General features: G+C 45.1%; 1 protein-coding gene across 1 annotated transcript; it reads left to right on the plus strand.

Moving 5' to 3' along the window:
- The first annotated feature begins 22,648 nt into the window (after window positions 1-22,648).
- Window positions 22,649-38,212, plus strand: CCR7 (C-C motif chemokine receptor 7). The gene is made up of 3 exons (XM_007531042.3): window positions 22,649-22,707; window positions 30,811-30,860; window positions 34,673-38,212. The coding sequence occupies exons 1-3, from the start codon at window positions 22,698-22,700 to the stop codon at window positions 35,750-35,752; spliced, it is 1,140 nt and encodes a 379-aa protein (XP_007531104.1). The 5' UTR covers window positions 22,649-22,697; the 3' UTR covers window positions 35,753-38,212.
- Window positions 38,213-72,089: the final 33,877 nt, after the last annotated feature.

The following is a 72,089-nucleotide window of genomic DNA, read 5'->3' on the forward strand; positions in this document are numbered from 1 at the left end:
AAAGTTAGTCCAACATGGTTAGAGGTCAAAGTATGTAGAGGTGGGGGGAGCCAGAAGACTGAGATCAGTGATCTTGAATGAACCAGGGCTAGAAGGACTTTGAATGCCATAAGGGGACCCACAATAAACAGCATGGTCCCCTTTAATAATGGCGTGAAAGACCTCACACCTGTGAGAATGGCTTACATCAACAAAACAGGAAATGACAAGTGCTATAGAGGGTATGCAGAAAAGGAACTCTGGAACACTCTTGGTGGGAATTCAAACTAGGACAACTTCTATGGAAAATAGTATAGAAAATCCTCAAACAAATAAAAATGGTTTTGGGACTTTGTTAGGAAGTGAACTGCCTAGAATGGAATTAGAGAATACTATGAAAGGAAAGGTCTCACCTGAGTAATGAAGCTGAAGGGTTGTCATTCCACACCTGAAGTCTCTGGACACAGTCTGAAGTGAAGCATGCTGGGGTGGACTCGTTGCGTTGATTAGGTTGCGATCGAAAGATGCAATATTATTTAGTATAAATTGAGAGAAGCATGTAGGAAAGTACGCCCCACCCTCAGGTTCCGGGACTGGGGGAAATATAGGCTCTATAGTGGAAATGTGAGGTTCCTGCTGTCTTAGGGTTCAAGAAGACAATAGATAGTTATTGTTATAATCACATCATTTGATAATTGTTTTTTTATTATTTATTTATTCCCTTTTGTTGTCCTTATTGTTGTTTTTTTATTGTTGTAGTTATTATTGTTGTTGCTATTGATGTCATCATTATTGAATAGGACAGAGAGAAATGGAGAGAGGAGGGGCAGACAGAGAGGGGGAGAGAAAGATAGACACCTGCAGACCTGCTTCCCCGCTTGTGAAGAGACTCCCCTACAGATGAGGAGTTGGCTTAACTTTGAAAAATCCCTTTGTTAGGATTTGCTGTATCATACCCAACATCACCATCCTTTGATATTATTTGTATATATCTGCCACTGGTTGCTTCTGTTCTCCCTGGTCTAGGCTTCTGAGAGAGTCAGCATACCAAAGATTCAACCTATGTATTAAAAAGACTCAGTCTGTGTTTTAAAAAGTTTGAGACATACAATCAATTTTCCCCTCTCATATTAACTAAATAGTGATTTTTAGATGACTGTAAATTAATAGGAGTGTACATAAACACCATTCCCACCACCAAAAGACTGTGTCCCATCCCACCCACCGACCCCACCCCCGCCGCCCCGGGAAGCCGAATATCCACCCCCACCCTCACCCCAGGGTTTTTACTTTGGTGCCCTACTCCACAAATAAAAATGGAAAACAAATCCAGCAATACAGTCTCCTAGGCATATATCCCAAGGGCATTCAAACATTATTTCAAAGCAACATAGGCACCTCTATGTTTATAGCTGCATTGTTCACACTTGTCAAGGGAAACAACCTAAATGTCCACCAGTGGAAGACTGGATAAAGAAGTTAAGGAATAAGGGCTGGGCGTGGTACACCTGGTTGAGTGCACACATTACAATGCGCAAGGATCTGGGTTCAAGCCCCCGGTCCCAACCTGCAAGGGGAAAGCTTTGTGAGTGGTGAAGCAGGGCTGCAGTTGTCTCTCTGTCTCTCTCCTTCTCTATCTCCCTTTTCCTCTAAATTTCTATCTATCTCTATCCAATAAATAAATAAAGATAATTTAAAAATTAAAAAGAGTACCTTAAAAAAAGAAGTTATGGAATATATATATATATATATATATATATATATATATATATACTTAAGTGAAACATTATCCTATAATTTTAAAAAGATGATATTGTGTCCTTTGCATAAAAATGGATGGAACTGAAGGTAATTATGCTTAGTGAAATAAAGAGGTGAAAGACAACTAACTACTGGATGGTTTTGCTCATGTGTGGAATATAGATGGTTAAAGCAAACAAACTTGCAAAAAAAAAAGTAACCAAATTATTTCAGACTTTGTAAGAACTATGATAGTTGGAGTGGGGATGGAGAACACAGAAATTCGGTGGCAGATGTGGTGTAAAACTATACCCCCCTTAACCCTTTTAATGTTGTGAACTCTTTTTAAATCACTAGTAAAATTACATTTTTTAATTGTGCCATGTATGTGACCCAGGTTTGAACCCGGCCCTCACCACATTCAAGGAAGCTTTGGTGCTATGATAGCTCTCTCTCTCTCTCTATCTCTATCTCTACCTCTCTGTCTCTAATATAAATGAATATAAATGAATAAATAAGTAATCTCTACCTCTCTGTTTCTAATATAAATGAATAAATAAGTAAGCAAACAAACAAAACAATTGTGTGGAAGAGAACTAGATGCTGCTGGGACTCCCCTTTATCTTTACTTTTCTGGCCAAAGTTCTACTAAGAATTCCTAAATTTGCATAATCCCAGCTCCCTTCACTCCTGGAACCCCTCCAGGAAGTCATCAGTGAGTCCCCAGAGAGGACTTCCAAGGTCATCTGATTCAGTGCCAGAGGAAGACTTCATCAGAGGGACTGGCTGAGCTGAGGCTCTTTAACCACAACACAGATCCTGAACTACACAAGCATAAAGACACCCGGGATTCCTGGTAGCTCAAGGACCCAGTGATGGGCTCAGTCTGGCAGGCATGGTGGGGCCACACTGGATTTCTCATTCATCACTAACCTCAATGTTTCCTGCCCCCTGCTTTCACCACAGAGGCTATTTCAATCCATGCTTTCAGTTGCCCTTGCCACCTGCCAAAATAGAAGTCACCACGGGAGACAGCACTGAGTCTCACCAAATAAAGGAGATTCTGGGGAGCATTCAGTCACACCCAGGTGCTCTGGCTTAAAGATGCTTGGGAACAGTAGGGAAAGGTGGTCTACCTCACCCTCTCTGATTGGCCAACACTATTGAATAGAATGCCATTGGGTTTTGATGAGCAATTCAGGAAGAATAAACTGCTTCCCACTCTCCCTTTCACCTCCTTTCAGCACCCTTTCCACAGCCCCCATTCTCATTTGTCTCCCACCCTTCCCTCATGGAGATTGGCGACTTAAGAGACACAGACTTATGAAGTTCCTCTTGATGCCCAGCAATGAACCCACACAGCAAAACAGGAAGCATCTTCCTGTAGAGGCAAACCTTTTGTGTGTGTACTCATCCTGACAAGTGGCAGGAAACCACCATCGGGCCGTGACAGCAGGTGTCAGGGCAACCTGAGACCTCCCACTAGCCTCTGCCCAATGCCCCTTCCCTTTTCTTCCTCCTGGAGAGGTGCATCCCCCCCCCTTAACCCTTGTAGTCTGACAACCCCCCACTTCACACCTGGGGATCCTTCCTCCCTCTGTCCAAGAACCAATTAAGAGTTTCAAAAAGCCTAAATCCTCGAAAGATCAGAGCTTCTCTCCAAATATAATCTCTAAGACTTTCTAGGCAACATATAATATACACATATGCCCAAATTAAGAACTTTCTTTCAGATTTACTGACTATAAGATTCTAAGTAAGGCCAATGCAGAGCTAAGTTTTGGGTACCTCTGCCTGGTGGGAGCCTTGTGTCTCTGTTAAAGGTGCCTGTTGAGTTAACAAGTATAGCCGGAAGCTTCACAAAGGAGCAAACTGCTCCCAAGTGAAATTCAACAGGGATTGGGATAGATCTTGGATGTGCCCCCACTGAATTGCAAGCCCAGAGAAACTAGAAGCCAAAAGACAATCTAGATAGAGTTAAAAAAAAAAAAAAGATTAATTTTGGAACAGAGATGATTTGGTGGTAGAATACATGTCTTGTAAGCATGGGACTCTGGGTTTCATCTCTAGAAGAAAAGAAAAAGAAAGAGCGAGAGAGAGAGAGAGAGGAAAGAGATTGAACCTCATAAATAACAGATCAGTACTCTGTTCTCTCTCATATATATGGAAGAAAAAGAAGAAAGAAAAGGGGGAGGAGGGGAGGGAAGGGAAGGGAAGGGAAGGGAAGGGAAGGGAAGGGAAGGGAAGGGAAGGGAAGGGAAGGGAAGGGAAAGGAAGGGAAGGGAAGGGAGTTGATAATTGGCTAGGTTTCTATCTGCTAGATAAGCAGGACGGAATTTCTATAGATCTGACTTTTCCAGGTGATTCTTCTTTCTGCTGGATTTCTTTTGTCCTGCTCAAGATTTTCCATGTTCTCTTTTACAATAATTGGGGGCTGAGTCTATGGTATAGGATGTTATTCTTCATCCTTTAGAGAATGTCATTCTTCATCGGTCGTATAGTGAATGACGATGAAGGTCTCTTCCAGGTCCTGTTCCCTGCTCATTTTCAGAATGCTTGCTCATAAGCAGGACTTCCCCAAATGCAGTGACACATATTCTCAATAGCACATATTCATAGACAAGGGAGCAAGAAATCTAGTCTGAGGTATTTTTTCAGGGAGGGAGGGCACAGTCCTATAGGTCATGTCTAACGTCAGCCTGACACGCTAGAGAAAAGTCCCTTAGCTTGGAGTCAAAGGTTAAGTAATTTCTCTTTGAAGTCTCAGTTTCTTGTAGCAGAAAATTGCAACTGACCAACAACAAGGTGAAGTGAAATAAGATATAATATTGTGCTTGATATGTGAAAACACTGCAATGTGGAGTCCCATTAGTTGACATGTCCCTTGGCCGTTAGTTGACTATTTTTATAGGACCTTTAAATTCTAGCACTTAGCTCAACATTGGCAGAGTAGGTACTCAGTAAATGGATGAATAACTGAAATAGATAGATGGATAAATGGATAGAAAAGTGGAAGCAATGTCTTCTGGGAAAAATTTTTTTAAGTTTCTAATTTTCTTTTTAAATATTGTTTATTTATCTTTATTTTGTTTTTTTATTTTATTTTTAATATATCTTTAATCTTTTAATGATAAAGAGAGATACAGAGAGAAAGAACAAAGAACTGCTCAGCTTTCTAGTGATGCTGGGATTGAACTTGGGAATTCCAGAGCCTGAGGTATGAGAGTCTTTTACATAATCACTATGCTATCTCCCTACTCCTATTTATCTTTATTCTGATGAGAGAGAGACAGACAAACTAACAGACACCAGGGCCCTGCTTCACTCTGGCTTGTGGTGGTACCTGGGACTGAACCTGGAATCTTGGAGCCTCGGCATGAGAGTCTTTTGCATAACCATTAGGCTATCTCCCCAGCACTCTGAGGAACTATTTGCACATTGGCTATTTCACAATTCACAGTGGCAAGAAAAAAAAAATCACTCTGAAAACCTAGCAAAGAGAGAGAGGCAGACTGGGAGTATGGACCGACCAGTCAACGCCCATGTTCAGCGAGGAAGCAATTACGGAAGCCAGACCTTCTACCTTCTGCAACCCTCAATGACCCTGGGTCCATGCTCCCAGAGGGATAGAGAATGGGAAAGCTATCGGGGGAGGGGGTGGGATATGGAGATTGGGCGGTGGGAATTGTGTGGAGTTGTACCCCTCCTACCCTATGGTTTTGTTAATTAATCCTTTCTTAAATAAAAAAAATAATAATAAAAATAAAGAAAGAAAGAAAGAAAGAAAGAAAGAAAGAAAGAAAGAAAGAAAGAAAGAAAGAAAGAAAGAAAGAAAGAAAGAAAACCTAGCAAAGGCAAAAGACAGCTTACATGCCAATCAATGTACAGGTTAACAAAGACTGGATATCTGACCAAAAGGTCTCATCTCCCCTGTTAGACATCCAAGTTAAACAGTTTGACTCTTCCTATCATTTAAACTCCCAGATTGAACAAATTTTGAGGAAACAGCAACCTATTCAAGGTCAAGGTCAGATTCTGGCTTTGACACTTGCTCTTGACCTTCATCACTTTCCTCCTGCCCTTTATTTGTCACCCCCAGTCTACTTAGATACCACCTTTGTGATTCCCCTTCTGTGCTCCAGCATCATGTTGAACTCACCCCACTCCCACTGCTAGCTCTTACCATTGATATGCTATAAATTTGCCTTCCACTATTTAAAATTACTCTGAATAATATGAATAATAATAAAGGTACAGAGAATAACAGTGTGCCCTTTGTCTACCACAAAGCATTTCCCTCATGGTTTTAGCTCCTGGATACCTCTCTTTATTTGCATTCTCTTCTGTTCTCATCTGAATGTGTGCCATTTCATATAGTTGTTACCTTTTTTTTTTTTGTCCTTATGGATAATTGCATCTTTAGTTTCCCACTCTTCCCACTACTCTGGAATATGTGTGTATATCCCTTCACCTCAAAAGTCATATGTTGAAGCCTTAGTCCTTCACTGTGTCCACATTAGAAGAGGGAGACTGTGGAAGTAATTAAATTAAGAGCATACGATAGTCATTCCATGAAAAAGATACCTGGGAGCTAGATTTCTCTCCCAATACCCTCCCCCCTGCATAGACTGGCAAAAAGCACAGAATGAAAAGAGCCATCTACAAGCCAGAGGGAATGGTTGATTCTCCTGAACTTTGCTCTGGAACTTCCAGACTCCAGAACTCTCAGAAAATGAATCTCCACTGCTTAAGCCACTCAGAGGATGATACTTTGTTAAGGCATCCCAACTAATACTCCCCATGCTCCATGTGAATTTGGTCAGGTCAGAAATCATGGGTGTTCATAGAGTCCACCACCTTGCCTGGTACATAAGAGCTTGTCAATGAATGAATGAATGAATGAGGTCACTACAGAAGCAAAACTGGTCTCTTAGGGACAGGGATGCTGCTGAGTGGGCAGTGTACATTCTTTCCACATGTGGCCACCTTGGTTTGATCCTCAGCACCACATGGAAGCAATATCAGAATGGTTGAAACTCTATGGATGGTGGAGTGGTGCTTTGGTCTATCTATCTCTTTCCAAGAAGGAAGGAAGGAAAGAAGGAAGCAAGGAAAGAAGGCAGGCAGGAAGGAAGGAAATAACACGTGTCTTGGGATCCCATCTCTGGTGTTCACCATTCTGCCAAGATATCGGTCCTAGTCAAGATGTTGCTAAGATAAAAAAAACTCCAGTCAGCTCCCAACAAAGTAAATTTAGAAGGAAGAAATGATCTCCCAAGAAAGTAGAGGGAGTAGTGATAATTTATGAAAAAAGTTAAAGTCGGGGCCAGGTGGTGACGCATCTGGTTGACCACACATGTTATAATGCACAAGGACCTGGGTTTGAATCCTAGTCTCCCCACCTGCAGGGGGAAAGCTTTGTAATTGGTGTCTCTCTATCTCTCTCTTTCCTCTGGATTTCTGGCTATCTCTATCCAATAAATAAATTAAGATAATTTAAAAAAAGAAAAAGTTGAAGTCATTTCATCAATCAAGTGTTCATTGAGGGGGGCCGGGTGGTAGTGCACCGGGTTAAGTGCACAGTGTGAAGCGCAAGGACCACTGTAAGGATCCCAGTTCAAACCCCTGGCTCCCCACCTTCAGGAGGGGTTGTTTCACAATTGGTGAAGCAGGTCTGCAGGTGTCTATCTTTCTCTCTCCTCTCTGTCTTTTCCTTCTCTCAATTTCTCTCTGTCCTATCCAGCAACAACAACAATGGATGAATGGCTGCCAGGAGCAGTGGATTTGTGGAGCTGGCACAGAGTCCCAGTGATAATTCTGGAGGCAAAAAAAAAAAAAGTGTTTATTGAGCACCTACTTGTTAGATGTGCAGTGTTGAGCAGCTTCCATCTCAATAAGGCAATCAGTCTTTAAAGGACCAAAGACCATGTGGTCCCAAGATGTACTGGATATAAGCAGGCATGATGCATTTTTCCTCGACTTTGGGTGGCTTCTTTGCACAAATAGTTTGGAGAATCCATGGCACTCCACTTGAGGAATATGAACTTGAAGAGCTCCACTTACGCAACAAACCACATCCTTGAAAGAACTTGGACATAGGATGCCCACTCTTACAAATCCCTGAGCTCTGACAAGGGCTTTACTTCTAGAGTTCTTTCTTTGACTTTTAGGATTCTCCACAGGGAAAGAGGCATCATTCACAAGCTTCTAACTTAAGTCTCTTGCTAGGTGAGCAACACATGACCTTTTTTTTAAAATTTATTTCTTTATTGGGGAATTAATGTTTTACATTCAACAGTAAATACAATAGTTTGTACATGCATAACATTCCCCAGTTTCCCATTTAACAATACAACCCCCACTATGTCATTTATCATCCTTCATGGACCTGTATTCTCCCCACCCACCCGCCCCAGTCTTTTACTTTGGTGCAATACGCCAATTCCATTTCAAGTTCTACTTCTGTTTTCTTTTCTGGTCTTGTTTTTCAACTTCTGCCTGAGAGTGAGATCATCCTATATTCATCCTTCTGTTTCTGACTTATTTCACTCAACATGATTTTTTCAAGGTCCATCCAAGATCCGCTGAAAATGGTGAAGTCACCATTTTTTACAGCTGAGTAGTATTCTATTGTGTATATATACCACAACTTGCTCAGCCACTCATCTGTTGTTGGACACCTGGGTTGCTTCCAGGTTTTGGCTATTACAAATTGTGCTGCCAAGAACATATGTGTACACAGATCTTTTTGGATGGATGTGTTGGGTTCCTTAGGAGAGGAATTGCAGGGTCATAGGGTAGGTCCATTTCTAGCCTTCTGAGAGTTCTCCAGACTGTTTTCCACAAAGGTTGGACCAATTGACATTCCCACCAGCAGTGCAGGAGGGTTCCTTTGACCCCACAACCTATCCAGCATTTGCTGCTGTTGCCTTTTCTGATATATGACATTCTCACAGGAGTGAAGTGATATCTCATTGTTGTCTTGATTTGCATTTCTCTGACAATCAGAGACTTGGAGCATTTTTTCATGTGTTTCTCGGCCTTTTGGATCTCTTCTGTGGTGAATATTCTGTTCATGTCCTCTCCTCATTTTTGGATAGGGTTATTTGTTTTCTTGTTGTTGAGTTTGGCAAGCTCTTTATATATTTTGGTTATTAACCTCTTGTATGGCATGTAAAGATCTTCTCCCATTCAGTGAGGGGTCTCTTTGTTTGGGTAGTGGTTTCTTTTGCTATGTAGAAGCTTTCTAATTTGACGTAGTCCCATAGGTTTATGCTTGCCTTAGTCTTCTTTGTAATTGGATTCATTTCATTGAAAATGTCTTTAAAATTTATGCAGAAAAGAGTTCTGCCAATATTTTCCTCTAAGTATTTGATAGTCTGTGGTCTAACATTCAAGTCCTTGATCCACTTGGAATTTACTTTTGTATTTGGTGAAATACAGTGATTCAGTTTCATTCTTCTGCATGTTTCAACCCATTGTTTCCAACACCATTTGTTGAAGAGACTCTGCTTTCCCCATTTAATAGCCTGGGCACCTTTGTCAAAGATTAGATGTCCATAGGTGTGGGGGCTCACTTCTGGGCTCTCAATTCTATTCCACTGGTCAGTGTGTCTATTCATGTTCCAGTACCAAGCAGTTTTGATGACAATGGCCCTATAATACAGTTTGAGATCTGGGAGTGTGATGCCTCCAGTTCTGTTCTTTTTTCTCAAGATTGCAACATATGATCTTTACAAATGAGATAAGATAGGGGACTGGGTGGTGGTGCACGTGGTTGAGTGCACATGCTACAGTGCATAAGGACCCAGGTTCGAGCGCCCGGTCCCCACCTGCAGGGGGAAAGCTTTGCGAGTGGTGAAGCAGGTCTGCAGGTGTCTCTCTGCCTCTCTCCTTCTCTAGATTCCCTCCTCTTCTCAATTTCTGGCTGTCTCTATCCAATAAATAATAGAGATAATAAAAAAATTAAAAAGAGAATATCCTTTAAAAAAAAAAAAACTACAAACGAGATAAGATAGAATCTTTTGTGATATCACCCTTGCGACCCATTGTTGAGCCATTATTGACTTATATACCAAGCTATATAGAAAACCTATTTTCTGGGACTGGATGGTGACACAGTTGAGCATATTCATTTACCATGTGTAAGGATCTAGTTTTGAACCCCCACTCCCCACCTGCAGGGAGGACATTTCACAAGTGGTGAAACAAGTCTTCAGGTGTCTGTCTTTCTCCTTCTCTACCTCCCCCTCCTCTCTCAAATTCTCTCTGTCCTAGCAAATAAAACAAAAATAAAGAGAAGGGGTGGTGGCTACTAGGAGTAATGGATTCATAGTGCTGGCACCAAACCCCAGTGATAACCCTGGTGGCAATAAAAAAAAAATCTATTTCTCAAATCACAGCACTTTTCAAGGCAATAAAAAAAATAATTATAAGTATACCACACAATTCTGTTTTCAAGATGAACAAACTCCTACAATAGAATACAGTTTATATGTCATTACTCTATGTTGTGATTTGAATATTAAGTTAAGTGTGACAGGAGCTCAGGAGAGAGAGTGCAATGAAAAAGGACCTGCTTGAACTTCAAACCATAGTATGGGGGTTGTAAAGTCATACTAGGCTCCTGTTACGCTGTCCCTCTCACTGAGGAAGGACCCACAGTGAGCAGGCACTAATTGCATGCCAACATGCAGAGGGGAACCTCACAATCAGAGTTGAGAAATACTAGGGAATACCCATTGCCTCACTCAGAGACCTGCTTAGAAATGGAAACTGAAGGGGGGCGGTGGTGGAGCCAAGATGAAGACTCTAAGACACCACATGGCCTGAGCTCTGCAAGGAGACTGCTTCAAAACTTGGAAGTTCGGGTGAGGGTAGGAATTCTGGCCACCAGGTTCCAGATGCTACCGTGATGCCAATCGGACTTCCCTGGACAGAGCCCCGCTTCCTCAGAGCCACACCCCACTAGGGAAAGAGAGAGACAGGATGGGAGTATGGATAGACCTGTCAACGCCCATGTTCAGCTGGGAAGTAATTACAGAAGCCACACCTTCAACCTTCTGCAACCTATAATGACCCTGGATTCAACCCTTCCATGGGGTTAAAGAACAGGAAAGCTATCAGGGGAGGGGATGGGATACAGAGTGCTGGTGATGGGAATTGTACTCCTCTTATCCTATGCCCTTGTCAGTGTTTCCATTTTATAAATAAGTACATTAAAATTAAAATGAATAAATTAAATTTAAAAAGAGAAAGAAACGGAAACTGAAGACCAAAGTGTATATAGTAGCCACACAATGAGGGGTGGTAAGATTGAGAACAGGAAGAGGAGAACTATGTATTATGAGGTGAGTACCACTACTTAGCATCACGCAGAGGTTACTGAGGAGACCAGAATCAGTAGCAGTCTCATTTTATCCCCTAAAATGTGGTACATCAGTCACAAAACACTCTGCTCTCTGTATTTTGAATTCTAATTATCTGAGACATTAGTTGGAGGCAGCCAGTTGGAGAACCAATGAACTCACTGAAGATAACAAGATTATCCTTAGAAGAGATCCTGGAGCTTATGAGCTCAATCCCACTACTTGTCAGGCATTTCAGAAGCCAGAGAAATCAGGTGATTTACCCAAAGCCAGATAGTGAGTTACCACAGAAGTTAAGACTAGAATACAGATCTTCTCCCTTAGAAAAATCTGACACAGAAAAGAGAACTTCAAGGGAAAGTGTCTGGTCTAGTTCTGAACTGCAGTTGTTCTGCCTTCCTTTATCAATACCTTTTAAGTTATAAGTCCTGAAAATCCTCTCCATGTCATTCAATAGAAGGCTAAAATCGAGTGGGTTCCAAATGACAATGATGAGAATAACCAAAGACTTCAGGTTGGAGGCAAAGTTCAGAGAAGGCTTCTTGCACCTCCAACAGGGGCTATGGGACAGTAGAAAATGGCTAAACAGTGGGAAAGGTGCCATAAGAAAGTCCTGATGACAGTCTCAGATGAGCCTGGGTATCCCCTAGGTAGTTTAATGACTTCACATTACACTTGAGAAAGTAAACTACACACTCCTATATGATCAGCAAATCAGAGAACAATTCACAAGAGAAATTAGGAAGTACTCTGAGTGAAAATGAAAACACAATATATCAAAACCCATTGGATATAACTAAGGAAGTGCTTAGAAAGTAGCTTTATATATGCCATTAGAAAAAAAGAAGAAAATCTCAAATAAAGTACCTAAGCTTTTACCGTAAGAAATCTTTTCTCCAAGATCAACAAACGTAAATGTGGGTTCTTCCAAATAGTGAACAAAATCAACAAACCTTTAGACAGAGTCACAAAACAAAAAAGGGAGAAGGCCCAAATAAATTGGATCATAAATGAAAGAGGAGATATCACAACAGACACCTCAGAAATTCAACATATCATTCGAGGCTTCTATGGACAACTATATGCCACCAAGCTAGAGAACCTGGAAGAAATGGACGATTTCCTAGATACCTACCAACTTCCAAAATTACATAAAGAGGAACTGGATAATATGAACAGGCCGATCACAGCTAATGAAATTGAAACAGTTATCAAAAACCTTCCTGGGAGTCCAGTGGTAGCACAGCAGGTTAAGTGCAGGCAACACAAAGCACAAGAACCAGTGTAAGGATCCCGGTTCGAGCCCTAGCTCCCCACCTGCAAGGGAGTCACTTCGCAGGAGGTGAAGCAGGTCTGCAGGTGTCTATCTTTCTCTCCCCCTCTCTATCTTCCCCTCCTCTCTCCATTTCTCTCTGTCCTATCCAACAACAACATCAATAACAATAGCAATAAAACAACAAGGACAACAAAAGGGAATAAATAAATAAAACAATTAAAAAAAAAAAAGCCTTCCCAAGAATAAAAGTCCTGGACCAGATGGTTTTACAAGTGAATTCTACAAAACCTTCAAAGAAAAACTAATACCTCTACTTGTAAAAGTCTTCCAGAAAATCAAAGACATAGGAATAATCCCTTCTAGCTTCCATGAAGCCAACCAACATCATTCTGATACCATAAGCAGACAGGGACACAACCAAAAAAGAAAACTACAGATCAATATCACTGATGAACATAGATGCTAAAATATTGAACAAAATTCTAGCCAACTGGATTCAGCAGTATATTAAAAAGATTGTTCATCGGGAGCCGAGTGGTAGCGCAGTGGGTTAAGCGCAGGTGGCGCAAAGCGCAAGGACCAGCAGAAGGATCCCAGTTCCAGCCCCCTGGCTGCCCACCTGCAGGGAGGTCGCTTCACAGGCAGTGAAGCAGGTCTTCAGGTGTCTATCTTTCTATCCCCCTCTCTGTCTTCCCTTCCTCTCTCCATTTCTCTCTGTCCTATCCAACTACAATGAAAACAGTAACAACAACAATAATAACAACAATGATGATAAACAACAAGGGCAACAAAAGGGAAAAAAATTAAAAACAAAGTTCCTTTTAAAAAAAAAAGAAAAGAAAAAGAAAAATATATATATTGTTCATCATGATCAAGTGGGGTTTATCCCAGGGATACAAGGTTGGTTTAATATATGTAAATCAATCAACATGATCCACCACATCAATAAAAGCAAGACCAAAAACCACATGGTCATATCAATAGATGCAGAGAAAGCCCTTGACAAAATACAACATGCCTTTATGATCAAGACACTACAAAAAATGGGAATAGATGGAAAATTCCTCAAGATAGTGGAGTCTATATATAGCAAACCTATAGCCAACATCATACTCAATGGTGAAAAACTGGAAGCATTTCCCCTCAGATCAGGTACTAGACAGAATACCCCACTATCACCATTAGTATTCAACATAGTGTTGGAAGTTCTTGCCATGCCTTGCAATCAGGCAGGAGCAAGGAATTAAAGGGATATAGATTGGAAGAGAAAAAGTCAAATTCTCCCTATTTGCAGATGACATGATAGTATACATAGAAAAACCTAAAGTATCCAGCAAGAAGCTTTTGGAAATCATCAGGCAATACAATAAGGTGTCAGGCTATAAAATTAACATTCAAAGGTCAGTGGCATTCCTCTGTGCAAACACTAAGTTAGAAGAAGTTGAAATCCAGAAATCAATTCCTTTTACTATAGGAACAAAAACAATAAAATATTTAGGAATAAGCCTAACCAAAGGAATGAAAGACTTGTATACTGAAAATTATGAGTCACTACTCAAGGAAATTGAAAAAGACACAAAGAAGTGGAAAGATATTCCATGTTCATGGGTTGGCACAATTAACATCATCAAAATGAATATACTATCCAGAGCCATCTACAAATTTAATGCTATCCCCATCAAGATATCAACCACATTTTTTAGGAGAATAGAACAAATGTTACAAATATTTATCTGGAACCAGAAAAGACCTAGAATTGCCAAAACAATCTTGAGAAGAAAGAACAGAACCAGAGGCATCACACTCCCAGATCTCAAATTGTATTACAGGATCATTATCATCAAAACTGCTAAGTACTGGAACATGAATAGACACACTGACCAGTGGAATAGAATTGAAAGCCCAGAAGTAAGCCCCCACACCTATGGACATCTAATCTTTGACAAAGTTGCCCAGGCTATTAAATGGGGAAAGCAGAATCTCTTCAACAAAGGTGTTGGAAAAATAGGTTGAAACATGCAGAAGAATGAGATAATTAGAATTTTCTTCCATATTCTCATTTGTTGTTCCTGCATTTCTGATTACAATTTTTTCAAATTCTTTACTCACTCCTGTTATTATTTCCTTAGCTAATGTTTGGATGTTGAACTCGTTGTTTTGTGCTTCACCCTCTGGAGGATTTTAGCTGGACTCTTGTCCTGGTTCGAGTCTCCAATATTTTTTCTTGTTGTTTTAACCATTTTATATAAGTTAACAGTTTTTTCAATCCCTGAGTTGGAGTTCAGTGGTGTAAAAGCCTTTTTTTTTTTCCCCTGTAGGCTATGGGAGCCTGAGGGCTTTTAAACTATCAATAGGCTTCTTAGCTTAATCACTGACTCCTGACCAAGAGATAAAGCAGGGTGTGGCAGAGATAATCCAGTGGTTATGCAAAGAGACTTTCACAGCCCCTCAGCTATGCCACCGAGGTATAGGTCTTCTGAGTTTCCCGGTTAGATCTCTGTACCCTGGTGTCCCTCCCTGTTGCTGCTCCAGATTCTGAGGGTAGTAGCAATGGAGACTCAGAGTTGCACTTGGTGAGTCTCTGGGGAGTCCTTTCCTCCCTTCAGCTGTCCCCTTGTTGGTGAAGCAGACTGGAGGTGGTGTCTCCACTGACAAACTGTCGAACTGTTAGCAGTCACTTAATCTCTCCTTAGGCCCCTCTCTCCTCTCCCCTCTCTCCTCAAACACAGCCACGTGTGTTTGTACTCACGGGTGATTTACTGGGTTTCTGTGGTCATTCTAGTCCTGTCTTGTTTCGGTCCGGGTGGTCTCCTTTGGTATTCCTAGTTGATCCGGGAGAGGAGAGGAGAGGAGAGGAGAGAAAGCGATCTGCTGCTCGTAGCTCCGCCTCCAGAAGTCGAATCGTCGAAACATGCAGAAGAATGAAACTGAACCATTATATTTCACCAAATACAAAAGTAAATTCCAAGTGGATCAAGGACTTGAATGTTAGACCACAAACTATCAGATACTTAGAGGAAAACATTGGCAAAACTCTTTTCTGCATAAATTTTAAAGACATCTTCAGTGAAAAGAATTCAATTACAAAGAAGACTAAGGTAAGCATAAACCTATGGGACTACATCAAATTAAAAAGCTTCTACATAGCAAAAGAAACCACTACCCAAACAAAGAGACCCCTCACTGAATGGGAGAAGATCTTTACATGCCATACAAGAGGCTAATAACCAAAATATATAAAGAGCTTGCCAAACTCAACAACAAGAAAACAAATAACCCTATCCAAAAATGAGGAGAGGACATGGACAGAATATTCACCACAGAAGAGATCCACAAGACTGAGAAACACATGAAAAAATGTTTCAAGTCTTTGATTGTCGGAGAAATGCAAATAAAGACAACAATGAGATATCGCTTCACTCCTGTGAGAATGTCATACATCAGAAAAGGTAACAGCAGCAAATGCTGGAGAGGTTGTGGGGTCAAAGGAACCCTCCTGCACTGCTGGTGGGAATGTCAACTGGTCCAACCTCTGTGGAGAACAGTCTGGAGAACTCTCAGAAGGCTAGAAATGGACCTATGACCCTGCAATTCCTCTCCTAGGGATAGATCCTAAGGAACCCAGCACACCCATCCAAATAGATCTGTGTACACATATGTTCTTAGCAGCACAATTGTAAGAGCCAAAACCTAGAAGCAACCCAGGTGTCCAACAACAGATGAGTGGCTGAGCAAGTTGTGGTATATATGCGTGGAATACTACTCAGCTATTTAAAATGGCAACTTCACCATTTTCAGTTGATCTTGGATGGACCTTGAAAAATTCATGTTAAGTGAAATAAGTCAGAAACAGAAGGATGCATATGAGATGATCTCAGTCTCAGGCAGAAGTTGAAAAACAAGATCAGAAGAGAAAACACAAGTAGAACCTGAACTAGAATTGGCGTATTGCACCAAAGTAAAAGACTTTGAGGTGGGGTGGGGGGGAGAATACAGGTCCAAAAAGGATGATAGAGGACCTAGTGAGGCTTGTATTGTTATATGGAAAACTGGCAAATGTTATGCATGTACAAACTATTGTATTTACTGTTGAATGTAAAGTATTAATTCCCCAATAAAGAAATTTTAAAGGGGGGGGGCAGGTGGTGGTGCACCTGGTTAAATACACACATTACAGTGCATATGGTCCCAGGTTCAAGCCTCTGGTCCCCACCTGTAGGGGGAAAGCTTCACTAATGGTGAAGCAGGACTGCAGATGTCTCTTTGTCTCTGTCCCTCTCTATCTCCCCCACTCCTCTCAATTTCTCTCTGTCTCTATCCAATAATAAATATATTATTTTAAAAAAGAAATCTTTTTTCCAATTTAGAAATGACTTCACTTATTTTTTTTTTCCCCAGCAGGGTTATCACTGGGGTTTGGTGCCTGCGTGATGAATCCACTGCTGCTGGCAGCTATCCCCCCACATTTTTTCATTTGATAGGGCAGAGAATTTGAGAGGGGAGAGGGAGAGAAAGAGGAAGAGAGAAAGAGAGACACTTGCAGACCTGCTGTATTGCTTTTGAAGTTTCTCCCATGCAGGTGGGGAGCAGATGTGCACTTAAGAGGCCAGGCAGTCGGGAGTCCGGCGGTAGTGCAGTGGATTAAACGCAGGTGGCGCAAAACACAAGGACCAGCATAAGGATCCCAGTTTGAGCCCCCAACTCCCCACCTGCAGGGAAGTCACTTCACAGGTGGTGAAGCAGGTCTGCAGGTGTCTTTCTCTCTCCCTCCTTGTCTTCCCCTCCTCTCTCTATTTCTCTCTGTCCTATCCAACAATGATGACATCAATAATGACAACAGTAATAACTACAACAAGGGCAACAAAAGGGAATAAGTAAAAATAAATATTTAAAAAAAGGCCAGGCAGTGGTACACCTGGTTAAGCATACAAATCACAGTGTGCAAGGATCCAGGTTCAAGTCCTTGGTCTCCACATGCAGGGGAAAAGCTTCACAAGTGATGAAGGAGGGCTTCAGGTGTTTGTTTCTCTGTCTCTTTCCTTTCTATGTCTCCTCCCCCTCTCAATTTGTTTCTGTCTCTATCTAATAGTAAATATATTTTTTAAAAGTGCCCTTAACCAGGTGTGCCACCACCTGGCCCCCACAGTATTTTCTTAATAAGTAATTTAATAGTGCTTTCAAAATTTAAATTTTCAAGGGCACAGTTTCACACTTGCCTTAAGACATCATTTAAAAAAAAAAAACTTTTAGACATCATAAGAAACTTTTTAATTTAAATTTGTTTAACAAATGAAGAGCAAAAGAAATTTAACTACAACAGAAGGAAGAAAATAATAAAGACTGAGGCGAGCAGGTGGGCAGGTGGGCTATGGTTCAAGCCCCAGGTCCCCAGCTGCAGGGAGGAAGCTTATCAGGGAAGCAGTGCTACAAGTGTCTCTCTTTCTCTCATTCTCACTCTTCCACTCACCCATTTTCTCTATCTCTAGGTAAAAAAATAATAAAATAAAAATAAAAACTTAAAAGAAAAGAATAAAAATTATAATAAAAACAAATGAAACAGAAATAAGTAGAGAATACCAATAGAACAAAAAAAAAAAATGGTACATTGGAAAGAACAACAGAATTGTCAAATATTCAACTAGACTTACCCTTACACCAAAACTGCACAATAAAATATAGCTACAGCTCAGTGTCCCTTAAGTAAGCACACATAAAAAAAAAAAAACCTCCAAAACTATTAACATATAGCAGAGGGGGAGCCTCAGCAATTAGAGTACAGGATTTGCATGCATGAGGCCCCAAACTCGACCCTTACCAGAGCAAAGCTTTGATATCTCTCTCTCTCTCTCTCTCTCCATATGAAGAAAGATAGGAAGAGAGAACCAGCCATCACTCTGGTACATGTGCTGCTGGGGACTGAACTCAGGACCTCATGTTTAAGAATCCAGTGACTTTGATCTTGGATGGACCTTGAAAAATTCATGTTAAGTGAAATAAGTCAGAAACAGAAGGATGAATATGGGATGATCTCACTCTCAGGCAGAAGTTGAAAAACAAGATCAGAAAAGAAAACACAAATAGAACCTGAAATGGAATTGGCGTATCACACCAAAGTAAAAGACTCTGGGGTGGGTGGGTGGGGAGAATACAGGTCCATGAAGGATGATAGAGGACATAGTGGGGGTTGTATTGTTATATGGGAAACTGGGGAATGTTATGCATGTATAAACTATTGTATTTACTGTTGAATGTAAAACATTAATTCCCCAATAAAGAAATTAAAAAAAAAGAATTCAGTGACTTATCCACTCCTGGACCACATTATTTGTAAATATTTTCTCCTATGCTTTCTTGATGATGTTCTTTGAAACAAAACTTTCAAATTTGGAAGTCTAATTAATATATATATATATATATTATCACTTGTGGTGTCACTTCTAGGAAGCCATTGCCAATTCAAGCTCAAAAAGTCTTATTCCTAGGTTCTCTTCTCTTTCTTTCTTTCTCTCTTTCTTTCTCTCTTTTTAGAAGGTCTACTTATTTATTTAGGAGAGGAATAGAGAGAGATCCAGGGCATCACTTTGCCATGTGTTGCTGGGGATCAAACTTAGCACCTCATGCTGAAGAGTCCAGTTCCTTATCCACTGCACCATCTCTCAAACCACCCTAGGTTTTCTTATAAGAGCTTTGCATTTTACCTCTGACCTTTAGTTCTGCTTTATTGTGAGTTAATTTTTGTACATTGTGTTCCCCTCAGTCTCACTTTGTTAGATTTTGTTAAATGCTTTTCCTGTGTCTACTGACATGAAATATAAAATTTTAATGTAGTTTAAATATATAATTATTTTAAAACACCATTAAACATTATAACTTACTATGTAAATATCTAAATGTAATTTAAACATTTTAATTTATTAAATTTACTTAAAATTTAACTTGTTAATTTTTAAATTGGGTTATTATTTATTGTTGAGTTATAAGAATTCTTCATGTATTCTATATATGTCTTTTATTGTATATGACTTGTTACTATTTTTTAAAGATTTTATTTATTAATGAGAGAGATACCATATATATATATTAGAGCAATGCTTTGGTCTCTCTGTCTCTCTCTCTCTCTCTCACTGCTCCTGGGGGGCCATTTTTTCCATTTTGTTGCTCTTGTTGTTATTGTTATTGTTGTTGTTGTTATTGTTGTTATTGCTGTTGCTGTTGTTGTTGTTGACTAGGACAATGATAAACAACAAGGGCAACAAAAAGAAAAAATTTTTTAAAAAAGAAGAAATGCCTTGCATCATTTATCACTATGGGAATGCAAATTAAGACCACAAGTAGGTACCACCTCACCCTCGTGAGATGGTCTACAAAACAGGAAATGACATGTGTTGACTAAAATATAAAGAAAAAGGAACTCTGGTACACTGTTAGTGGGAATGCAACTAGCACAGCCTCTTTAAAAAACAGTTTGAGAGGTAGTCAGGCGGTGGCGGGGCGGGTTAAGTGCAGGTGGCGCAAAACGCAAGGACTGGCAGAAGGATCCCAGTTCAAGCCCCCGGCTCCCCACCTGCAGGAGAGTCGCTTCACAGGCAGTGAAGCAGGTCTGCAGGTGTCTATCTTTCTCTCCCCCTCTCTGTCTTCCCCTCCTCTCTCCATTTCTCTCTGTCCTATCCAAAAACAACGACATCAATAACAACAACAATAATAACTACAACAATAAAACAACAAGGGCAACAAAAATAAATAAATAAATAAATAAATGTTTTTTAAAAAAACAGTTTGAGAGTCCTTAAACAAATGAAAATGGAAATACCCTATGATCCAGCAATAATACTCCTGGGCACATATCCAAAGGATATGGAAGCACTAATTCAAAAGGATATATGCCCCCATATGTTCTGAGCTGCATTATTCACAATAGCCAAAGTATGGAAACAACCTAAATATCCAAAGACAGCTGACCAGATAAAGGTGTTGTGGCCTATATATTCAACAGAACACTACTCCAAAATCAAAAAAGGGTAAAATTCTATCATTTGGAATAAAATGGGTGGAACTAGAAGTGATTATGCTAAATGAAATAAGAGGTGAAGGACAACTACCAGATGGCTTACTCATATGTCGAGTATAGATGACTGAAGTAAGTGAACTTTCAAAAAAGGAAGAAAAAGAAAAAACGGTGAGCAAACTGTCTCTTAGACTTTGTGAGAGTTATGGTGGTTATATGGGCGGGAAAGGAGCACAGAACTTTGGTGGAGATAGTTGACTTACATGCACCATGAGTGGCTGTGGAAATCTCATAGGTTTGCAAAGCATTGTTATATAATTAGTAAACTAAATATATATGTGAAGAAGCAAAGAAATATACATTCTGCTGGGAGTCAGGCAGCAGCGCAGCAGGTTAAACGCACTTGGCATGAGGTGCAAGGACCAGCTTAAGGAACCCGGTTTGAGCCCCCAGCTCCCCACCTGCAGGGGAGTCACTTTATAAGCGGTGAAGCAGGTCTGCAGGTGTCTATCTTTCTCTCCCCCTCTCTGTCTTCCCCTCCTCTCTCCATTTCTTTCTGTCCTATCTAACAATGACAACATCAATAACAACAATAATAACTGTTATGCCCAGAAGTGCAAGTCCCGATCTCACGCAAAGAAGACCAGAATCACATGCAGTAGCAAGAGCCTTTATTAGCAAGCTTAAGCTTGGGCCGCCGACACCCTTCCAAGCAAAGGGAGGATCTTCAACCTCAATCACTTCTTGTCCCACCTTTTAATAGTTATCATAGGGTGGGCACAGGTGGAAATATCCACACGAAACAAGGAAAATTGGCCTTGGGCCAACAGCTGCTCTCAATATTCAGGGCCCCTCTCCAACCCCACAATAACCACAACAACAATGAAACAACAAAGGCAACAAAAGGGAAAATAAAATAAATAAATAAATAAAAAGATACATCCTGCTGTAGGGGCTGGGTGGTGGCACACCTGTTTGAGTGCACATACTACAACACATGAAAAAGTGTTCAATGTCATTAGTCACTAGAGTCATGCAAGCCAAAGTCATAGTGAGATGCCTCTTTATATCCACTAGGATGACTAGAATAAAAAAGACAGAAAGGACCCAGGTTCAAGCCTCCAGTTCCCATCTGCAGGGGGAAATCTTTACAAGAAGTAAATCAATGCTGCAGCTGTCTCTCTGCCTTTCTCCCTCTATGTCTCACCCTCTCAATTTCTGGCTGTCTCTATCCAATAAATAAAGATGAAAAGAATTTTTTTAAGACTTTCATGCCTGAGGCACTGAAGGTCCCAGTTTCTTTGTTTTTTTTTTTATTTATTTTTTTTGAGAGAGATGCAGAGAGAGGCAGAGAGAGAGAGAGAGAGAGAGAGAGAGAGAGAGAGAGAGAGAAACACCAGAGCACTGCACAGCTCTTGCTTATGATGGTGGGGGGGGGATTGAACCTGGGACTTAGGAGTCTCAGGCATGAGACTCTGTTTGCATAACCATTATTCTATCTCCCACCTGCCTGAAAAGAATTTTTTTTAAAGATACATCCTGCTGTCTGAGAGGTAGAGCAGTAGCTAGAACTGTGAACTTAAAAGCTAGAGGTATGAGGTCCCAAGTTTAGTCTCTAGCATGGAATGTGCCAGAGTGATCATCTATCTGGGAGAACATGAGTGTGTGTGTGTGTGTGTGTGTGTGTGTGTGTGTGTGTGTGTGTGTGTGTGTGTGTGTGTGAAATCTTCTAAAGAAGGAGTAGAAGAAGATACATTTCTGCCTATCCTTTCCCTTCTACCTCCCATCAGTGATGAGCACCTCCCCTCCTCCCATTGACAAAATCTACTCAAAAGCCAGAGGGCAGTCTGGGAAATGTAGTTACCATGATACTGAGCAGAGAAGGGGGTATACGTTTCACTCACCACTGACTCCCCAGCCCCTAACCTGTGGCCTGGCACTGGTACTCTCACTGTACATATTTGTACCATGGTATAAATGAGCCCTGTTCCCCTGCCTTGGGCAGAGTCCCTCCTCTAGGCTCTGCCAGGCTGCGCAGGGGGCTTTTTAGACATAGATGATCCAATGATTCAGCATCATATGACCAGGGAATGAGCTGTCACCTTCTCATTCACCCTGGTCCCAGGAGGCCCTGGGGTGGGGTTTGGGGGTGGGGGCTAAAAGAGTACAGCTGAGTTGAAGGGAGGAGCAGCAGTGGGAGGGGCGCTGGAGAGGGTGGTTCCTCTCAAACTCACAACTTAAAAGGGGCTCACACCACTTCCTCCCCAGAGAGGGAGAGCACCAAGCTCAGCACAACCTTCCTGTGTGGCTTCAGCGCCCAGAGAGTGCCATGGACCTGGGTGAGTGAGCTCCCCATGAGAAGGAGCACCACTGGGGTAATTGTGACATGCAGGCTGACTTTGAGAAGTGTGGGGGTGAGGTGGGGGGATGTAAGCCTGGGGGAGAGGAAGCAGGCTCTTATTTGGTGGGAATCAGTGACTGCTCTCTGAGACATCACCCGGTAACCCCAGCACCTCTTAGACCCAAGTGAAGGTGCATCCTTTCCCGGCTGGTGGTGTCAGAAGAGGCAAGTGAGGGCCAGGTTGTGTCTTTCTAGAACAGGTGATTTCTGGAAAGCAGTAGGTGATAAAGAAGATGGCAGGGCTGGTGTTAGCTGGAATCTGCAAAGCCCTGGCTCACTTTGGGAGGACAGTTGAGGCCCTCTGGGTTTCATACAGGGAGAAATACTCAGAGGGATCCATGCCCTCCATTCCCTCTCTGACCCCCACTTCTCTCTGCTGTTGAATAGAGTAGAATCCCTCTGTTCTTTTGGGGTTCTGAGGGGCTGGTACAAATGGCACCATGGCATGCTAATGCGTGCAGTGGCTGATTTCTGTCTGCCTCTGCCATCCATCCCACCAGTGTGACTGTGGCCTCTTGCAAGACAAACGTTAAGTGAGCAATATGACCTGGGACAACAAGGGACAGGGGCTTGGGGAAGCTTGCCCCTGCCTCGATGGTTCATCCTACCCCAGCAGGCACAGGCAGAAGAGTCTTCCCTTTGAAGCACCCACCCTTGGCCTAACCTCAATCTTAACTAGATGGAGGACATGAGAAGCCCTGAGGGGCTCATCCAGCCCCAAGCTCCCTATTTATAAATCTCAGCAGTTCCTTGAATGGTTCATGCTCACCAGCAAGAGAAGCACCACGCGGAGGCCTCAAAGCCGCAAAGGGGTTGGCTTTAAAAAGTGAAGGTTCCCTGGTGCGCCCGGCACTGTCCTCACACCCTCCCCACCACACCACAGCCTCTTACCTTCCTCTCTGTCTTGCCTGCCCCGAAACCCTGGCTGGACGAGCAGACAGCTTTAACGGGGTTAAAATGACGGATCACCCACCCTTTCCAGGAAGGCAGAGCCTGATCTTTGCCTTTTGCTGCCAGGGGACTTGTGGGTATGGAATTAATTAACTAATTAATTATATCAGAAACTCTGAGCTAGTTTTGAGTATTTCAAAATCTCTTCCAACTTCTCCTCCCAGCAGTGTACTCTACAATCCCACTACCCAGGGGACCTCCTCCCCCAACACACATACACACATCCTCAAGGATCATAGTGCCAGAATGTAGGTGTCACCTACTGCAGACCCTGCTTCTGCCCTCTCCCCACTGGGGGGCTGCTGCAAGTATTGAACTCTGTTGAGTAGGGTATGAATTCTCGCGTCAAAGCCCATGTCAGGTCATGGCATGAACTGGGTCGGAAAGAGAAGATGCTCCTAGCCATAGAGCCCAAGAGCCAGCTCCCACTCAAGGCTGAACATCCTCCTGCCCTCCCTAGACCTTGGTTTTGGGGTGCCAGACTCTAGAGCTTTTATATGTGGTGGGGAGGGGAACAAGCTCGGTTGAAGAGAAAGGGTGTTCTCCACTCAACCTGAGGTCACCCCAACAGCCAAGTCTGAGATCTCGGGTGGGGGTGGGGGTGGAGGGTACTGAGAATTTGGCTCAGAATGGCTCTGAGTTTTGGCATTTTGTGTGCCCACAGTAGATGAGGGACCCACAAGGAATGGGGTCATCTCTCTCCATGTCCTTCTCCTTCTCCCCCCCCCATTTCCTTTTTTCTAATTTATTTATTTATTCCCTTTCATTGCCCTTGTTATTTCATTGTTGTAGTTATTGTTGTTAGTGATGTCGTCGTTGTTGGATAGGACAAAGAGAAATGGAGAGAGGAGGGGAAGACAGAGAAGGGGAGAGAAAGACAGATGCCTGCAGACCTGCTTCTCTGCCTGTGAAGTGACCCCCTGGCAGGTGGGAGCCGGGGGCTCAAACCGGGATCCTTAGGCCCGTCCTTGCGATTTGCGCCACGTGCGCTTAACCTGCTGCACTACCACCCGACTCCCTCTCTCTCTCTCTCATTTCTGCCTAGCAGAGAGCAAGAGGTGGGTGAAGGGACAGGGTTTCTGTTACACATAATGAAAATGCCAGCCCTGGGACCAAGCTGTTCTTTTTCACAATTTGAATGAGCTGCCTGGAGTCATCCCCACCTTTGAGAAATGGGGTCCTCAGAAGTCTCCAAAACAGAGAAAAGAGAAATGAGCCTGCAAGAGGCTTTCCTCTTACATTTGACCAGAAATCGTGCCAAGAAGAGAGGTTGAAAGAATCCAATAACCATCCCTCTTGACCTGTGGCTGGGGGTGCGGGGTGGTAAAGCAGTCTCTCCTGTGGCTTGGTGTTTGTTCTCTTTTGGTCAACTATCACTGACTGAGAAATTCTGGGAGAGAGACACATATGAAAGCCGTATGACTGAGGGATCCAGCAATCATGGGGTAAAGGGAAGGAGCTTGTGAAGCTCAAAGAAAGTGATATTGAACATGAGTCAGAGGAGCATTTAGGTTGGGTTTTGAAGGATATGTAAGAGTTAGCAAACCAGACAAGGAGGAACGAGGGGACCAGAATGGAGCAGGCTCAGTAAATTACCAGAGACCAAAATGAGGACAGGGGCATAGGATGGAATAAACAGAGTGAACCAGAGGATGCAAGCCTCACTCCAGGCACCAAAATACATTTTTTTAAATACACTAAGCAAAATATCCCTGTTGACTCCCAGTTGGCTATTTCAGGCAAAAGAGAATGGACAGAAGAAAAAAGCAAGTTGAGAAGGATATAGAGAACCTGGGCATGCCAAAGAGGAAGGGAAGGAAAAAGAGACCAAAAAAAAAAAGGATGGAGTCTTAAGATTTGACATGATGGGAGGTTTGGGCAGTAGCACAATGGGTTAAGCATACATGGAGCAAAGCACAAGGATTGGCGTAAGGATCCCAGTTCAAGCTCCTATGCTGGCTTCCCACCTGCAGGCGGGAGGGAATCACTTCAAAAGCAGTGAAGCAGGTCTGCAGGTGTCTATCTTTCTCTCCCCCTCTCTGTCTTCCCCTTCTCTCTCGATTTCTCTCTGTCCTATCCAACAACAACATCAGTGGCAACTATAATGGTAACGATAGCAAGGGCAACAAAATGGGGGAAAAATGGCCTCCAAGAGCAATGGATTCATAGTGTAGGCCCTGAGCCCCAGCAATAACTCTGGAGGCAAAAAATAAAATAAAATAAAAAGATTTGACATGGCATTACAAAGGAGAAATGAGCTTTTTCCCCAAAAACCATGGTTGGTATTTTAGAAGGAGCTCTGTGACAGCAATGGTACAGCAAAGCCTTGTATGTCAGGGCAGAGATGGGGCCAGCTCTGAGGTCTCATAGGCTAGAAACAGCAGCACAGGGTGACAGTGGGCCATAGGAGTGGTCCCAGACATAGCAGACTCACAGCAGGCGGCCAGGCAGGTGGCTTTGTGACAGAGCAGAAGACATGCATGTATAAGGCTGCATATGCTAGTGTGATTGGAATGATACTCTGGTTCTCTCTCCCTCATTAATTAATGCATGACAATTTTTAAGATATTTTTATTTAGTTATTTTAGACAGAGAGAAGTTGAGAAGCAAGGAGATAGAGAGAGAGAGATGTTTGCAGAACTGCTTCATCGATCATAAAGCTTCTCCCCTGCAGGTGAGGACCAGGGGCTTGAACCAGGTCCTTGAGCACTGTAATGTGTGCACTCAACCAGGTGCGCTAGGCCCCAAATACATGACAATTTTAAAAGGAAATGTGACATGATATACAGTATTAAGAGCTCTATTTATACCTCAGGTCCATCTTTCATTGGTATGTGACCCCAGGCAAGTGACTTAGCTTCTCTGGGTCTCTGTTTTCTGAAATACAGAATGAGAATCATGAGGAGATGTTATTGGCAGGAGATACAGAAAGCATAAGAGACAAAAGAGACAATCGGTTGGGAGTGTGATATCTGGAGGCGCACAAGCCCAAAGCCCAACTTCACTTCAGACACTTGTGTGACAATAGAAAGTCACGAGTCTCCTTGGGGCTTCAGTTTCCTTGTCTCTCAGTGCAGGTAGCTGAAGATGAAATGACCATTCATGGAAGTGAAAGTTTGGTAAATCTGAGTTTTATCACTGGCTAAAGCACAAGCTGTCACTGTGACCCTAAGATTCAACTAGCTCTCCCCCATCCCTGCCTATCATCTGAAGGGGGTCCCATCTTCCTCTAAATTCCTTTCTGCTTTCCTTGCTTCTCCTCTTCCCCCTCACCTCTGACTCCCCCAAACCAGAAGGATTTTGTTAACAGATAAGGCATTCTAGAGGGGAAGAACTGGGGAGCCAGGTTTGGGAACAGTTGATGGGCTGTCCCATGTCCCTGGGGACCTGAAGGGCCTAGAAATGTAGAGATGAAAGTTCAAGGTTTGGGGGAATGGCTAGCCAACAGTCCCCTCCTCCCTGACAGGAAGGAAGGCTGGGGCCTCAGTTGGGAGCCTGAGGGAATTTTCTTTGCGTTATGATCGGTTACTAGAAACACAACAGCTCAGAAAACACCAGCACATAAGTCAACCGCCCCTCAACCCCTGAGACTGCCAGTTCACCCAAACTGCTGCCCAAGGTCAGGTGCTTTATGACTTTGTAACAGACAAAAATGATCTGACTCACGACTGGTGACCAGGTTCCCTCTGCCACATACCAAAAGTTCCCCCAAATCCCCACTGGTTACCTTCAACATTTGGCTCTTGAAAGTGGTCCATCCCAGTCCTGTGAGATCCCTGTTCATCCACCAGCTCCAACACACCCAGAATGAGAAACCTACAAACGTCACTCTGCCTCTACTGCTCCTCCCCCAGTTGGAAACAAAAGGAATGAGACAGGGCCCAGGAGACCGGGTCGATGGAGTAAAATAGAAACACAGCTCTTGTTCCCCGTATTTCACCGTTGTGACTTATCAAAACTTTGAGGTTTCTCAGTTCTCACTACAGTCAGAGTGGGCTTTCTCTAGAGTAACTGAAAGCCTTGTACGTGTTTAAAGAAACCTCGAGCGCTTCACAGGGAAATGAGTCAATGGAGGATGGGCAGAGCGCTGGACCCTAATGAGAGGGTGGCTAAGAGTAGAGATGTTGGACCAGAGAGGTAGCTCAAACTGCTAGAGTTTTGCATGCCTGAGCCTTGGAGATGCCAGATTCAATCTCAGTACCATCATAAGCCAGAAAGAAGTGGCACCTCTCAATCTCTCTCTCATAATAAACACATATATATATTTTTAAAGAGCAGAGATGTCAGACCCAGCTCAACAGCTCAAGAAGTAATTCAGCAAGGAAGGGAGAATAAAAGAGAGGAGTTATGCTGCATAAAGATTGGCTCCCACTCAGAATAAGCGATCCACAGACACAGCTGGGAGTGAAAGGACAGACAGAAGATGCAGCTAGGTAGGCAGGCCCAAGCAAGGAGTTAGAATGCCCTGCTAAGAATCAGGGCTTCATCCTTAGGACTACATAGAGACCTCTGAAGGGTTTAGGAGGAAGGGCACACTGGGGGTTGAGATCAAAACTAAGCTTTAGTCACCACAATCTCACTTACCACTAGAGAAATACAAATTCAAACTACACTGAGATTCCATCTCACACCTGGAAGAATGACTTACATCAACAAAACAGGAAATGACATGTGTTGGCTAGGATGTGGAGAAAAAGAGATAGACACTATTATACCGCCGGTGAGAATACAGTCTATTTGGAAGACTTATGAATATTCCTTAAACAAATAAAAATATGATCAACTAATACCACTCTTACACTAATTCAAAGAAGCACTCCTAGGTTAATAGCTGCATTGTTCTACAATTGTCAGAGTAGAAAAAGCTTCAATGACTATCTACAGATGAATGGCTTAAAGAAATTATGGAATATTTACTCTATTGAACACTACTCTGTAATTTTAAAAAACTATGATATATTGTCCGGTAGAGCAAAATAGATGGAACTGGAAGTGATTATGCTTAGCAAAATAAGTAAGTAAAGAGATAGAAGACAACTGCCAGATGGTTTCACTTATATGTGTACTCTAGAGACCTGATACACATACTGTCTCTAATACTTTGTGAGAAATCTGGTGCTTATTTTTGGGATGACTGTGGTGTGGAATGATGCCCTATAATCTTACAGTCTTGTAACCCATTATCAATAACAGATAAAAATGACAAACAAACATGATGACCTAGTGGGGGGTTGTATTGTTATGTGGAAAACTGAGAAATGTTAAGCATGTACAAACTATTGTATTTTACTGTCCACTGTAAGCCATTAATCCCCCAATAAGTTTTTTAAAATGACAAATATTTAAAAAACTAAGCTTTAAGATGATTGTCTCACAGTAGCAGGTATAACTTGCTTGGCGTAGGAGAAATACCTGTATGTAGCCCCAAGGCTTTGGCTCTCTCCCTAGAGCACAGGTCCATTGTGATAAGGTGTAATGTTGTAGTATTTCCAGCAGGTGGCAGTGTTATCAAGGACACAGAATCATCAGGCCTGCCTGGCTTGCCTTAGGACTTGCTGGAAAAGACAGAGTCCAGAAAATGCTTGAAGCAGAGTCCTGGGTAGAGATGCCATGGTTCTGCAAGTCCTGCCTTGGCATTTATTTGTGGTAGCAAAGTTTGTGACTCTTGTGAGGGCCAAAATAGAAAGTCAAGTTATGAGGAAGGGACCTCCAAAGTTAAAGATGGCACAGGTCTTGCCTGGGGGGCAGGGGGGTGGAGGAGGTGGGTGGGAGGTGGGGGTGTTTCTCCCAGACTGTTAGGTGAGATCAGACACAAATGACCCTGTGAACCCCTCTCTGTTTGGCCTTCCAAGTTCCTGGTCCACCTCTCAGTTCAGCTGCAAAACTGAACTGAGCAGCCTGCCCTCCAGCCTCCAGCTGCAAAACTGAACTGAGCAGCCTGCCCTCCACATCAGGTTACACCATCTGGGGGTGAGAGGAGGGAGATTCTACATGATATTTAGACCTGGGTATAGCCTCCTGCCTTCCAGAATGTCCCCAAATGGCCCTGCTCTGGACAGACTGAGTCTAGAGCTCCGAGAGCTAACCATGCTTCCTTCTTAAACCCATCTCTTTTTTTTTTTTTTTCCCCCTCGCCGCCCCTTAAACCCATCTCTTAAGGTGCTGGACCAGGAGCAGTTAGAAAAGGCAATAATAGGTAGTGATATCAAGGAACGGGAATACTACCAAACTGCCCTAGGGAAGACCCCTCAGAGCAACTTACTATTCTCTCCCTTGGAAGAAGGGCCATTGAGGCATTCATTCATTCACCCCCTCTGCGGCATGCAGGTCCTGGGAACCACCTCAATCCTGGGCCTGCACTGGGTATAAAGGAAGAAGTTTCTGTCCCGAAGGCAGGTCAAAGTGATGGACCAGGTGAACTGCTAGTTCTGCATGAATGTCAGTCAAATGAGATGGTACCGGGCATCGAATGGGTCTCCAAAACACTGCCTCATCCATTGAGAAAGCTTACTCCCACCCAGCCTGGCAAAATCACCTTGCCTTCACAGTCTCTCTCTCAGGAGGCACTCAGAGTTTCCCATGCCCACTCAGAGTTGCCCACTCACCTGGGTGCAGGAGAAAGCCTCTTGGTGGCTCCTGGCACCAGAGCATTGCAGGGCATACACATACATGTACACACACACACACACACACACACACACACACACAGGGTCTCGCTTCCTAATTCATATGAAGTGTCAAGGAAAACTCAGACCCAGGAGACAAGGTCAGCTAAAATTCAGTCTTGTTGAGTGATCTGGGCCAGGGTGGACCTTGTAATGCCAGAGAGGCCCTGAAGAGCCACAAGTGGGAGAAAGGCTGCCCTGCATGCTTTGTGGGTCCTGGGAGAGGAGGCTGATATGGGAAAGGCAAAGGCATCGGGCAGGGTACTCCATGGTGCTATCTGGCTCTCATGTTGTTTCGGCAAAACGAAGTGCCTGGTGCTCGTGATGAAAGTTCCCAGCAGCGTCTCCTCACTCATTCCTCGGCTTTCTCAAATAGCAGAGAGCAGTCCCTGCCAGCAATAACTTTCTCACCTTGTTTCCTGCAGGGAAACCAATGAAAAGTGTGTTGGTGGTGGCTCTGCTTGTCATGTTCCAGGTAAGGTCTCCTGCCAAGCAATGTTCTGTGTCTTCCAGCAGAGGCCCACTTCACACCTCTCCAAACAAGGGGTTCTGGTGGAGGAGAAAAAGAAACTCAGATACAGACCTACTGGCCATCCATTAAACGGACAGACAGCACCCCCCTTCCATCTGCTGAATGACCCTAAAATCCCACAAATGTTCTCCAGACTTCCTTCATTGTGTTTAAATAAAAATTTGGTGGGAAATAAATCACCATCATCTTCCCTACCCCTTTCCCAAAGTCCCCATTCAGAAGACAGAAAGATGGACTCCTTTCAGGTTCTAAGAAAGAGAGAGAGAGATGTGAAGAGCCAAGATTGTGAGGTTACGGGGTTTTGTACAAATGAGTGCACATGTTGAAAGCTTCACATGTGAGTCCTTGGTCTGGAGGGCCTGGTTACTACCCCATCTCTCCCTCCTCCAGTCTCCAGCCAAAGGCTTTTGTGAAATAAGAGACCCATCTGAGCCCCACTGTGAGGGAAAGGAAGAGGGGATGAGGCCCCAGCAGTGGGGAGAAGGAATGATTACAGAGCAGGCTAATTTATAGGGACCCCAAACTTTGCAGGAGCAATGACTCCCCCCCCCTTAAAAGGATCTGCCTCTCCATCCCTGAAGTGGAAACAGTCTGCCCACCCCCAAGTGCCTGAGTGAGAGGGAACTGTCGTTCACAGTTCAGAGTTGACTTACCCCTCCCCAATTTGTTGGGGGAGGGAGAGCTCTTAGAGGTGGAAGGAGCAGCCAGCAGCTAGGGCCAGCACTGGAAAGGTAGAGCTCTAGAACTTGGCTCTTCCCCAGGTCTGGGGGCCAGAAGGCAGCTTTCCAGGAGCTCTGGCCAGAGGCAGTCCTCAGGCTGGGCACTGTTCCCAGCACCCCATCCCCAAGCCCCACCAGAGCTTGGGTTGCAGCCCACATCTTGGCCCCTACCCCATCAACACTCCCTCTCCTGCTTCTCTCCTGATTCCAGGATCTCAGAGGGGCTGTGTTGCTAACCAGGGAGGCCAGAATGTAGGGGCTCATTTCTCTGGATTTGGTGGGTATAAGGCTGACTCACAGGGTGTAGGATGTGCTGGGGCTGCAGACTGCAGAGGTAGCAGGTCTAGAGCCCCCTTAGGGGAAGACAGTAGTAGAGAGAGGGCTGTTAAGGCAGAAAGAGAGAGAGAGGGAGAAGGAGAGGGGGAGTGTGTGTGTGTGTGTGTGTGTGTGTGTGTGTGTGTGTGTGTGTATGTTGGGGTGGAGGCAGGCACACTCAGTAGAAGTGAATTCACTGCCTTCAGGGCACTCCAGGACCACCTTCAGTCCAGGGCCCCCACCGCCTAGACTGTAGGCCTTGCTCAGTGTCCAAGGGCAGCAGGGCCCTGCCACCACCTCCTGCTGCAATCAGGCCCAGAACAGGGCAAAGAGACTTCCACTGAGCTACCTTTTCAAGACAGCAATACCTCAAGATAAAAGGCACCGGGACAATATTTGGTCCCCATCCTTGCCCTCAAGCAGGCCAGTGATGAATCTAGAATTTGGAAGTCACAAAGACAGAGACAGGATACAGGGTCCCACTTGCAGCAGAATAACCTGGAGGGAGTCAGGTCACTTCTCCTAGAGCCTCCCCTCCTCATCTCTGCAGCCCTCCATCCAGTTCCTCAGTCACACTGAGCCTCACACTTCTCTGAGGTGGTACCATGAGCTTCCCAAGGCCATCTGCCTTCCAGCCTAGCTCCCAACTCCACACAGCCAGGACTCACAGAGGCACAAGCAGCAGCAGGCGTGTGCACCTTCCCTTGATGATACAATCACCCTGCCCCACAGGCAGGTTTCAAAAAGCCCAGAGCAACTGAGCCCTGCTGGAAGAGAAAGGATGGGAGCACAGAGAGAGGGGGCGGGCAGAGCTGCACTTCCTTCCAATATCACCTAGAGAACTCAGTCCCCAGATGAGAAGGGGCCAGGGCTTTGTGGCTTCCTAATTGAGACCTAGCCTTCCTCTCTTTTCACCTGCCTCTGCTCCCAACTCCCCCTCCAACACACACACACACACACACACACACACACACACACACACACACACACACACACACACACATCTTACCCCAAAGTGAAAGTGTTTTTTATGGCCCCTGCAAAACCCTTTCTATGGAAGTTCTTTTTTTTTTTTTTTCTTTTTTCTTTTTTTTAAACCAGAGCACTGCTCTCAATTCTGGTTTATGGTGATGCAGGAGGATTGAACCTGGGACTTTGGAGCCTCAGGCATGAGAATTTCTTTGCATAACCATTATGCTATCTACCTCTGCCTTCTATGGAAGTTCTAAGAAAGGTGCAAGAAGTCACACACGTTCCCAATCCCCTGTAGGAAAACCTACAGGAAAAATAAAACCTGCTGGAAATAAGACAGTGCCAACACCTAGGTTAGGCACCTCACAGAGACCCTGTGAAGGCAGGCTGTGTTCACTTTCAGTTCACAGATGAGAGAAAGGTGAAGTGTATTCAACTGGCTCAAGCTTTATTTGACCCCCAAAATCCCAGATTATTTTCAGTCCTCTATCAGCAAATTGCAAGGCAAGTCACTCAGAGGTCACAAGCCATATCCTGGCTTTCTTGTGAGAAATGAATGTTCCCAGGCCCAGGACTAGGTGGTGGTACACCTGCTTAAGTACACATATTGCCATGCACAAGGACCTGGGTTCAAGCCCCTGACCCCTACCTGCAGAGGGAAAGCTTCATGAATGGTGAAGCAATGCTGCAGGTCTCTCTTTCTCTCTCTTCCCCTCTCCATCTCCCCCTCTTCTCCCTCTTTATTTCTCTCTATCTCCATTAAATAAAGGTAAATAAATAATTTTTTAAAGAATGTTCCCAGGCCCCACCCCAGCTTTCTAAATCAGAATATATTCTTTTGGTTTTTAATTATTTATCTATTTATTTTCTCTTTTATTGCCCTTGGGTTTTTGTTGTTGTTGTTGTTGTTGTTGTTGTAGCTATTGATGTTGTTGATGTCGTTGTTGTTAGGACAGAGAGAAATGGAGAGAGGAGGGGATGACAGAAAGGTGGAGAGAAAGGTGGACACCTGCAGACCTGCTTCACTGCTTGTGAAGTGACTTCTCTGCAGGTGGGGAGCCGGGGGCTTGAACTGGGATCTTTATGTCGGTCCTTACACTTCGCACCACAGTGCGTTTAACCTCCTGCACTACCGCCAGACTCCCCAGAATATATTCTAACAACTTCCCTGGGTAGTCTGGATATGTATTAAAATGTGAACACACCATCAATGTCATGTTATTTAGTGCATTGCTGAGTCTTGAGTCATTGTGACGCCACTGCTCTAGGTCATTTTTTTTCTTTATTTTAGAGAAAGGAGGGAGAGAAAAGAATAGAGAGAGGAGAGAGAGGGGGGGGAAAAGAGACACCACAGCACTACTTCACTATCCATAAATATCCTCCAGTGTCACCCATCGTGCCCCCACATGATGTAGGGCCCAAACTCAGGTCCTCAAACATAGTAAGACCTGTACTAGTAGGTGAGTTATCTCCCAGCACCAAGAGAAACATCAATTTCAAACTAATGACTCACCTGGAATGGCTGCAAGAACAGATTCCTGACCCCCACACCCTAAGACTCTGCTCTATAAGTCTCAGGTGAGTAGTCAAGAATTCACAGGTGTCTTAAATATTAAAAAAAAAAAATTCATAGGTGGTGCTGAGGATGTCCGTGCTGGGGACCACAGACCCTGATACCAGGTATCTGGGCTATTAGAAAGAGACCCACTGAACCCAGCTGGCTTCCACTCTCTGTCTCCTGCCCTGCAGGTGTGTCTGTGCCAAGACGAGGTCACGGATGATTACCCAGTAGACAACACCACGCTGGACTACACGCTGTATGAGACTTTGTGCTTCAAAGATGACGTGCGGGTCTTTAAGGCTTGGTTCCTCCCCGTCATGTACTCTATCATTTGCTTCATGGGTCTGCTAGGCAACGGGTTAGTTGTGCTGACCTACATCTATTTCAAGAGGCTCAAGACCATGACCGACACCTACCTGCTCAACCTGGCCATGGCGGACATCCTCTTCCTCATGACCCTGCCCTTCTGGGCCTACAGCGCAGCTAAGTCCTGGACCTTCGGCGTCCACTTCTGCAAACTCATCTTTGGCATCTATAAGACGAGCTTCTTCAGCGGCATGCTCCTGCTTCTCTGCATCAGCATCGACCGCTACGTGGCCATTGTCCAGGCCGTCTCAGCCCACCGCCACCGTGCCCGGGTCCTCTTCATCAGCAAACTCTCCTGTGTGGGCATCTGGCTGGTGGCCATCCTGCTGTCCATCCCAGAGCTGCTATATAGTGGCCTCCAGAAGAGCAGCAGCGAGAACGCGTTCCGCTGCTCTCTCATCACCGAGCGTGTGGAGGCCTTGATCAGCATCCAGCTAGCCCAGATGATGGTAGGCTTCCTGATGCCCCTGGTGGCCATGAGCATCTGCTATTTCATCATCATCCGCACCCTGCTCCAGGCACGGAACTTCGAGCGCAACAAGGCCATCAAGGTGATCATCGCCGTGGTGGTGGTCTTCATTGCCTTCCAGCTGCCCTACAATGGGGTGGTCCTGGCCCAGACAGTGGCCAACTTCAACATCACCAGCGGCATCAGCTGTGAACTCAGCAAGCAGCTCAACATTGCCTATGATGTCACCTACAGCCTGGCCTGCGTCCGCTGCTGTGTCAACCCTTTCTTGTACGCCTTCATCGGCGTCAAGTTCCGGAATGACCTCTTCAAGCTCTTCAAGGACCTGGGCTGCCTGAGCCAGGAGCAGCTGCGCCAGTGGTCTTCCTGCCGGCACATCCGGCGCACCTCCATGAGCGTGGAGGCCGAGACTACCACCACGTTCTCCCCGTAGGCAGCTCCTCTGCCAGGACTCAAGGCCCCTGGGGCAGGGACAGGGCACAGATGCCCCTGCTCCAACCCTGCAAGCTGCTGAGGGAAAGCGGTTCTGGCTGAGCCACAGAGGACAGACAGACTCCAACCCTCACTACCTCATCAAGGTTGCGGAGACATGACTGATAAGCTAGATCAGAGTTTTCAATATTCCCCTGACCAGAGTTGTTGTCTCCCCAACTGAACACCATCTGGTGTCTAGAACTAAATCAGAGCTAGGATCAGAGGGAGGATTGGCCTGGCTCACCCTCTGAATGAACCTGTTTCCCACCTAGAGAGGAGCCTCAGCGATTCAAAGGCCAAAGTCTTCCAGAAAACAACACTGTCTCTGAGACAGGAGGTGGTAGGGAGACTTTTGGGCTTGGCAAAGAGAGAGCCCAATGAGTCTAAGGAACTCTCTGATTCCCTCCCCACTCTGGCTCTCTTTTTCCACTGTCATCTGAGCCAGCAAAAAATGGCAGCCTCCGGGCCTCCCTGAATCCCTGTCAGATGCCTCTCCTCAGGCCATTGCCCTTCCAGGCATTCTACAAAGAAGGGTGTGGTGTTTCCTGCAGGCCAGACCTGCCTCAGCCCAGCCAAAGACATGTTTCCAGCCTGCGCTCTGGGGGTGCTGGGAAGATGACATGTAGTCAGCCTTTCTCAGGTCTCAGCTCCAGAGGAGGGAAGGGCAAGCCAGGAAGAAGGTTGGGAAGGAGGACTGGGGTTCCCAGTTGGGTGGGTGACAATACCGACTGCCCAGAGCCAATGAGCTGCTGCTTTGTTCTTTGCCACCAAGATCCCCCTCCCAAAAAAAAAAAAGAAGAAGAAGAAAAACTCTCATCCTGTTCTGTTTTCAATTCATTAAGAGCACATTTTGCTCATATGCAAATAAAAGCTTTCCCTTGAGGAAGTAAGAACTTTAGTGAAATAAAAAGGGGGGGGGGGAAGGTTCTTTGTTAGATGACAAATAAGTGTGCTCTTGTTTTGCAAACTCCTTGCCCCCCACCCGCCCACCCCACAACAGCCCTCTTCTTTCAGTTTCTCAGAGACAAGAGGTCTGCCATGACACAGGCCCAAGAGCCTACAAGAAAGAGGGAAAGATGGGGGAGCACAAGATGTCCACAGCACATGTCTCCTTCTAGCTTATGGGCAAAGATCCAAAGCTGTGACCAGCAGTAACTCGGGGATCAGAGCTCCGGGGACAGTCAAAGCTGTCCCTGTACCGTCTATGGCCGGCAATTCTCCCCATCCATCAGCAACATCAGCCAGGGCACGTGCACGGTGTACAGTAGTGTGGGGCTCATCTTCGCCAGCTCCACTGGGAACTAGAGCCCCTGACCCTTTATCAGTCCCCTCAGGCTCTGGTGTTGAGAAGGAGAGGCTCAGGGTTGGGTGGTGGTCACACAATAGAGTGCACACTTTAACAAAGCACAAGGACCCAAGTTCAAGTCCCTGGTCCCTACATGCAGGGAGAAACTTCACCAGCAGTGACACAGTACTGCATTTTCTCTCTTTTTTTAAATGATTTTTAATCGTCTTTATTTATTTATTGAATAGAGACAGACAGAAATTGAGAAGGAAGAGGGAACTAGAAAGGGGAAAAAAAAAAACAGAGACACCTGCAGCCCTGCTTCATCACTCGTGAAGCTTTCCTCCTACAGGTGGGGACTGGGAATTTGAACCTGGGTCCTTCCGCACTATAATATGTGCACTCAACCAGGTGCACTACCACTCAACACCCATATCCGTTCTCACACACTCCTCCCCCCCATTTCCTTCTCTATCTCTCTTGTCACCCTCATAAGGAAAAAAAAATGACCATTAGGAACAGTGGAATCATACAAGGACCAAAGCCTGCTGGCAAAAAGAAAAAAAGAAAGAGACTCTTTCCTTGGTCTCATCAGAGACCACAGCACACTGAGTTAACAGGTCTTGGGATGGCGTTCCTGTGACAGTTGGCACCATTTGCTGTTCCCTAGAGAGTGAGTCTCCCTGGCGGCCATTGTTGCCACAATGGTCCCCTGATGTGGACACTCATCATAGAGGGGCCCAGGCCTCATATCCATGTCACTGGGTCCCCTGATGCTCACCCAAAATTTCAACATGTCCCATCCTGAGACCTCCCTCTTGAGAAGGTGTCTGAAGTGTCCAGTGCTACAATAGCAAGGGGTCTGGGTGTGTTGGGGGGGCACCTCCTATAGGAAGGGTTGAGACACATACAGAAGGTGATGTCCAGGGACCACGTGACGGCACATCTGGTTAAGCACACACATTACAGTGCACAGGGACTCAAGGTTCCCTTCAGGTTCAAGACTCTTGTCCCCACTTGTAGGGGGGAAAGCTTCAGGAACCATGAAGCAGGTCTGCAGGTGTCTTTTCTTCTCTCTCCCTCTTTATCTCACCCTTCCCTCTTAATTTCTCTCTGTCTATATCCAATAGATAAATAAATTATTTTTTAAAAGATTTTTTAAATATTTACTTATTTATTTTCCCTTCTGTTGCCCTTGTTGTTTGTTTAACATTGTTGTGGTTATTGATGTCGTTGTTGGATAGGACAGAGAGAAATGGAGAGAGGAGGAAAAGACAGAGAGGGGGAGAGAAAGACAGACACCGGCAGACCTGCTTCACTGCTTGAGCAGTGACTCCCCTCCAGGTGGGGAGTCAGGGGCTCCAACCGGGATCCTTGCGCTTTGCGCCACATGCGCTTAACCTGCTGCGCCACTGCCCGATTCCTGATAAATAAATTATTTTTAAAGGAAAGGAAGTCCATCACTTTCCAAATATGAAGGTTGCCTCGTAAGAAAGCTTCTTCTTTAATCCCTAAGCACAGTACCCAGGCTTCTCTGAGGATGCACTGGGCATGATCTGTCCCCTGCCTCCCCACCTCCCAGCTGGGACCTGGTACTCTGAAAGAGCCTGGCTCGGGTGCAATCAGGGTGGAGCAGGGCTCCTGGGGGCACATTAACTATCGAAGGTGCTGCTGCAACCACATGCAGGAGAGCGAGAGCAGAGGGGTGACCCGAGCTGTTGTGGTCCTGCGCAGCACGTTTCCCAGTGGGCGTGGAGCCGCTGGTGTCATGTCCTCACGAGGTTACGGGTGGGAAAACAATCCTCCATCCCTGTCACAGAGCGGTCATCATGAACAGGAAACCCAGCCAACCACACAAACACGCCACCTCAACTTTAGATACATTTTTCTAAAATCACTGACCACCTCCCAAGTATTTACAAAGACAACAAAGCCCCCCCCCCCCCCCCCCCGCAATGTGAATTCCCCTTGCTGCTGGATCCCACACATTCTGGCCTTGGCTCCTTGCTGGCCTGGTCCCTGCTCCCTTGCCCAACACTTTGATGAGCCTACCCTAAATTTGGGGGACCCGTGGGAGGAAGAATATTACTCAAGGGGGGGAGGGGAAGCACTCAGAGTTTCTCTCTTTCATATTCTACTCATTGCTTCATCTTCGTCCACCCTAGCCTCCCACCACGTCTCCTGAAGCATTCCCCTGAATCTGTCTGTCAATCACCCGCCCTTGGACCCTCATCCTCATCCTCTCAGATTGCTGTCCTGGACCATAAATCTGCCCTTTCAATCAGAAGCACCACACCCCTCCAATCATGAGCTCACAGAACAGCAAGGAATCTCAAAGGCCAGCTGGTCCAATGTCTGATCATTCTCTCTATGGGGAGAGTGAGGCCCAGAGGAAGGAACTGGCTTGCTTAGAGAGAACTTGCGGTGCAGGGATATTGGATAAACTTGCTTTGGGGCCCTGCGCTTCTGGCAAGGTTACAGGAGAGGGCTGGGGAGAACAGAGACTCTGGAGCCCAGCCAACTTTGAATCTCCTCTCTCCTGCTTCCCAGCTGTGTGACCTTCAGCTGTTGCTCAACTGCTCTGAGGCTCAGATTTCTCAACTGCATGATGGGGAGAATTTGGCAAACCTTTAACAGTGAAATGTCTTGTATGGTGATGAGAGACACAGACTCTGCAGCCAGCCTGCCTGCTATGAAGCTCAGCTGCACTGCTTAAGCGAATATTTAGTCTCTATCTATGCCTCTGTTCCTTTATGTACTTAAAAGGAATAATCACAATGCCTGCCTTCTGGGGCTAGAGAGTAATTGCTTAGAAATCCTTTAAGAGATTTGCTGGGGCCAGGTGGTGGTGTACCTGGTTGAGCACACATATTACAGTCCCCTAGTCCTCACCTACAAGGGAGAAGCTTCATGAGTGATGAAGCAACAGTAATGCAGATATCTCTCTCTCCCTCTCTATATCCCCATCCCCCTCTCAATTTCCCTCTGTCCTATCAAACAAATTAATATATTTAAAAGATTTAAATAGGGGGGTCGGATGGTAGCGCAGCAGGTTAAGCCCACGTGGTGCCAAGCGCAAGGACCGGCCTAGGGATCCCAGTTCAAGCCCCCGGCTCCCTACCTGCAGGGGAGTCGCTTCACAGGTGAAGCAGGTCTGCAGGTGTCTATCTTTCTCTCCTCCTCTCTGTCTTCCCCTCCTCTCTCCATTTCTCTGTCTTATCCAACAACGAATGACATAAACAATAACAGTAATGATCACGGCAAGGCTACAGCAACAAGGGCAACAAAAGGGAGGAAAATGGCCTCCAGGAGCAGTGGATTCATGGTGCAGGCACCGAGCCCCAGCAATAACCCTGGAGGCAAAAAAAAAAAGATTTAAATTAAAAATATATGAAGTGAGGGAGTCAGGTGATAGTGTAGTGGGTTAAGCGCAGGTGGCACAAAGCGCAAGGACCAGTGTAAGGATTCCAGTTCAAGACCCCAGCTCCCCAAATACAGGAGAGTCACTTCACAGGCAGTGAAGCAGGTCTGCAGGTGTCTTTCTCTCCCCCTTTCTGTTTGCCCCTCCTCTCTCCATTTCTCTCTGTCCTATCCAACAATGACGACATCAATAATAACTACAACAACAATAATATATACGAATTGTTAAAAAATGATTAAATAGTGTTTAGTGATTACTAGATGACAGTTAAATACATGTATGCATGTGCATTATATCTATACATACACTCTCTGCAAATATATACTGCAAGAAGCCAAATCCAATTCCTTAATACCGTTTCCAACCTCATACAAACTATGAGATCAACTTTAGGATCAGTTAGTTTGTCCATCCACCAGTTACATCAACTAAGACTCAAAGAAGGAAATCCCATACCTGACAGTTTTCTTAGCAATGCTAGAACTTGAACCCAGGATCACTGAGCTGTCATCCAGAGCTCTTCCCCCCACTTCTGCACTCATTTACATACTGTACATATCTACCCCCCAATCCAGACAGTCTAGTTCTCAGGCAAGCAGTGACTGTCTTGTCCTGTGGCCTTAAGGAGACCCACCCATCTCCCCTTCAATTGGTTCCTTTCCTTGTCATGGGACCTGGGAGGGTGAAAATGCAAAGGAAATAAAGCAAAAGAACCAAAGAGTCTCAGATAGCTGATCTTTTAAAGGACGAATCCTCTCAGATAACAAGGCTTTCAGTTGTTTCTCCATGTTGAGTTGGAAGGGGGGTTGAAAATGAACCTATGGGGCATTGGGTGGTAGCACAGTGGGTTAAGCGAGGTGGCGTAAAGCACAAGGACCGGCAGAAGGATCCTGGTTTGAACCCCCGGCTCCCCACCTGCGTGGGAATTGCTTCACAGGCAGTGAAGCAGGTCTGCAGGTGTCTATCTTTCTCTCCCTCTCTGTCTTCCCCTCCTCTCTCCATTTCTCTCACCATTAAGAGAATAGAGGGGAGAGAATATTATTATTATTATTATTATTATTATTATTATTATTATTATTATTATTAGTCTTTGTGGAGATATGGTGTGGAAAGGGAAGAAAGAGGGCTAGAGTGAGATGGAGAAGGGAAAACACCTGAAAGGTGTGATTGGAAGCAGGAAAGTGGGTCCTTGCAGGTTTTCCTGATTATGGATAGAAGCTAAGATTACTAGAAACCTTTCCCTGGCATGGCTGACGGCTGTGGTCGAGTGGTTAAGTCGGTGGATGTGAGGCTAGAGGCATGTGATCGAATCCCTGCAGTCTGATGTCTCTACCTAAGGGTAAGGGGGGGGGGGGCAAGAGGCTTGTGGCAGGTCCTTGTGCTTGGTGCCATGTGTGCTTAACCTACTGCAGTACCACCCGACACCCTCCCCAAATCTCTTAATGGCACCATTTTCTCTTGTGCTTGAGTTGATCTCAGGCTGTTTGTTCATCATGGTCCCTAAAGATGCTAAATCCATTGTCAGCATGGTCTTTACACAGTAGTGAAACTGCCTACTGATGCAATTTTCAGAGCATATCCTTATCATTACATGACACGTGTCTGTATTATCAGTGAGTAGAATGAGGTCTGCACCTACACATACACAGAAGAGAGTGTGTGGGTGGTAGGTGTCCCCCAGGCCTTCCCATCTCAGGTGGGGAGAAAGGGGCTTTATTAGTCTTAGAGACAGGCAGGTCTATGACTTTCTTTACTGAGAGTGGAGAATGGGATGGGGGGGGGGTAGGTATGGCTCCATTTCCCTGACCTGAGGCCCCAGAAAAGCCCCAGGGAGAACAAAGAGGGAACTCTCTTTGACAGCTATGCTGTCATCCCTCCAGCACCCATCCCATGGGGGCAAATGTCCAGGAGGCACTGTGAGGAGCAGAAGCTTCCTAACCTCCCTCCTTGACATCATCTGTCAGGTCATGGACCCACGCAGACAAGGGTCTGTACAGAAAAGGCCGGGCAGCCTCTGTTCACCAGACACAGCAGCCCTAGCCCAGTATCAACTGATCTCCTCTGAAATAAGAAAATAAAGGGGTACGCATGCTCTCATGAGCCCCTTTGTGTGTGAGTGTGGGTGTGTGCACACTCAGCCCAATTCAGACTTCTCTGCTTCTGTCAGTTATTTCTCTTCTACACTCTGAGGATAGCTCTGACTTTATTTTAGTATGTTGGTCACTAAGAAGGGATACACTTTCTGAGTTGTCCTGTATGCCCCTGTAACCATTACACTTTGGCCTCCAGGTTCTTGTCTCTAGAAAGTCCATTCCAGGTCTGAGAGGTGGCTCAGTGGATAAAGCATTGGATCCTCAACCATGAGGTCCTGATTTCGGTCCCCGGCAGCACATGTAACCAGAGTAACGGCTGGTTCTTTCTCTCCTTCTATCTCTTTCATGAATGAATAAATAAATTCTTAAAAAAAGAAAGAAAGCAGGAGTCGGGCGGTGGCGCAGCGGGTTAAGCGCACGTGGCACAGAGCGCAAGGACTGGCATAAGGATCCCAGTTCGAGCCACCAGCTCCCCACCTGCGGGGGAGTCACTTCACAGGTGGTGAAGCAGGTCTGCAGGTGTCTATCTTTCCCTCCCCCTCTCTGTCTTCTCCTCCTCTCTCTATTTCTCTCTGTCCTATCCACCAACAACGACATCAATAACCACAACACTGTTATGCAAGGGCAACAAAAGGGAAAATAAATAAATAAGTATTTTTAAATAATTAAAAAAAAAAAGAAAGCCCATTCCAGCTTGTCCAGGCAGAGTGAGGTCAAGCTTTGCCCAGTGCTGATGGGTTCCAGTCTCTCAACATTCAGCAGACCCAAGGTCAGACAGCCTGCGCCAGCAGCAAGAGCGAAGTGAGGAAACACACTTGCCTTGGAGTCATTTTGCACCCATGCCAGAGTTCGCTTAGGACAGAAAGGCTTCTATTTGTTCTCAGTAAATAGCTGACTTGGTGATGTTCAACAGATGCCGCTGATGAAATGCACCCAAACCCTTTCCCAATGTTTGAAAAAGAAAAGCCTGGAAATGCACGTAAGTCTGGCTGGTGTGGTGTATACAAACTGTGCTTCTGCACTGAAGCCGCAGCTGCACACAGGCAAGGACTGAGATGGGGGGCTCCTTCCCAGATGGGGCGCACAGCAATGTGTTTCATGTTGTGGCCAGGGGTCTGTGGTGAAGATGAGCATCCGGAGTCACCTATGGTGAAACCAGCTCTGCCTCTCACCTGGAAGTCTGGGCTTCCTTGTCCACAGCTGATACCCAGGACGCCTCCATCTTGCCTCCCACTAACACCTCTGAGCCACTTTCTGCCTTCCCCCACATGCTCCCATTTCAAGGATACTCTACTGCCTATAAGTTCCACTGGCATCCTCTGCACTTGTGGATCCACAGAAAGGACAGCAGGGAGGGCTCTGAGCTGATCAGGGTTTAGAAAGTCCCTTGCCGTCTCCTCCCAGAGGAAGACATAAAATTAAACCTACCTGGAACCCTTCAATCCCTTGACAAAGGAAGAACTTAGAGTTTGGTCTAAGACCTATACCTAGTTTTCTTAACCCCAGGCCCCCACCTAACCCCAGCCTAGAGGAGATGATGAACTGCTTAGAATTTGTGAGCTTTCAACACTGTTAGGATCAGACAGAGACTGGGTAGCTGCAAGGTGGGGCAGGTTGCAGGATTTTCTGAGCCTCAAGGTGGAGGAGACCTTGGCGGCTAGGGTTGGGTAACGTAGGGAGATTGACTGACATTTACTGAATGCCCATGATGTCAGGGACTGTGTTTGCTATAACAATTCACACCAAATTCTTCTCACAGGTCAGGCAACTGAGGTCTGGGGAACTTGTCTGACTTACCTGAGGCAATGCAGCTAGAAAGAATACCTACAGCCTTACTAGGTTGTAATCACCTACAAACCATTGTGCAAAACATTACCTCTTATCCTACTTTGTCCTCACAACAACCCAACAAGGGTCTCGTTTTACAGATGAGGAAACAGAAGCTCAGAGAGGCTAAGTGACTACCAAAGTCACACAGCTGCTACTACTGGATAATAAAAACTGCTCAGTGATTTTGACCATTTCTACCTATCCTCTGAAGCCCATGCTTTTGCCAGTGTAAGCCAACTCAGTTCCCGTTTTTCACAGCACATGTAGGCACTGTGCAGGGGACAGCCAGTATGTCTCAAATTCTACTGGATACAGAGTTCTGACCTGGGAAGAGGGAGAATGAAATAAGTGCCAAAGACACAGCCCCACCTACCAGGAGGATAAGCCACGAACTAATGGGTAGCAAGGTGGTCCTTGATCTTCCTGAGAGTTCTGTCCCCTTCTCTCCATTAGACTCTGTCCCCCAACATCACACACACACACACACACACACACACACACACACACAAAACCACCAGACTTCCTCCATAATCAGCCTGCAGGATTGCCCTCCATGAGAGGCAGGGGACCTGGCTCTGCCACAGCTCACTGAACAACTCCTTCAGGTCACCTCTGCTCTGGGCCTCCCTCCCTCTCCTAGCTGTGAGATAAGGAAGCTAGGCGCAGTACTTCCCACCATGCGCCCCACACCCACCCCCAGCTCTGATATGCTACAGGCCGCATGGGGTGGGGTCTGAGGAGTAGGGCACAGAGCATGTTGGTGCCTGGAAGGGTTGCCCAGTGAGTGGGTGAGGGGCTGAGGAAGTTGCCCCACCCCCAGCTGTGGTTACTGGCAGGGCCACTGCAGCAGCAGGTGAAGGGAAGTGTTTGTCATCCTTCCAACAAAGGCAGTAAAACAAAAACCTTGGGGCACCATGGGAACAATCAGCAAAGGCGCCAAAAATAAAACACACTTTGATGGGCACCAGCAGCTGCCGAGGGACCTGGCCCAGGGGTTAGAAAGAAAAGGTTCAGATTGCTTGCAAAAATCTCCCCCCAAGCAAGTACATATATACAAGAAGTACACTCTCTTATCTACTCCCCAGAGTCACAGCCCTGGGACCTGCACAACTTGATTTAATGCTTGGCTGCTATCTCCAGCCTAGAAATTGCCAGAGTGCATCCCAAAATATGTATGTTCACAATATTCTTAAGAATTAGTTGTTTGGAGGGTGGGGAAGATAGCATAATGGTTATGCAAACAGATTCTCATGCCTAAGGCTCAATGCCACTCCCAACCTCCCCCCCCACCACCATAAACCAGAGATGAGCAGTGCTCTGGTAAAGAGAAAGAAAGAGGGGGGGGGGGGGGAAGGAAGGAAGGAAGGAAGGAAGGAAGGAAGGAAGGAAGGAAGGAAGGAAGGAAGGGGAGAATTAGTTGGGTGGGGAGATAGCATAACGGTTATGCAAAAAGACTTTCTTGCCTGGGGGTCGGAGAGTAGCACAGCAGGTTAGTCACAGGTGGCGCAAAGCGCAAGGACTGGCATAAGGATCCCGGTTCGAGCCCCCCAGCTCCCCACCTGCAGGGGAGTCGCTTCACAGGGGGTGAAGCAGGTCTGCAGGTGTCTATCTTTCTCTGTCCTATCCAACAACAAACGACATCAACAACAACAATAATAACCACAACAAGGCTACAACAAGGGCAACAAAAGGGGGAAAATATGGTCTCCAGGAGCAGTGGATTCATGGTGCAGGCACTGAGCCCCAGCAATAACCCTGGAGGCAAAAAAAAAAAAAGCTTTCTTGCCTGAGGCTCCAAAGTCCCAGGTTCAATCCCCAGCAGTACTACCACCACCAAAAACCAGACTGGAACAGTGCTCTGGCACTTCTCTCCCCACCCCCTTTTCTAAACTAGCTTGGTAGGGCTGAAGAAATGGCTCAACTGCCACTGTTGAATGCCTGAATGCATGCCTAAGATTTCTAGTTTGATTCCCAGCACCACATGTACTGAAGAAGTACTCTGATTTCTATCCTTCTTCCTTTCTCTCTCCTTCTCTCTCTCCCTCTCTCTCTCTCTCTCTCTCTCTCTCTATATATATATATATATATATATATATATATTCTCCTATAAGCATAAATACAGAGGGCCAGTTGGTGGTGCACCGGGTTTAGTGCATGTGTTACCATGTGCAAGAACTTAGGTTTAAGTCCCCAGCCCCTACCTACAGGGAGGAAGTTCATGAGCGGCGAAGCAGGGATGCAGGTGTCTCCCTCCCTCTCTATCCCACTTACCTCTCAATTTCTCTCTGTCCTATCAAACAGATAAATAAATACAATAAATCTTGAAGGAGAAGAAGGAGGAGCAATGTCACATTCATAAGGCTCTGGGTTTGATTCCCCAGCACCCAAATAATAAATAAATAAGCTTAAGATACAAATATGTTTAATATATTTTTTTGTTGGAAGGAGCTATATGAATATTATTTATGTGGTCCAGGAGATGGCTCAGTGAATAAAGCATTGGACTCTCAAGCATGAGGACTTGAGTTCAATCCCAGGCAGCACATGTACGTACCAGAGTGATATCTGGTTCTTTCCCTCTTTCTCCTCCTATCTTCCTCATTACTAAATAAAAATTTTTTTGAAAAAAAAATTATTGGGGGTCTAATGGTTTACAGTACAGTTGCTGACATATGGGAACAATTTCTCACCTCCTTGTGATAGATGTCTGCAAAATATCCAAGCTTGGGTCTTTTTCCACCATCACGCAGAAGGACCCCCAAGCCATGTCCCCATGCTCTCCCACCTCTCTCTCCCCAGATGCTGTCTCCTTTGCATTCATGCAATACACCATTCTGTCATCCTTTTTAATGAAAGAGGCAGCAGAAGCACCACTCCATTGTGTGTAGTGCTGGGAATTAAGCCTGAGGACTCACAAACGCAAAACATGTGCTCTACTGCCACCTCCCTGGCCCAGAAGCACAGGAGCATTGCTATAGAAGAGTTCATTCTTACACAGACACCCCCACACCCAGCATGAGGATGAGTGTGCCCCCCATCCCTCATGTACACTCACTGTAGCACACCCATGTGGCCCAGAGGGCTGGGCACACTGACACCTACTGCTCACCTGCTGTGACATGGTTCAATCGATTTAGCAATGGATGGCATCAGGGGAGGGGATGTGGAAAACACATTCATTTTCTCTGCTCCCTACCCCCACTCCAACACCTTCAACTATTGGAGTTGATTTATCTCATCACTCTGAGACCATACTGGAGAACGCGGGAAGTGGGATCAATAGAAAGGGAGCAGGGCATGGGTTGGAAAGGGAGACAGCAAGACAGAACCAGAAAGGCAGGAATTTAACTTAAAAATTTAATAAAAATAAAAAGCCTTGGGGGGCCGGGAGGTAGAGCAGTGAGTTAAGTGCACATGGTGCGAAGCACAAGGACTGGCTTACGGATCCCGGTTAGAGCCCCTGGCTCCCCACCTGCAGGGGGGTAGCTTCACAAGCAGTGAAGCAGGTCTGCAGGTGTCTATATTTTCTCTCCCCCCTCTGTCCTCCCCTCCTTTCTCCATTTCTCTCTGTCCTGTCCAACAATGACCACAATAACAACAACAACAACAATAATAACAACAACGATAAGCAACAAAAGGAAAAAAATGGCCTCCAGCAACAGTGCAGGCATTGAGCCCCTGCAAAAACCCTGGAGGCAAAAAGAAAAATAAAACAAAAAAGTTAAAATTAAAAATAAATAAATAAAAAGCCTTGGACTTCAGAGGTAGTGTGATGGTTATGTAAGGGGCTTTCATGCCTGAAACTCTGAAGTCCCAGGTTCAGTCCCGGAATTACCATAAGCCAGAGCTGTGCAGTGCTCTTATTCACCCACCCCACCCTCTCTAATGACATCTAACTGGAAAACTAACACAGAATAAGTGCCTCATCTTGGTGATGACTAGACAAGAAGGCTACCATCTTGGACCAAAGCTTTTATGGAGGGTAACAATAGACACTCTTCTGTGGCCATAGCTGGAATAATCCTATCTCATGAGACTATAATTTAAGGATAATTTCCCCTTATGAGTTATCGGGCTTTGCTCCCTTAGGCCAGGGAGACAGTATAGTTGTTATCCAAAAGATTTTCATGTTAGAGGCACTGAGGTCCCAGTTTCAATCCCTAACATCACCATAAGCAGTGCTCTGGTGGGGGGAAAAAATGATTAAGCTTAATTCCCTTGGCATATGAAAACAGAATTCAAATACTTTGGTTGCAGATCAAGGGCAATAGTGTTGTCAACACCTGTGTAATCAGATGTCACATGGTCCCCAACAGGTCCGCACCTTGTCCCTTTCTGACCACAGCTCCTTCCAGGAAGGAAGGTGTCAGATACAAACCATCTCCTGATTGGTTGGCCAAACCCAGAACCTGGCAGAGAACAGGCTAAAAAACAGCTATGAATATCACACAGGAATGCTAAATCTAGAGGTTTTCATACCTTGAGGCATAAGTCTTATGCATTCTTTTATTAGTGACTCAATACTTTTTAAAAATAAAATCTTAAGGTGTCAGGGGTATGGTTTCATACCACACCCACCAGGAAAGTTTTGTGCCCCCACTCCCCCGAACCATAGTTCTCACAAAGTCTGGGAGATGCTTAGGCTGGCTTTTAAAAATCATTTTATTTATTTATTTATTTATCTACCAGGTACATCACCACCAAGTTCTGATTTTTATTTATTTGCTTTGCAAGTTGTTATGCTTTGATTATCTATATTCGACCTATGAGTGAAACTATCTGGTGTATGTCTTTTTTTAAATATTTTATCTTTTTTTAATATGTATTTATTTTCCCTTTTGTTGTCCTTGTTGTTTTATTGTTGTAGATATCATTGTTGTTATTGATGTTGTAGTTGGATAGGACAAAGAGAAATGGAGAGAGGAGGGGAAGACAGAAAGGGTGAGAGAAAGATAGACACCTGCAGACTTGCCTCACCGCCTATGAAGTGACTCCCCTGCAGATGGGGAGCTGGGGCTCAAACCGAGATCCTTACGCCAGTCCTTGTGCTTTGTGCCATGTGGGATTAACCCGCTGCATTACCGCCCAACTCCCATTTTATCTTTTTAATTTAATTTTATTTATTAGATTTAGACAGGAGAGGAAGGGAGGGGTACAGGAAAGAGAGGAGAAAGAAAGACACCTGCAGCACTGCTTCACTGCTCATGAAGTTTCTGTCCTGTAGTTGGGGAGGTGGGTAGATGCCTTTCACCTCTTATTTCCCTGCACATAATCACCTCCAGACTCATTACTTTAAAATCTTCATTCAAACCTCTACCTGGCAGAGCTGTGCCCAGACTAAAAGCAAAGGTACCCTTTTCTAGAAAGTGAATAGTCAGTCTTGTCCCAAACATCCACCCTCCACACCCCCTTAGAACAGAGTCCAGGCTCTGAAGCAGGCTCCTCAGCAAATAAGATTTCATTTCCATGGGAACTGAAACCCGGGTTTGTTTTTCCCTCCAAGGCACTCTGTAGTTTCCAGCGCTGTCGGTGTGCCATCAGCAGCTCAGCAGCACGGGAACCAACCTGGCTGCCAGCTGCTCCTCCCAGTCTGCCCTCAGCACTGCCAGCTAGGCTGACCCTGCACATCACAGCTAGGCTCCTGGGAGAGAGAGGACACCAGCTCCCACTAACTTCCCTAAGACTAGAGGTACTCCACAGACGCTGGGAGCTGCTCGCAGGGCAGGGGCAGCAGCTGGGGGCTCATTTCCAGTAAGAAATGGGAGGGTAGGAAAAAGTCTCAGTCTGAGCCCCAGCAATGATTTTAGCCAGATGATTTCTGGCCGTGGGGGCAGGGAGGTTGTAGTCTCAGTAGTTGGAGCAGCAGCTTCGGCTGTCTGAGTCTCTGAAGAAACAGCAAAGACGCGGGGGGGGGGGGGGGGGGGGGGCAGGGGGGGGGGAGTGGAGAAGAGCTCAGGAAGCAATGGTGAATATAAAATGATAGAAAGCATGTGCAAGAGATGCCTTGCCAGAAGAGACTGCACTCTGGGCCTGGGGAAGCAGGTCCTTCCTTAGTGGGTCCTTGAGGTAACCAAGGACCTGGCCAGCACCTTGATGGAAACCCGACTTCCAGATCCAACAGCCCGGTTTAGCCAACCGGGCTCCCACATCAGCACCCATCTCTGCTTCCTCCCACTGCATGAGGGCCATGGAGAATGATCTCTCTACAAGCCTCTCAGGAAACCAGGCCCTGGGGCCTCACAAGGGGAATTTGAGGCCAGGTTTGGTATCTGGATGTCTTTGAACTTGGCCCTTGACTGCACTCTCTCTTTCTCTGAACACCCCCTCAGCAACCCAGGGCATAACAACAACAACACCCCACTTGCTCGATTGTGTACTTCCAAGGGTTCTGTGGGCGAGGTGAGGAAGCTGCTGTGAAAGTGCTTTGCTCTGGCTGTGGTGGCTGGTAGCAGGAGCTCTTGTTGTTGTCATTACTATCTGTGGGGAGAGTGCCACTCCCAACTCTCTACACCCCACCCCCACCTGTGCATCGCCCAGCCACAAAGTGGGGGTGCTTTTCTTCAGACACAATTCCCTGATTACTCAACAGCATCCACCAGGGGCAGCCTCAGAGTCAACTAGCAGCCCAGGCCTCCAGGAAAGGGAAAGGAATGGCGAGAAGGAAACAGGATGTGGCCAGCAGTGTCCTCCCCACACTGGAGGTCACAGCCACCGCTCCCCATGGTCTGGAGAGCCAAGCTGTGGGGTACCTGGTGGCCCCAAATGACAGCCTTCGTCCTGCTGCCCTTAGCCACCAGCACTCGGGCCACCTCCCCACAGCATCATGTGGTTAACAACAACAGTCAAACCACTGACCTGATTTTCTACAAAAGGGAAAAGATAATAGAGCACTTCCATGTGGGTGGCAGCACACACACATGCACAATGGAAACTTTCTCTGTCAACCTGACAGGAACCCAACCCTGAGAGAGAGAGAACAGACAGAAGCTTTGGTTCTAAAAGCTGCCTTTGCTATAAAACTCAGGGTTGACCTGAAGTGGTGGCCTCCCGTGTAGGCAGGGCACTTTGAGACACATGGCCTGCATGATTGATGCTGCTAATAAAGTCCTAAGGAGTCTGTTGGGGGGCGTGGAAGTGGGGTTGGGGGGGGGACCCGGAGAATCCTTGCTGCCTGCACTGAAGATGAGCAGGATGTAGCAGACCCCTCCTGGGCGTGGATAAGCACATCTTCTCCTGCCTTCCACCGCCTTGCTCCCTAGCACCTAGACTTTATCCTTCTGGAAACAAGGAGTGGTGAGTGAGTGGACCACATTCAGTCTTGTGGAGTCTCCCCCTATATTTTATGTTTAGGGCTCACCCATTCTCTAGCAGCTGATGATCACAAAGGTGACCAGGTTCTAGGTCTACCTGCCCCTAACCTTTGTCTTGACTCTGAAACACACACACACACACACACACACACACACACACACACACACACACACACACACACACACATTTAGCAGGAACTTTCTCCATGGCTCCCCAGTCACAGACTGAATCTAAAACTTGGGCTTCAACTCCCAAAAGGCAGTCAGCACCCCAGCTGAGCCCCAGCTCCAGGGAGGGAGGGAGGGAGCTATGTTGTCAAGAAGGCAGCTTAGCTGAACTGAAAGTCATTAGCAGCCATCAACACCCCTAGGGTGTGAATCTCATTGATTCATTTATTGCTATTAACATCTTTGTGTGAATTAGCTACTGGTTCTTTTTCAGTTAGCTGGCAGAGGGTAGGGAGGGACATCTGCTCAGTCTCTCATTTTGATAAAAGGCTCTGGTCTCAAGAAGGAGAACTCGCAGGTCCAATTCCTTTCCAGCTCCAGGACCAGGGGTGCAGGAGGAGCTGAGGGCTGCCCCTGGAGAAGGACATTTAACCAGTTTCTGTTTCCTCCTCTTTGCTGGCCTGGAATTCCAAGGACTTATGTGAGGAGAGCAGCTACCTCCACCTACCTATGAGATGGGGGATTGTGTGCCCTTAAGGCAACCATTATGTTCCCCACAAAGTAAGGAAAGAAGGATTGAGAATAGCTAATATTTATTTATTTATTTATTCATTTATATGTATGCAATATATACATATAAATATATACAAAGTATATTTATTAATACAGTTATTATATTATCAACTGGGGATATTGTTGCCTGCAGAATTCCACTACTCCAGGTAAACTATTGTTTTTTGTTTGTTTGTTTGTTTGTTTTAATATAGAGGGTGATAAACAGCACTGCTTCACTGCTTGTGAAGCTTCACCCATGCAGGCACTCCCATTGGTGGGGACTCAAACCTAGGTGCTCATTCATGGGAAAGAAAGTGCTCCACCAGATCAGCTGTCACCCAGCCCTTGAAGGCAGCTGGCATTTACAGGGATCCTGATGTGTGTCAGTCTGCTGTGCAAACATCAGCTCATTCAGTTCTCACAACAGCTCTGGGAGCTGAGACTGTTATGATCCCCATTCTACCATCAACAAAACTGAGGCTGGAGGAAATTAATAGCAGGCACAGGATCCCTCAGCTAGTAAGTGACAGAACAAGAATTAGTACTGAAATCTGTTCAGCTCCCATTATCTACCAGGTCTAGAAAAAAACGAGGCCATGGATTCTTTTGTTCTCACCTTAAGCCCAAGGAGATTGGAAACTCAAACACATCTCTTCTATTGCACTTTGGGGGTGGGTGCAAAGAAGCTTCTATCCTGAAGTCTCTTCCCCACTCTCTCTCCCAGAGGAGAACATTAACAAAAAGAAAGGATGACAACAAGACAGTTGTGGGGAGTCGGGCTGTAGCGCAGCGGGTTAAGCGCAGGTGGCGCAAAGCACAAGGACCGGCATAAGGATCCCGGTTCGAACCCCGGCTCCCCACCTGCAGGGGAGTCGCTTCACAGGCGGTGAAGCAGGTCTGCAGGTGTCTATCTTTCTGTCCTCCTCTCTGTCTTCCCCTCCTCTCTCCATTTCTCTCTGTCCTATCCAACAACGACAACAAGAATAATAACTACAACAATAAAATAAGGGCAACAAAAGGGAATAAATAAATAAAAATAAATATTAAAAAAAATTTTTTTTAAAAAAAGACAGTTGTGTAGCACCTGCTGGAGATCTGGATTCTAGGCCCTTTCCTGGACAGCAGCTATGTCAGCATGGGCAGGGGACGCAAGGGCACAGAACCAACCCCCCCCCCCCAACACACACACACACCCATATACCCATATACCCATGAATTGTCATTCTAGGTCCATCACTCAGATTTCCTGGGGTACAGGGTGCTCTTCAGCAAGTCAGTGCCCCTCGCCAAGGCTGGTAAGCAGTGCCAGTTCTGTCACCAGGAATCATGAGGCAACTGGAGACAGCCAGCAAAGCCAAGGAATGTCCTACCCACGGTATCTGGAGCCACTTTCTTCCTGGAAGAAGAACAAATGGAGGAGATTAAACCTCTCACAGCATGAAGGGTGGAGAGTGCTGGGCTCCAAGTGGACTAACCTCAGGGAAAAGATACTGCCAGGTGACAACTAAGGTGCACTGAGCCAACACCCAGGAAGAGGGACCCTTTCCTCTTCTCTGCTCCTTCTAGCCTGTCCTCTGTGAAACCCAGACTTTCCTCCCCAATGCTCTTTTTTTTTTCTTTCCTTACCTTCTCCTCCCTCACCTCTCAGCCCTTTATTCCATGACCATAAACTCCCTAAACTCTGTAGCAGAAAGGCCAGACATGACTCTGAGTTTCCATCCCCTTATCTTGATGTTCCAGGCCTTCCTAATGGACTGCCAACACACCTCTCCACCCCTTCCTGAGCTTTCCTGCCCTGAACTCTGTTCGTGTGATTCCCTTGGCCCAAAATGACCTTGTCGGCCTCTCTCACTCTCTTGCCCTGTGGAAGTTCTCTCTCTTTTCCCTAACCCCATCCCCATCCTCATCCCCAGTCAAAATACCTCCTTCCCAGACTCTCACACGACTTTCTCTTCCCATCAGGTGCTCATTGTACTCTCCACTGGGTAAAAATAACAGCACCAACAATAGCAAGAGAAATCTTGGCTTGCCCAAGAGTTCTGCTTCCCCTTCCACCACATACAAAATTAACACTAGAAGGCAGTCATCCACTGGAGGGAGGGGAGGTTATCTACCAGACCCCCTAGCATTCAGATTTCTCACCTAGAGAGCATGAATAGAAATGGCATTTCTGAGCCAAAGTAGTTAAGAAGTGAATTACTGTTTCTTTTCTCTTTTCTCCTTCGAGCACCTATATGTCAATAGCCAAATTGATCTTGGAAGTCACCTGTTGAAGATGACAAAGCTGGCAGCAACTACTATAAACTTGGCATTACCTGAGACCATTATCAAAGCAAGAAGCAAACTTCTATCATCTCTAAGTCATTCTCCATCCTGGGCCTGTTTGTTTGTTGTCTTCAGGGTTATCTCTGGGGCTTGGTGCTGGCACTACTAATCCACAGCTCCCGACAGCCATCTTTTCCCCCCCTAATTTTTACTAGATAGGACAGAAATAAATGGAGGGAGGTAGAGAAAGATAGACACCTGCAGACCTGCTTCACTGCTCATGAAGCAGACTCCATCCTGGGCCTGTTTGTTATAGCAGGTACCTATCCTGACCAATACAAGTAGTTTTTGTTTGTTTTTGTTTTGCCTCCAGGGTTATTTCTGGGGCTCTGTGTCTGCACTACGAATCCACTGCTCCTGGAGGCTATTTTTTCTCTTTTGTTACTCTTGTTGTTTATCATTGTTGTTGTTATTGTTGTTGTTATTGCTGCTGCTGTTGTTGTTGTTGAATAGGACAGAGAGAAATGGAGAGAAGAGGGGAAGACAGAGAGGGGGAGAGAAAGACACCTGTAGATCTGCTTCACTGCTTGTGAAGGGACTCCCCTGCAGGTGGGGAGCTGGGGGCTTGAACCAGGATCCTTACACCATCCTGAGCTTCACACCATGTGCACTTAACCCTCTGCGCTACTGCCTAGCCCCCTAAGTAGTTTTCAATTTACTAAGCACTCATTATATGCCAGGCAGTATATGAAAGACTTTCATATTCATTATATTTTGCAGTTGTTTATTTGTTTGTTTAGATAGAGACCCACAGAAAGAGCAATGAAAGAGACCACAGCACTGAAGTTTCCTTCAATGTGTTGGCAGCTGACCTCCAACCTGGGTCACATATGTGGCAAAGCAGCACACTAGCCAAGTAAGCTATTTCACTGGCCCTTGCATTCATTATACTGGTGAGTCCTCACGGCATTTGTATGAGGGAGCTACTATTAAATCCCCATCTTGGGCTGGCAAAGATAAATCACCTGGAAGTGTCCTGCATAACACGGGCTCAAGTCTGGTCCCTTCCACTCGGGGGAGAACTTTAAAATTGTCTCTCTGTCTTTGTCTCTGTTTCTTTTTTTTTTTTAAAGATTTTATTTATTTATTAATGAGAAAGATAGGAGGAGAGAGAAAGAACCAGGCATCACTCTGGCACATGTGCTGCCGGTGATCGAACTCAGGACCTCACGCTTGAGAGTCCAAAGCTTTATTACTGCTCCACCTCCCAGACCACTTTGTCTCTGTTTCTATCTGAGAAAGTCTGCCTGAAGCAGTGAAGCCCTAGCAATAACAAAAAAGTTTAAAAGTTTTCATTTTATAGAGGGAAAAAAATGGAGGCTCAGAAAGGTTAAGTAACTTGGCCAAAGCAACCCAGTTGCCACACTGATTGTAAGCGGAAAGCAGAGTGCATAGGCAACTGCACAGAGATGGCTACACTTCTAATACTCTCCCCTGGGCTGCTGTCATCAGGAAGGTCAAAGCAATGTTTCAGTCACACCTTCTCCTCCTGCTGAGAAAGTGTCTGAACCACATGATCTTTTCTTTCTTTCTTTCTTTCTTTCTTTCTTTTTTTTTATGTGATTGCTTTTTAGTTCTCATTTTGAGAGCCTGCTAGTTCCTACACAGAGTAGGGGCTATGCACATACATCAGCATGTGTCACAGAAACGCTACTACATGGGCTTTTCCTTTGCTAATCTAGAAGCAGGATCTGGAGGTGGGTTGTTGATGATCTACCTGAGCAGGCCAGCAGGGAAGGAGCTGCATCTGCAAAGCCCTCAGGCCACTCCAGCCTCCCTTTGGTAGTTCATCTCTGACCCAGGAGATAGCCAAGGGTTTTCAGTAGGGTAGAAGAAGGAATAGAGATGTGTGTGTGTGTGTGTGTGTGTGTGTGTGTGTGTGTGTATGTAATGTGAGTATATCAATATGTCAATGCTTTACTATTTCCCATCACTCCCTCTAGTTTTTATTTCTTCAGAGAAAGGAGTAAGGCAGAAGAATGGGATAAAAGAGACTTGTTTAGGTTAAGGGAATCAGCAAATTTAAAGGTGATGAAAATCCTAGATGCCGAAGCCAGTCCTTCCTGGCTTAACTCATGAGGAAAATGCTCAATGTGATGGGATAAAAACCTACACTTTTTTTTTAATATTTATTTATTTATTTTCCATTTTGTTGCCCTTGTTGTTTCTTATTGTTGTTGTAGTTATTGTTGTTGTTATTGATGTCGTCGTTGTTAGATAGGACAGAAGGAAATGGAGAGAGATGGGAAAGACAGAGAGGGGGAGAGAAAGATAGACACCTGCAGACCTGTTTCACCTGTGAAATGACTCCCCTGCAGGTGGGGAGCTGGGGGTTCGAACCAGGATCCTTATGCACGTGCCTCCTGCACTTAACCCGCTGCACTACTGTCCGACTTCCAAAAACCTACACTTCTTTTTTTTTTTAAATATTTATTTATTTTCCCTTTTGTTGCCCTTGTTTTTTTATTATTGTTATAGTTATTATTGTTGTTGTTATTGATGTCATTGTTAGACAGGACAGAGAGAAATGGAGAGAGGAGGGGAAGACAGAGAGGGGGAGAGAAAGAGAGACACCTGCAGATCTGCTTCACCACCTGTGAAGCGAGTCCCCTGCAGGTAGGGAGCCAGGGCTCGAACCGGGATCCTTATGCCGGTCCTTGTGCTTCGCGCCACGTGGGCTTAACCCACTGCGCTACCACCCGACTCCCAAACCTACACTTCTTAAACTCCACCAGTGTTCCTTGTACTAGTCTGTTTACCTCAGGCTGGAAGAGGCCAGAGCACTCATAGTTTCTTTCAGTTTCTTTCGTAGTTCAGCGCAAATGCCACCTCCTCAAGGCAGCTTTCCTTCTCAACCACAGCATTGCTGCCACTCCCCTATACCACAACACTTTACTGACTTGTCTGTCTCACCCACTAGACTGAAAGGGGGATAAAAAGATTCTTTTTTTTTTTTCCACCAGGTTTGTCGCTGGGGCTCAGCACCTACATGATGAATCCACCACTCCATCGGCTTTTTTTTTTTTTTGTAGGCCATAGAGAAATTGAGAGAAGAGGGGAAGATAGAAAGATAGAAATATAGACACCTAAGTGGGGTAGATAGCATAATGGTTATGCAAAGAGACTCTCATGCTTGAGGCTCCAAAGTCTCAGATTCAGTCCCCACCCCCAACATAAAGCAGAGCTGAGCAGTGTTCTGGTAAAAAAAAAAAAAAAAAATTAATTTGTGTTTTTTGGGAGTCAAGCGGTATCCCAGCTGTTAAGCACATGTGGTGCAAAGCGCAAGGACCACCATAAGGATCACGGTTAGAACCCCCAGCTCCCCACCTGGGAATTGCTTCACAGGTAGTGAAGCAGGTCTGCAGGTGTCTATCTTTTTCTCCCCCCTCTGTCTTCCCCTCCTCTCTCTATTTCTCTCTGTCCTATCCAACAATGGCAACATCAGTAACAACAATAACTACAACAATAAAAAAACAACAAGGGCAACAAAAGGAAATAAATAAGTTTTTTTAAAAAAAAAAAAAAGAAGAAGAAAGATAGATAGATAGATAGATAGACACCTGCACTACTACTTCACCACTAGGGAAGCTTTCCCCCTGCAGGTAAGGAGCGGGGTCTTGAACTCAGATCCTTATGCATAGTAATATGTGTGCTCAACCAGGTGCCCTACCACCTGGGTCCCGGAATTCAGTCTTTGTCACCATTGCCTCCCCAGACGTTAGGAGACCTGGTACACAGCAGATACAGGCTAAGTAAGTATCAATGGGACAGAATCTCTAAGGGAATGATTATACATGTCATCACACCTAATAATGGCCTCACCATTGTGCAGCACTTTCCTTTCTCAAACAAGTTGGTCTCGGTGATGCCCCATGAGTCCCCTGTGACAAAAGACTGGCATCTACATATACATTACTTATACATGCATGCACCTCTATGCACATCCAAACATGCAACTCCCATCTGAGCATAGGTACAAGTCTATATAGACATATAGACCTTTTTTCCCCCTCTTTTTTCTTAGCCAGCAAGGACCACACCATGATGTGCTAGTTCCTACTTCTATCTGCAGAAACAGAGGCCTCCACACCCATTCTCAGAACTGTTCCTCCACTTGCTGAAAAAAAAAGAAAAAGAAAGCTAGCCAGCCACCAGGGGGCATCCAGAGACCGTTAAACCCAAGGTACTGAAGACAGGATGACTGCTATTTTATTTCAGAGACAAGGAGATCTGCTGGGGAGACTGGGGACCCGCCTCATATGGAAACAAAAGAAGAGATATAGGGGGGCTGGATGGTGGCGCACCTGGTTGAGCACGCATAGTACAATGCACAAGGACCCGGGTTCGAGACCCGGGGAAAGCTTTGTGAATGGTGAAGCACTGCTACAGGTGTCTCTCTTTCTCTCTCCCTCTCTATCTCCCCTGCCCTCTCAATTTCTGGCTGTCTCTATCCAATAAATAAAAATTTAAAAAAATTAGAAAGAAGAAACACTTGAGAAAGCAGACTAAGAAGTGAAACCAAGGCTCAGTCACTAAGTAATAGAAATGAGTGTTTAGTCAACATTTACCACATGCTAATTGCATGTGGTGATCTAATTAACACACAATAATTCACCTGAATTCTCATCTCGCCTCTTAGAGGTTTGGGATTACTGGAGTTCCTATTTGTTTGTCTGTTTGTTTATAATGGGAGGAGAGAGCAGAGCATTACTCCAACATGTGATAGGCTGGGGCTCGAACTTGGGACCTCACATACATAAGTCTTGTGCACTACTTGCTGAGCCACCTCTCCGGTCCAGTAGAGTTTCAGTTTTACAGTTGATGAAATGAATTATCTCAGAAAGATTAGACAACAAAGGCAGAGCCTGAACTCAGGACCTGTTGCCCAGATGATGCTTTCAGCTACCCACTCTGTCCCCTTAGCATGAGGTCTTCACATCTACATCTCAACCCAGACTCTACACTGAACTTCATTTCCTTGCTTCCAAGTCCTGTCACAGTTTTTGAAGAAGCTGCAAGCTAAGTTCCTAGGAGTGAGTGACTTGTGACCCTGAAGCCACCCTCCCCCATACACCATAAACTGTTAACACTGAGTTAGCAAAGCTCCTTTGAAAACAATAACGCAATTCCTAGCCACACACATAAAGCTGTTCCTCTCCCTTTGACCAACAGTCTCATTGCTGGGAATTTCTCCCAAGGATACAACTCAAATGAAAGCCAACTGTTATCGGCACAGATGCATGCAACGAAGAAGTCTTTCTCTAAAGGTCAAAAACTGGGAACCAGACTAGGGAAGTAGCTTAGAAAACTAGGACATCAATACAATGGGCAATCAGGCCTGGAAAACCACAGCTGGACCGCTGTGGGGGTGGGGGGGAATGGAGAAGGCTTGTCCTACATAACAACACATCACTGCCATGTTCCCAGAAAACTGGATAATGCAACTTGTCATGTTTATCAAAGAGAGAAATCTCTGCTCCTGTTCAAAACAGATTCTAATCTCCAGTTTCCCTCACCTCTAAATAAATGGGGTAGAAACTGAAAGGCAACAATAATTTAGCTATCTAAATAATTCTTGACTTTCAATTTTTTTTGTTTGTTTGTTTTTATTTATTTATTTTCCATTTTGTTGCTCTTGTTGTTTTATTGTTGTGGTTATTGTTGTTGTTGATGTTGTCATTGTTGTTGGATAGGACAGAGAGAAATGGAGAGAGGAGGGAAAGACAGAGGGGGGAGAGAAAGATAGACACCTGCAGACCTGCTTCACTGTTTGTGAAGTGACTCCCGGGCATGTGGGGAGCCAGGATCCTTAAGTGGTCCTTGCACTTTGCACCACGAGCGCTTAACCTGCTGCACTACCGCCCAACTCCCATAATTCTTGACTTTTGAATTTCTTTTAGTTTATTTTTAATGAGAGAGAAGGTGAAGGAAAGAGAAAGGTCAGAGCACTGCTCAGTTCTGGCTTATGGTGGTGCTGAGGACTGAACCTGGGGCCTCGGAACCTTAGGCATGAAAGACTTTTGCATAACCATTATGCTATCTCCCTAGTCCTTGACTTTTGAGTTCCCAGGGTCCAGATTCTAAAGATCTATGATACTTTCTAAGAAGGACTTAGGTTATTAATAGCTGGTAATTTTCACCTTTCACACTAATTCTGTATTAAGTGTAATAATTATTCAGGTTAAACCTTGTGAAGCAGGGGAGACAGCATCGTGGTTATGCAAAGAGACTCTAATGCTTGAGGCTCTGAGGTCCCAGGCTCAATGATCTTGTGCCAATAACTAGTGTGTTTTTTGCTTTCTGTCTAGATGTTGATTGACCCAGATGTTTAGTATCTCCCCCCATATTAATGAGTGAGAAAAGAAGCCTTCAAATTCAGAGTCTGCCAGGTTTGTGTGAATATACATGTCAGGGTAAGCTTGACTAGTGAGGGGTCCACCTCCAAGCCCACTTGTTGTTAAAATTCGGAGGCTCCTGCTGGGCGGGCTAGCTTCACGGGCGGGTAACAGAGACGACCAGACACATGGCTGGGCAGGGAAGCTGTATTTCTTTATTCAGGAACAACGATTCATAAACTAAGACAAACTAATCACCAAACAGAACTCTGCTGTCTCTTTGCGGCGGCACAAGCACTCTCTCTTACTCTGTAACTCAGGAACTCAGGAACTCTGCAACTCTTCCACTCTGGAACTCTGAAACTCTTCAACTCTGGAACTCAGGAACCCTCTCTCGGGGTTCCTTGGGGCGGGGCCAAGCGGGCCCACGAAATTAGCAGGACTGATCCAATTCTCTTGGCGGGGGAGAACTAGAACCCAATATAAAGCATACAACAATTCCCCCTTTTCTTTTAACTAAATGGCTACAGTATCAAGGGTGTGGGGTGAACAGAAACCTATATCGTACAGGCATTTTTATAAAAAGAAACTGGCACAAACATGGAGAAACATGCAAGCAAGTAACAAGAACCAGTGTGCTGCTAAGGGAAAGCCTGAGGGGGCCATATCTGCCTCTGTGGGCTAAACTTTATCAGCTTTAAAAAAAAAACATTTCTTGCCTCTGGGGGGCTACTTGCCTCGACGGGCATTTGCATGGGGGCGGGGAACGGCCTAGAGTCCCAAAGGCAGCTGGCTGCTATTTACTTACTATGAAACAAAACTTGTTATTAGCATATTTCTAATAGAGAAGGAATTTGAGACTTTTACATAGCAACAATGTCTTTTTAACCTTTTGTTACAGCCATTCAAGATGGAGTCAGGAAAGGAAACCTCAGGCATGAGAATAATTAGCATAGCCATTGTGCTATCTACCATTTCTAATAGAAATCGGGAGGTCCGGGATCGTTCTAAAATTCATAGCAAGAGGGCAGGCGTGCCAGCTTTGTAGAAGGCGTGAGCCTAGGTGCCCAGGGGTGGCGGCCATGATAGGCCGCCTTTGCCCTGCCTCATGGCCCTGCCATGTCTGCTGCCCTGCTCGCAGTGGCCGAGCAGTGTGGAGGGATCACCCGTCCAGTGCCCTGCACAACACGGTGGAGAGCCGGCTCCTGTGGGCTGGCATTGAGCTCTTGCATGTTGGCATCGGGCTCTTGCGTGGTGGCATCGGGCTCTAGCGTGCTGGCGTCGGGCTCTTGGGGCTCTTGTGTGCTGGCGTCGGCCTCTTGCAGGCTGCGGGGCTGCGGGCGCGGTGCGCGGGGTTGTCTGGGCGCAGCCGGCTGGCTGGCTGTTTAACCAGGTGGAAACAGCAGCTCTGCGCCTCGCCTCCCGCCCGCTGGCTATTCTCGCTGGCTGTTCTGAGTTCGCCCGAGCAAGTGGAAACCACAGAGTGGTCCAGAGATAAATGTTCCAGAAACAGCAAAACAGTCTCGTGAAGAAAGAGCAGAGGCCTTTGGAGATCTCTTCACAAGCAGAAAAGAAGGCCATAGTGCATAGGTAGCCAAAATGTCTTTACTTATCTGAGAGATGCGCAGGTCAGGTCCACGTGGGCGCCATTTGTTGTTAAAATTCGGAGGCTCCTGCTGGGCGGGCTAGCTTCACGGGCGGGTAACAGAGACGACCAGACACACGGCTGGGCAGGGAAGCTGTATTTCTTTATTCAGGAACAACGATTCATAAACTAAGACAAACTAATCACCAAACAGAACTCTGCTGTCTCTTTGCGGTGGCGCAAGCACTCTCTCTTACTCTGTTAACTCAAGAACTCTGCAACTCTGCAACTCTTCCACTCTGGAACTCTGAAACTCTTCAACTCTGAAACTCAGGAACCCTCTCTCGGGGTTCCTTGGGGCAGGGCCAAGCGGGCCCGCGAAATTAGCAGGACTGATCCAATTCTCTTGGCGGGGGAGAACTAGAACCCAATATAAAGCATACAACACCCACTCACATGGTTGTTGGACTGCAGGCCTTGATTTCCTCCTCGCTGCCCATTGGCTGGCGGAAGAAGCCTTCTGACACTGGCCATATGAACCTTGCTATAGGGAAACTCTCAAAAATGCAGTCAGTTGACTTCATCAGCCATCATATCCTAAAGAGTAACTGAGAATGAGTACAAGCAAAATGGAAGCCTCCAGCTTCAGCAGACTAATCTCAGACAGGCCATTCTCTCACTTCTGCCATGTTTTTTTCACTAGAAGGAAATCACTGGTCCTGCCCATAGTCAGAGGACATGTGGTCTGCCTATCACATTCTTAAACATTTTATAGTGTCTCCTCCAATGTAAAAAAGCCAGTGTAGTTTGAAAGATGCTTATCTAATATGGATATTTCCTAAATCTGTTGGTGAACTCCCATGTTCATTTTTCACAAGCCCTGGCCCCTTGGGCCTGCTTCCACGGAGCCAATGTCTCTGCATCTTAGCAATCAATTCCCACCAGACTCACAGAAAGCCCCAGAGAAGTGGTGAGTGAGGAAGGGCCAGACAAAGAGAGGGAGTGGGGGGAGCCATGTGAGGGTGGGGGTCAGCGACCACTTCCACAAACCAAGAATCAGAGGAGGGAGGCAAGACAGGCCTCCACTTTTGAAAAAGGCTCAAAATGTCCCTACCTCTCCCAGGGTATTCTCGCTGCTCTTCCCCACTTAAAAAAAAAAAGAGAGAGAAAGAAGGGGGTTGGGCGGTGGCGCAGTGGGTTAAGTGCATGTGGCGCAAAGAGCAAGGACCAGCGTAAGGATCCAGGTACGAGCCCCCAGCTCCCACCTGCAGGGGAGTCGCTTCACAGGCGGTGAAGCAGGTCTGCAGGTGTCTGTCTTTCTCCCCCCTCTCTGTCTTCCCCTCCTCTCTCCATTTCTCTCTGTCCTATCCAACAACAGTAATAACAATAATGACAACAGGGGCAACAAAAGTGGGGGAAATGGTCTCCAGGAGCAGTGGATTTGTAGTGCAGGCACCAAACCGTGATAACCCTGAAGGCAAAAAATAAATAAATAAAAATAAATTTAATAAAAACAGAAAATCAAGCCTATCAGCCTTCCTTATTCCCTCTTCTCTCTCTCTCCCACCCCTTGCCCTTGTATAACCTTAGTTCTGTTGTCAGTGTCCATGGGTCTATTTTTGGTTTTGTTTTGTTTCATCCATTCATCATGTAGTTCCCTTGGATGGCACAAACACGTGAATCTCACTGCTTTTTCAAAAATGTGATTATTTTTACTCACCCAACAAGGCCTGACCAGGTGTGGCCCATCTGCTCTCCCTAGACTCAGCTCATTTATTTCTCACCACAATCCCCCACATTAGCCTTCCCCTCCCCAACGCCAAGGCCTGTTTCCTCTCCAAGGACCCCTTCCCTGCCCCACCCCCAGCCTCCCCTGCCTTACTCCTCCTTGCTTTCACATCTCAGCTCAGAGGCCTCCTAGCAGAAGCCTTCCTTTCTGAGACTCCAGGCTTTGTCAGGTGCCCTCCTTGGAGATTTCTGATTCTAACCAGAAATGACATTTTCAACAAGCTCCCAGGTGATTCTGAAAATAGGCCAAGTTCAGGATACCCTACCCACTGCTGTCACCAGCTCTCATGGACTCTTCCTTTTTTGCCCTCACTCAGCACAGCTCTAGGGACTTAGCTCTGTGCAAGGCCTGGGTCCCCTCTGCTTTGTCCAGGTCCCATGGGTGTGAGTGAAAAGGAAATGGGAGGCTGGAAGGAGAGCGACACTGTACAGAGGTGGGGGTGGGGGAATCAAATGAACACCTGATCCTGGTATTGAGGAAAGAGGACCTCAGCTCAGGTGGAAGACAGCTAGGAGACTCTATGAACAATCAGGATGTTAGTCCAGGAACTCAGGACCAAGAAGTATCTTCCAGAGTTCCTTCAGTTAAAGGGCAAAAAGCCAGGATCATGGATGGGAGTGGGGTGTAACCCAGGAAGAAATTGCATGCCTTACACATCAGATTTAGTTCCTAATACTATGTATGCTAGAGCACTGCCTTGGTCTCTTTCTTTCTCTCTCATACAGTAAATAAATATTTTTAAATATTTTATTTATTTACTTATTTAATGAGAAAGATACAGAGAAAGACCAGAACTCTGCTCAGCTCTGGCTTATGGTAGGACTGGGGGTTAAACCTGCAACCTTAAAGCCTCAGGCATGAGATCCCCTTTGCATAACCACTATACTCTCTTCCCAGCCCTATAAATAAATGTTTTTAAAAAGAAAAGAAAAAAATAGTACCTTTGGGTTCCTTCAGATTCATCTTAGGTTGCACACAAACTGCTGGGGATTATGACTAGAAATCCCAAATTTTAAAACTGCTAGATTTCTCAAAGGAGAAGAAGAAGAATACTCTACTGCAGTGGAATTTCAGATAAGCCCCAAGTATAACAATGACTTCTCATATTTTCTCTGGCAGTTCTGCTAAGATATACATTGAGCCTGAGGCATCAAAATTGGGGTTCATAACTGTTCTGAGGCATCTGAGGAAGACACAACAAATATTAGGATTCCCCTCCCCAAATAGGCCAGGCTCTGGGTACACTACTCAGAAAATGTCAGTGCCCATCACTATAAGAGCAGCACAACACTGGAAACAACCCAAATGCCCTTGAAGAGGACTATCTTAGTACCTTGCAATATATTGGTGCTGCTGTAACCAATAACACATGTTGGCTTTTTTAAAAGAACAGAAATGTGACTTCACCGTTTTCAGCCGATCTTGGATGGACCTTGAAAAATTCATGTTAAATGAAATAAGTCAGAAACAGAAGGATGAATATGGGATGATCTCACTCTCAGGCAGAAGTTGAAAAACAAGATCAGAAACGAAAACACAAGTAGAACCTGAAATGGAATTGGCATATGGCACCAAAGTAAAAGACTCTGGGGTGGGTGGGTGGGGAGAATACAGGTCCATGAAGGATGATAAATGACATAGTGGGAGTTGTATTGTTAAATGGGAAACTAGGGAATGTTATGCATGTACAAACTATTGTATTTATTGTTGAATGTAAAACATTAATTCCCCAATAAAGAAATAAATTAAGAAAAAAAAAAAGAACAGAAATGTATTGCTTTAGTCCTAGAGACTAGAAATTCAAAATCAAAGTGCTGGCAGGACCATGCTCCCTCTGAAATTCTTGGTAGGCTTGTTCCTTGCCTCTTCCTAGCTTCTGGAGACAGCCACCCACCCTTGCTTTTACTGGCTGGTAGGCACACCACGTCCATCTCTGCCTCTTTCATCCTTTCATCCTGTGGTGTTCTCCCGTGCCCCTGTCTCTTATCTTCCTGTGCAGACACTAGTCATATCAGATGAGTGTCTGCCTTAATTAAATAGGCTCTCATCCGAACTCAATTACATCTGTGAAGATTCTGTTTCTCAGTAAGGTCCCATTCACAGGTACCACGGGTTAAGACTTCAGTGTATCTGTTGGGGAAACACAATTCAACCCATAACAAGATGAGTGAATAAAAAAATAATTCATGAAAGGATGTCCATTGTGGATTTTGAGTTAAAACAAGAAAATGAGGTGCAAGAAAACAGCTGCTGTTATACGACCCCCTGTTGCCATTAAAGGAAAAGAATCCATGGATGCAGGATCGAATAGATCAGGTTCAGTCCCAGGCCTCCAATAGCTAGCTGAAAGGGAATATATCCACCCATTGTTTCCATTTCCAAGTGAACTTGGAAGAGAAAAGATATTTTCTTTTTTAGTTTGCTTTTTTTATTGCTTGGATTTTTGTCACAAACATGTTATTAATTTTTAACTCTGGTTAAATGTTTAACTTTTTTATTTGATCCAAAAGGCCAGCCTTTGGAAGCCTCTTTATTATGTCTTCCTGAGCACAGAGGTCCTGACGTAGTTGCTTAACTCTTTGCAACACTATGTGCAACTACTAGATCAGTCAGCAAGACTTTCCCTCAGAAGAGGAAAGGGAGAGCTGGCAGGAATGTGCTTCCTAATCCAACCTTCTGCTTATTAAATTGTTATTAAAAGTGTGACATACTTGTGATTATACGTTTATTTATGTGTTTGTTTGCTATCTGTCTCCCCTACTGTACGCTGAACTCCAAGATAGTGGAGCCATATTTGCTTTGCACAAGCAATCTCCTGCCTGGCTCTCCCAGGCACTCAATAAAAGTGCTGAATAAATGAAAGCATTTCTAAGTTTGGAAATGACCCTCATTGACCATCTAATTTAAGCCACTCTTTTTTTTTTTTTCATTTTATTTATTTGTTTAGGACAGAGGCAGAGAGAAATCAAGAGAAAAGGGGATGGGAGAGGGAGAGAAAGAGAGAGAGAGAGAGAGAAACCAGCAGCACTGTTCCACCATGAAACTTCCCCCTGCAAGTGAGGACTAGGCTGTTGAACCATGGTCCTAGTGCACTGTAATGCATCTATGTACTCAACCAGGTGTGCCAATGCCTCGCCCCACCACTCTTTTTTTTTTTTTTAAGATTTTAATTTATGGAGAGTCGGGTGGTAGCGCAGCGGGCTAAGCGCAGGTAGCACAAAGCACAAGGACCAGCGTAAGGATCCCAGTTCGAGCCCCTGGCTCCCCACCTGCAGGGGAGTTGCTTCACAAGCAGTGAAGCAGGTCTGCAGGTGTCTGTCTTTCTCTTCCCCTCTCTGTCTTCCCCTCCTCTCTCCATTTCTCTCTATCCTATCCAACAACAACAACAACAACAATAAAACAACAAGGGCAACAAAAAGGGAATAAATAAATATTTAAAATATATATTTAATTTATGGACCAGGGAGATAGCAAAGTGCTTATACAAACAACTTTCCTGCCTGAGGTTCTGAGGTCCTAGGTTCAGTCCCCAGCACCTCCGTAAGCCAGAGTTGAGCAGTTCCCTGGTTACAAAAGAAAGATTATTAGAGGGGGCAGGTAGTAGCACATCTGGTTAAGTGCACATAATACAAAAGAAATATTATTTTACTTATTTCATATGCGATAGCTTCACATGAGAGAGTAAGATAGAGAGAGAGAGAAGCCAGAGCACCACTTGGCACATGTAGTGCCAGGGATTGAACTGGTAGCCTTAGGCATGCAAGTCCTGCACTGTGCCATCTGAGTTCATTCCCTGGCAGCTAACCCACTCATTTTATAACAAGTAAAACTGAAACCCAGAAAAGTCAAGCTACAAACAAAGTTAGTGGTAGCCACAAACAAGTGTTTTATCCCTCTCAATCCAGAAACTTACCTTGAAAAAAAGAGTAATAACAGGGACATATTTTATAGTAAAACCAAAAGCATATAACCAATTAAGCATAGAGACATACTATCTAATAAATATCAAAACTGTAAACCCCTGTTTTCATATAACTGTGGCTTTTCCCACTGGGGCTAAGTATTCAGCAGATGTCGGGTTTTGCGGGTGCTAGTTAATCACACCCCTTGCTTCTCCAAGTTCTGATCCAATTGAGAAACAGTCACAGGAGACAAGTACAGATTAAAATGTCAGCTTTCTTGTTGGTCCAGATGGATTGGAGGATGTGGCTTAGAGTTGAAACCCAAATGGGCTTCCTTTTCTTTCTCCCCTCATTTGAACTTACCCACCCACTCAGAGCAGAACAGAGAAGAGCAGCTAGACTATTGAAGTCGTCCCAAGCAGGGGCTGGGCTTGCCCTAGTGCTCAGTGCCTGGAGGAGGCAGGACAGAGAAAGTGCATACCACTTGGAGTCAGGTCACTCCCAGAGAGAGAGACAGGAACAGGCTGAGCAGAGCACAATTGATACCTTCTCCCAACCGTACCAGTTCAAGAGGGCACACCTCCTCATCCAGCAAAGGAAGTGTCAAGAAAATCCAAAGGTGTCTTTCCAATACCTCCAAGAGAATGTAAGTTCACACAGTGCCTTCTCATAGACTTCAAAAAGCAATGTGTTGGGGGAAGCAACTATGAAGTTAAAGGTCACATCAGTGGAAGATAATTTTGCTGTTAAAGACAGAAAGGAGGAGGAGGGCGGGAGGGGGAGAAGAAGAAGAAGAAGAAGAAGAAGAAGAAGAAGAAGAAGAAGAAGAAGGAGAAGGAGAAGGAGAAGGAGAAGGAGAAGGAGAAGGAGAAGGAGAAGGAGAAGGAGAAGGAGAAGGAGAAGGAGAAGGAGAAGGAGAAGGAGAAGGAGAAGGAGAAGGAGAAGGAGAAGGAGAAGGAGAAGGAGAAGGAGAAGGAGAAGGAGAAGGAGAAAGGAAAGGAGGCTGGAGGCTGGGCAATGGCACACTTGGCTGAACACAAATGGTATCATATGCTAGGACTAGGGTTCAACCCCCTGGCCCCCACCTGCAGGAGGAAAGCTTCATGAGCTGAAAAGTAGTGCTTTTTTTTTTTACAAGTGTCTCTTTCTCTCTCCCTCTCTTTCTCCCCCTTCTCAACTATTTCTCTCTGTCCCTATCCAATAAATAATAAGTTAAAATTTTAAAGTTTAAAAAAAGCCCAGAAGGTTAAATCATTGGCAAGTTATGCTAATAAGAGATATATTATTCTTATGTGACAGGAAATCTAGCAGCAGGTAGTTCTGAGATAGTGTAATGCTACTCCCATGTCACTCAGGACCATCCTTATATAGTGGCTTTTGTCCTCATGTTCACCAATTGTTTCTCCATTTCTAGTCAACTTATCTACGTTCCAGGTGGGCGGAAGAGAGCAGGGCAAAGGCACAGTTTTAATCAACAAAAGAATAGCTTTTCTATAAAAAAGCAAAGACAACAAAAAGCGAATAAATAAATAAATATTAACAAAAAAAAAGAATAGTTTTTCTGGATCCTTCATTCGTCTCATGTACATTTTCATCTCATTAGCCAGAATACTGTCACTTGCCCCACCTCTCTGCAAAGGGATTGTGAAATTTAATTTTTGACTTGGCCAAATTAAATTATCACAATAATAGAAGAGTGACCTCCCACAAAGGCCACACAACAGGGATGAGAGAAAATAGAAAATAGTGTCCAAGAATTGTTTTTTTTTTAAAAAAAAAAAATTCTACAAAGGCAAAGGTTTCTTTTATTTATTTCAGCAAATATTTTAAAAAGAGATTATCATTCCCTGCACAGACACTTCCAGAGTATAAAAAAACACTTGATTTTCTATACCTAGCATAATTCTGGTAAACAAGCCTAAAAAAAAAAAAACGCATTAAGTAACTAATTAATTTAAACCTGCAAGGTGGCAAAGATCCCATGTTTCCCCTTCTTGGTTTGTCCCTTATTTTATCGCAGCACATCCTCAAATAACTTCCTAAGAAAGCAGATACGGTGGGTTGGGGAGACAGCATAATGGTTATACAAAAGACTTCCATGCCTGAGGCTCTAAGCTCCAGGTTCAATCCCCAGCACTACCATAAACCAGAGATGAGCAGTGCTCTGGCCTTTCTATCTGGGCCTCTGTATCTCATTAAAATAATATAAATGAAGTATTTTTTAAGAGAAGAAGACAGTGTATGTGGGAAATAAGCACTCTGAATTCTTATGTGTCTACAAATGCTGTTGATCTCCCCTCCTGCCTAATAGACAGTTTAGCTGGATATTAAATTCTAAAGTAAGCAAGTGTCTGGCAAATATCTAGACACCTCTCGTGGGAAGATGAGAGGTTGCACCCATGTGTTAACAACTGTACTATAAACCATTAACTCCAAAAATATATTAAAATAATGATTTATCAAGCAACTCTAATATTTTTCAAAGTCATTTTCCCTTAAACTTTAAAGATGTCCTACTGTCTGGCATCTAGCACTGCTGGTGGGAATCCTGGTATCTTCTCATTCCTTGCTAAATGACTGTGTTCTGTCTATCTATCTGTTACCCTCTCCCCCCTCTGGAAACTTTGTTAGGGTCTTCTCATTTCCCTGGGTATGTGGAAATTTCAAGATTTTATGTACTCTTTATGCTGGGCAGTTGGTGAGTTTGGTTAGCTTGAAGATTTGAATCCTTTTGGTCTGGGAAATTCTATTCAACTATATATTTAAATTTTTTCTCTCACCCCTGAAATATGTATTAATAAAACTTGAAATTTCCATTTTTAATCACTAATTTGTTGAGGAAATATTGATTTACTGGACTTTTGTTTTCAGGAGGGTGCATTTCACATTTCCCCAACATAGGAATCAGTACACTTTTTTTTTCTTTTTTGTTGCCTTTGTTGTTTATCATCGTTGTTGTTATTACTGTTGCTACTGCTGTTGTTGTTATTGGATAGGACAGAGAGAAATGACAAGAGGAAAGGAAGACAGAAACAGGGAGAGAAAGATAGACACCTGCAAACCTGCTTTACCACCTATGAAGCGACTCCCCTGCAGGTGGAAAGCCCGGGGCTGGAACCAGGGTCCTTACACCAATCCTCGCTTTCAATTAAATCCTATTCAAGTTACATGCTGTCTCCCCACCCTCCGCGGCACCTGGCATATCTAAGCCCTAAGCTTTTCCTGTGGTCTCTGAGCAGGTCACTTCCCTCTTGGCTGCAGACCCTGCCATATGCCTCCCAGAGGGTGGCCTCTCTTACCTGCTTCTGTTACACCTCTCCAACAAACCACTCCTCCAGAAATTCACTGGGCTTGCTCTTATCCACAGACACCTCCCATAACGCTTTCCTTTGAATAGATGTTCATGTTTAGCATTTCATTTGAACATGTTTCTAGAGGAAGAGGAGCTGAGTTCATGTGCATTTGGTTGGCCATCCTGGACTGGAAGTCCCCCTCACGCAGCCTTGTGATGGGACCATGTTTCCTTTCACAACTTCCCATGGCTAGACCCCCAGTAGATTATACAGCATTTTTAATCAATGACACATTTATTTATTCCCTTTTTGTTGCCCTTGTTGTTTATTGTAGTTATTGTTGTTATTGATGTCATTGTCGTTGGATAGGACAGAGAGAAATGGAGAGAAAAGGGGAAGACAGAG

Source organism: Erinaceus europaeus, chromosome 12, assembly GCF_950295315.1.
Source record: "Erinaceus europaeus chromosome 12, mEriEur2.1, whole genome shotgun sequence".
NCBI classification, from domain to species: domain Eukaryota; kingdom Metazoa; phylum Chordata; class Mammalia; order Eulipotyphla; family Erinaceidae; genus Erinaceus; species Erinaceus europaeus.

Coding starts and splice junctions, on each gene's coding strand:
- CCR7 (XM_007531042.3), top strand. Junction 30,861..34,672: donor CTCTGCTTGTCATGTTCCAG/GTAAGGTCTCCT, acceptor CCTGCCCTGCAG/GTGTGTCTGTGCCAAGACGA.